Source organism: Hemiscyllium ocellatum, chromosome 35 (assembly GCF_020745735.1).
Source record: "Hemiscyllium ocellatum isolate sHemOce1 chromosome 35, sHemOce1.pat.X.cur, whole genome shotgun sequence".
In the NCBI taxonomy this organism is placed as follows: Eukaryota; Metazoa; Chordata; class Chondrichthyes; order Orectolobiformes; family Hemiscylliidae; genus Hemiscyllium; species Hemiscyllium ocellatum.
The window spans coordinates 35,641,111-35,713,199 of NC_083435.1; the positions used below are offsets into that span (position 1 = coordinate 35,641,111).

A 72,089-nucleotide genomic window follows, 5' to 3' on the forward strand; every position below is an offset into this window, starting at 1 on the left:
AAGCAGATGGCTTTCAAAAGGGAATTACTTAAAGGGATGAATGCACAAGCAGGAATAAGAGTGAAAGGGGCCGGGGGAGTTTGCCCATTTTTTCACAGGTAACATGACTCAAACGGCCATTTTTGGCGCAACATCATTCTGGGATACCTTACCAGACATTACTGTCAGTGTCTCGGGCAAGCTGCGATGCTGAACCTGGCAGGAGTAGCCACTCGGGTCATTGTTCTTGATGTCAATGAGGATCTCCATTCTGTATGTGGCATCATGGTTGGGCAGAAGCATCACTGTGAGGTCCTCTGATACTGGCTCTCCATTGTGCAGCCACGTGGCATTGATGGCACGGGGATAGAAGGCAGTGATGAGGCACAGGAGAGGTGTGGACATCTCTGCACTGGAGTTCAAACTGAAAACCAGCACCTGGGGAGCAACTGAGGAAGAACCAGAAACCAAAGTGAAAGGCACTCTTTTTCGCAAGGTATTGCATTATTCACCGAACAGATTCCGTTCAGAATCCCAATCTGGATCACACACCCAGAACTCGGATTTGGTTCGCAGTCAGCGTCCGGACAGATCGCACTCAGAATCCAGATCTGGATCACCTTGGACACTGGATTTAGTCACAGTCGGAAACCAGATCACACTGGGAAACTGGATTTGTATCATAATCAGAATCTGGATCACACTGGGAAGTCGGATTTGGATCATAATCAGGATTCTGATCTGGATCACACCGGGAAATCGGATTTGGATCATACTGGGAAATCGGATTTGGATCATAATCCTGATCTGGATCACACTGGGAAATCGGATTTGGATCACAATCGGAATCCTGATCTGGAGCACATTGGGAAATCAGATTTGGATCATAATCAGGATCCTGATCTGAATCACACTGGGAAATTGGATTTGGATCACAATCGGAATCCTGATCTGGATCACACTAGGAAATCGGATTTGGATGACAATCAGGATCCTGATCTGGATCACACTGGGAAATCGGATTTGCATCACAATCAGGATTCTGATCTGGATCACACTGGGAAATTGGATTTGGATCATAATCAGGATTCTGATCTGGATCACACTGGGAAATCGGATTTGGATCACAATTGGAATCCTGATCTGGATCACACTAGGAAATCGGATTTGGATGACAATCAGGATCCTGATCTGGATCACACTGGGAAATCGGATTTGCATCACAATCAGGATTCTGATCTGGATCACACTGGGAAATTGGATTTGGATCATAATCAGGATTCTGATCTGGATCACACTGGGAAATCGGATTTGGATCACAATTGGAATCCTGATCTGGATCACACTGGGAAATCGGATTTGGATCATAATTGGAATCCTGATCTGGATCACATTGGGAAATCGGATTTGGATCATAATTGGAATCCTGGTGCGGATTACACTCAGCATCCGGCTTTGGCCAGTCTCAGTCTCTCGTCGTACTGGTCCACTTGCCTTTTCTTTGAAGGGCTGTTTTACCAGCTCGAAGTGTGGTGTAGAGTCCTTCAACACAACTGGTGTTCAGCAACTTGATAAAAGTGAGATCGTTGATGATGTCTTCAACCTGTGCGGTCAGAAAAATAAGTACACCCGTCCCCCAGCAACGCACTGTGACCATGTCACATTCAATCTCTCCAAACTCATTGATGTTTATCTTTATGAACATCCTGGTGCTTTGGCCATTTTCCAGTGTGCATCCCAGGACGCTCTGGATGTATCTGATACCTGGGAATGATCAACAAGATCAACTAGGCATTAATTACACAACTCTCCATTCACATCTGCATTGGGTGGATCCCCAGACCTCTACAGTGTATGGTAAGCAGCAATGAATGATACAGAGGTGAAGATCCCAATAAGAGGCTATGGCTGCACTATTTCTCTAGTATCTCACCAAATGCTGAGCCACGTCCTGCTTGATCTCAGGTGGCACAGTGGCTCAATGGTTAGCACTGTGGCCGCACAGTGTCAGGGACCTGGGTTTGATTCCAGCCTTGGGGGAACTATCTGGGTGGAGTTTGCACACCTCTTCAAGCCAGCTCCACCACTCAATAAGATCATGGCCAATCTGATTTCAACCTCATCTCTATTTTCCGGCACGTCCCCCGATCCCCTTATTATTCAAGAATCTACAAACCTCTGCCTTAAAAAATATCGAATGATTCTGCATCCATTGACTTTGGTTTCCTCCCACAATTCAACGATGTGCAGGTTAGGTGATTTGGCCATGCTAAATTACCCATAGTGTTCAGGGATGTATAGGTTAGGTCCAATAGTCAGGGAAAATGTAGGGGAGTGGGTCTGGGTAGGTTACTCTCTTCAGAGGGGCGGTGTGGACTTGTTGGGCCGAAGGGCCAGTTTCCACACTGTAGGGGTTCCATTGAGGTGCTGAGCACCTTTTATATGACATAAGAGCTGTGCAGGGCCATTATAAAACAAAAGTTAGCACTTTTAAAGACATTAGATTGGGTTGATGAAAGTTGATGAAAGGGTTGAGTTTTAAGGACTGAATGGAATGAGGCAAGCATTTTGGAGAGATGTTGCCTATGCCCTGATGTGCAGGAAGTCCTGTCTCTCATTACCACCTGAATCCCTGCAGACACACACTTACTCCTGGTCAAGCTTGATTTGAAAATCTCTCTAATGTCTTCAAATTGCCTTGGTCTGTCTCTGTAATCCCGTGTTAGAGGTATCAACCCTCAGTTATTCCAAACCTATGAGTATGGAACAGCAATAGGTCACATGGACTTCTTCACCACTCAATAAGATCATGGCCAATCTGATTTCAACCTCTTTGGACTGTGGGAGGAAACCAGAGTGAACCCGCGCAGACACGGGGAGAACGTGCAAACTCCACACAGACAGTTGCCCGAGGCTGGAATCGAACCTGGGACCCTGATGCTGTGAGGTGGCAGTGCTCTTAGCCACCATTCCACCCTTTCATAAGTGACAGTGTCAGATTTTCAAGCCTTGGGTCTAACCCTGGAAAATTTCTGTCAACGACTCAACACTTTACTCCCTTTCCTCTCTCAGCAGTCTAGGAGGAATCCCTCCTGGGCCTGATGGCTTTTGTGCCTGGAGTGCTATCAATGTTTTCACACCTTTTCTTTATCTGTCGCTATATTGCTCAACACCCACATTTCCACCCGGGCGATTTTGAGGAAGGGAATTCCAAAGACACACAACCCTCCAAGAGAAACATTTTTCCCTCATATCTGGCAAAATAGCTGACCCCTCATTTTTAAACTCTGGCTCCCTGGTGCAAGATTCAGACCTTTCTGAGCTTTCGCATGTGTCTGATCACGACGGCTCCATATGTGATGGCAGTGCCTTCAATGGCACATGGACCCAAACTCTGGAACCCCTTCCCTCTCCTGCCCTGCCTCTCCACCTCACTTTCCTGGCTTTAAGATGCCTCTTCCAAACGACGCGTTGACGAAGGTGTGGTGACTCGGTGTCAGGTTTTGTTTGCTGTCCCCTTTTCCTGTGAAACATGGTGGCTCAGTGGGTAGCACTGACAGCACCAGGGGCCTGGGTTCGATTCCAGCCGGGGTGGGGGTGAGTGGGGGTGACTGCCTCTGTGGTGTTTGCACGATCACATCCCTGCCCCAACCGTGTATGTGTGGGTTCCCTCCCACAGTCCAAAGATGTGCTGGTGAAACGGATTGGCCAGGCGAAATTGCCCAGAGTGTCCAGGGATGTGCAGGCGAGGTGGGGGTTAGGCACAGGACATGTGGGGTTCTGGGAATATGTTGGGGGGGGGTGGGGGGAAGATGCTCTTTGAAGGATCAGTGCAGACTTGATGGGCTGAATGACCTGTCGGGATTCTATCAGCACCTTGGGACACTCCAATACATTAAAGACAGTTATTAGACTTTGGAATTTAATGTGGACTTTGTGCACCTCCTCTTCAGTCTTCACACTATTTCTTGGCTGTCCTCTATGACCTTTACGCAGTTTTATGAGGTATGGTCTGCATGTACTGCACGCAAAACAAAACTTTTCATTGTACACGTGACAATAATAAATCCAATCCAATCAAATTAAAGGTGTTACACAAATACAAGTTGGCGTTGTCATTTTTCCTTTTTCAAATCTGTAACTGGAGGGGTGCGGATCCCTCTCTCACTGCCCCCCCTCCTCAGCAATGAACCCATGATCTATTCATGCCAACCGCGTTCTGTTTGAGCAGAGAGTAGGTCCAACGTGACGCACCGAACATGGTGACAAACGGAGCGATTTTCCTGAAGACATGCGTTTGGATTGTATCAGCCAGCCTGGTCTGCTCCAGCCAGTACACCTCCGGGACCCCGGCGGCCATCCACTGCTGCCTGGGTTCGGTCCGCTTGAGGGAGCTGTCATAGTACTCGGTCGGAAGGTCATCCAGCATGCCGAGCACCGAGAGATCTGGCAGCTCCGGGAGTTGGTAGTTACAGAGGAAGCGGTACTGCAAGGTGTGAGAGTCTGAGGAAAGGCCACACACAAGGATGGTGAATGAGCGAGCTCCCACGCACACCTCGCTGCCGGCCTCACCCACCCCATCTGCCTTTCACCCTCCAGGAGAAACTAACGCTCAGGCAATCGGAGCCGGAGAGGGCCATCCTGCCCATCGAGTCTATCCCCTTGTGCAACGTGGCCATGGCTGATCTGTCACCCCATCCCCATATTATCCCTCACTCCCAGTGCCTTTGATTCCTTGACAGCTCAAAACTCTGTCTGTCCCAGGGCTCAAAGTGCATTCACACCTGTCTGGGCTAGCGAATTGCAAAACTTCACTGCCCCCTCTGAATGAGGATGTCTCTCCCCATCTCGGTCCGAAACGATCAACCTCCTTAGCCTGGTCTGTGTGTTTTACACTCCCCAGGCATGAGGAGGCACGCTCTCAGTATTACCTTGTCAAAGTTATTTTAGAATCTTGACAGTACCTCTAATTCTTCAAAACCACAGGGAATATGGTCCCAATTGACTCAGTTGACCATAGGACATCCCTCTGGGATCATCCTTGTGATGAGGCCTACGTATGTGCCTTAGACAGGGAGACTATAGGAGCTGACTGTATTCCAGTCACGGTCTCACCAAATGCCTATAATCGTCGCTCCAGCTGAAACAGGAGAGTGAAGGGTGGCTGGGGGCTGCAGTTTGGGGGTCACAGTTCCAAATACCTGCCCCCCACCCTTCCCAAAGACGTTCAGGATGTGGGAAGAGGGACCTGTCTGGTTATTGGTTGAAATTAAACTTGAAGCCCCTGGGTGTCTGCAGAAACGCCTGGGGGTGGGTTGGGGAAGGAAGACAGAATTTGGAGTGGCCACTGCAACACCCCCCACCCCACCCTGTCACCAGCTTCCCCCAACACACAGACACACACACACACAGACACACACACAGAGACACACACACACACACACAGACACACAGACACACACACACAAAGACATCATCCTCAAGCAAACAGGTTAAAGGCTCTCGAGACACTGTCACCCCTCCAAAAAACAGGCTGGAGGTTAGGCCCTTGGGGTGAAAGCATATTGAAGGAGCCGGCCTTGGGTGAAACCTGGAGGGCAGCTTAATGGTGCATGGGAGAGGCCTGAGTTAGAGGCCTTTGACTTGGTAGCTAGGCCTGAGTATTTGACCCAAGGCCTGTGGAATCCAGATGTGTGAATCGTGGGAGTTTAAACCTGTGAGCTTTATGACTGAGATGTCAGCGTTTCCAAACTATATTATGCTTCTTTCCCGAAACTTCCGGACATTCCGAACTGCTTTCTCGGGAACGTGAAGTGGCTTCACTGGTGTAACATTGGGGAAAGGTAAGCAAATTCCTTGCACCAAACTCCCAAGTCAGCAGTGAGATAGAAAACAGGCCAATCATATGGAAAAGCAACAAGGCGCAGTAAAATCACAGAGGGGTACTCTCTCATGAGACAGGCAATTGGCAGTGGTTTCACCCCAGGGTCATCAGGCCTCAGGCCGGGGATGAGATTAAGCAGAAGTGACCGCAGTAGTGGAGGGGTTTTAATGTGGTATTGCAAAGCCAGCCACTTCGTCCACTGAATGAAGCAGCCCCATGACCTGTTCTTAATATCTGGAGAAATGAAAGGAGCCCCTCATTTCTGCAGCGAGTCTGTTATTCAGAGCCAGCCCAGAATTGCCCAGTTAATAACGGAGTCCAATGCATACCCAGTCAACAGGAAGCAGGAGGCTGCATGACTTCAGGAGAAACAGGAGATGTAGTAAGAGACAAAAATACTACTATGTCCTGAAATATGCCAAACTCTGCTGAGGTAGCCATAAGGACACCACTCTCACTTCCCCATTGGTCATTACATCATTCTCCACAATACCAGCATCAGCTTGAAGAGGGGCCTGGGTCAATGACAGCAGCTTCCAGTCAGAGCTGAGGGTAATGCTGAAGGTGGAGATACAGGAAGAGCAGTGCCCTCCCTCAATAGTCAATGTCCTGTGAAAGCCAGCACCTGCCCAAGTCACCATTCCCAGTCTGTGCCCAGTATGGAGTGTATCCTGTACAATGGAAGCTGTTCACACATTTACATTACCCACAGCTGACCACCTCCCTGTGCCTTCAGTCTTCAGCAACTCATTCCAAACTCCTCCAGTCTTAACACGTCACACTTCATTCCCCTTAATCCTGTTCATTTCACTCCTTCACCCAAACATGATTCTTCATTTCTCAGACAGGTATTCATGCTGCAGGACTGGCTCTCTGACAGGGGTCGCTTCCTCAAATACTGACCCTCTGACAGTGTGGCACTCCCACAGTACTGCTCATCTGACAGTGCGGCACTCCCTCAGTACTGACCCTCTGACAGTGTGGCACTCCCTCAGTACTGACCTTCTGACAGTGCGACAGTCTCTCAGTACTGACCCCCTGACAGTGCAGCACTCTCTCAGTACTGACCCTCTGACAGTTACGCACTCCCTCAGTACTGACCCTCTGACAGTGCGGCACTCCCTCAGTACTGACCCTCTGACAGTGCGACACTCCCTCAGTACTGACCCTCTGACAGTGCAGCACTCCCTCAGCACTGACCCTCTGACAGTGCGACACTCCCTCAGTACTGACCCTCTGACAGTGCAGCACTCCCTCAGCACTGACCCTCTGACAGTGCAGCACTCTCTCAGTACTGACCCTCTGACAGTGCAGCACTCCCTCAGCACTGACCCTCTGACAGTGCGACACTCCCTCAGTACTGACCCTCTGACAGTGCAGCACTCCCTCAGTACTGACACTCCAACAGTGCAGCTCTCCCTCAGTACTGACCCCCTGATGATGTGGCACTCCCTCAATACTGACCTGTGACAGTGCGGCACTCCCTCAGTACTGTCCCTCTGACAGTGCGGCACTCCCTCAGTACTGTCCCTCTGACAGTGTGACACTCCCTTGATATTGACCCTCTGACTGTGCGGCACTCCCTCAGTATTCACCCTGTAACAGTGCGACACACGCTCTGTACTGACCCTCTAATAGAGTGGTGCTACCTCAGTACTGACCCTCTGACAGTGCGGCACACCCTCAGTACTGATCCGCTGACAGTGTGGCACTCCCTCAGTCGTGACCCTCTGACAGTGTGCACTCCCTCAGTACTGACCCTCTGACAGTGGGTCACTCCCTCAGTACTGACCCTGTGACTGTGTGGCACTCGCTCCGTACTGACCCTCTGACAGTGCGGCACACCCTCAGTACTGACCGTGTGACAGTGCGGCACTCCCTCAGTACTGACCGTGTGACAGTGCGGCACTCCCTCAGTACTGTCTCTGACAGTGTGGCATTCTCTCAGTACTGACCTCTGACAGTGTGACACTACCTCAGTTCTGACCCTCTGACAGTTACTGTCCCTTTGACGGAGCGGCACTACTTTACTACGGACCCTTTGACAGTGTAACACTGCCTCGATACTGACCCTCCGACTGTGCGGCACTCTCTCAGTACTGACCCTCCAACAGTGCAGCACTCCATCAGTATTGACCCTCTGACAGTGCGCACTCTCTCAGTACTGGCCCTCCGACAATGCGGCACACTCTCAGTACTGACCCTTTAACAGTGTGGCTCTCCATCAGAACTGGCCGTCCGACAGTGCAGCACTCCCTCAGTACTGACGCTCCGACAGTGTGGCACTCCCTCAGTACTGACGCTCCGATAGTGTGGCACTCCCTCAGTACTGACCCTCTGACAGTGCGGCACTCCCCCAGTACTGACGCTCCAACAGTGTGGCACTCCTTCAGTACTGACCCTCTGACAGTTACGCACTCCCTCAGCACTGACCCTCTGACAGTGCGACACTCCCTCGGTACTGATCCTCTGACAGTGCGGCACACCCTCAGTACTGACCCTCAGACAGTGCGGCACTCCCTCAGTACTGACCCTCTGACAGTGCAGCACTCCCTCAGCACTGACCCTCTGACAGTGCGACACTCCCTCAGTACTGACCCTCTGACAGTGCAGCACTCCCTCAGTATTGACCCTCTGACAGTGCGGCACTCCCTCAGTACTGACCCTTTGACAGTTACTGTCCCTCTGACAGTGTGACGCTCCCTTGATACTGACCCTCCGACTGTGCGGCACTCCCTCAGTATTCACCCTGTGACAGTGCGACACACGCTCTGTACTGACCCTCTAACAGAGTTGCACACCCTCAGTACTGACCCTCTGACAGTGCGGCACACCCTCAGTACTGACGCTGTGACTGTGTGGCACTTGCTCCGTACTGACACTCCGATAGTGCAACATGCCCTCAGGACAGACCGTGTGACAGTTTAGCATTCCCTCAGTACTGACCCTCTGACTGTGCGGCAGACACTCAGTTATGACCTTCTGACAATGTGGCACTCCCTCAATACTGGCTCTTTGCAGCATTCTCTCAGTACTGACCTTCCGACAGTGCAGCACTCCCTTAGTACTGACCCTCTGACAGTGCGGCACTCCCTCAGTACTGACCCTCAGACAGTGCGGCACTCCCTCAGTACTGACCCTCTGACAGTGTGGCACTCCCTCAGTACTGACCCTCTGACAGTGCGGCACTCCCTCAGTACTGACCCTCTGACAGTGCGGCACTCCCTCAGAAGTGACAATCTGACAGAGCGACACTACGTCAGTACTGACCCTCTGACAGTGCGTTACACCCTCAGTACCGACCCTCTGACTGTGCGGCACTGCGTTAGTACTGACCCTCTGACAGTACAGCACTCCCTCAGTACTGACCCTCTGACAGTACGGCATTCCCTCAGTACTGACCCTCTGACAGTGTGGCACTCCCTCAGTACTGACCCTCTGACAGTGCGGCACTCCCTCAGTACTGACCCTCTGACTCTGTTGTGGGGTCTTGTTTGGATTTATGTGTTTGTACCTTCAGGAGCGCGGCCTTCTGTTTGGCGTAGTTGCCTGTATCTATCGTATACTTTTGCGATGAACACATGAAAGGGGAGTCAGTCTGCAGCTCATCACCCAATTTCAGACAAGGGCACAGATCCCTCCCTGTCCGTGTGGGTTAGTGCCCCCTCTCAGCACTGGCTAATGGATTCCCTCCCCAGGAATGGCCATCCTTACCAGCACATCCTCCAGCAGCAGCACAGAGAGACAGCAGAGTCAAATGGAGAAACCTTCTGTTTGTGGTCCAGCTCTCCATTCTCAACACTGTCAACAGCAATACCAGGCACAGGGACATTCACCAGCAGCTCCAACAGGAGAAACACTCACAGCTGGAGCAGACACTACACCAGCAGCTCCACCAGGACAAACACAAGGAGCTGGAACAGAAAACAACGCCAACAGATCCACCAGAAACAGAACTCTCTGGAGTTACACAGAGAGAGCTGCACTGAGTGTGATATCAGGAGGGGCTGGAGCAGCTGAACTGAAAACCACAGCGAGAGCTACACTGACAACAGCACCACCAGGGAATACCCAGAGAACTGCACTAACACACACACCAGCAGTTCCACAGGGAACTGCACCAGCACACATACCAGCAGTTCCACAGGGAACTGCACCAGCACACACACCAGCGGTTACACAGAGAAATTGCACCAGCACACACACCAGCAGTTACACTGGGAACTGCACCAACACACACACCAGCAGTTACACAGGGAACTGCACCAGCACACACACCAGCAGTTACACAGGGAACTGCACCATCACACACACCAGCAGTTACACAGGGAACTACACCAGCACACACACCAGCAGTTACACTGGGGACTGCACCAGCACACACACCAGCAGTTACACAGGGAACTGCACCAGCACACACACCAGCAGTTACACTGGGAACTACACCAGCACACACACACACCAGCATTTACACAGGGAACTGCACCAGCACACACACCAGCAGTTACATAGGGAACTGCACCATCACACACACCAGCAGTTTCAAAGGGAACTTCACCATCACACACACCAGCAGTTACACAGGGAACTGCACCATCACACACACCAGCAGTTACACTGGGAACTGCACCAGCACACACACCAGCAGTTACACAGGGAACTGCACCAGCACACACACCAGCAGTTACACTGGGGACTGCACCATCACACACACCAGCAGTTACACAGGGAACTACACCAGCACACACACCAGCAGTTACACAGGGAATTACACCAGCACACACCAGCAGTTACACAGGGAACTACACCATCACACACACCAGCAGTTACACAGGAAACTGCACCATCACACACACCAGCAGTTACACTGGGAACTGCACCAGCACACACACCAGCAGTTACACAGGGAACTGCACCAACACACACACCAGCAGTTACGCAGGGAACTGCACCAGCACACACACCAGCAGTTACACAGGGAACTGCACCAGCAAACAACGAGCAGTTACACTGGGAACTGCACCAGCACACACACCAGCAGTTACACAGGGAACTGCACCATCACACACACCAGCAGTTACACAGGGAACTACACCAGCACACACACCAGCAGTTACACAGGGAATTACACCAGCAGTTACACAGGGAACTACACCATCACACACACCAGCAGTTACACAGGAAACTGCACCAGCACACACACCAGCAGTTACACAGGGAACTGCACCAGCACACACACCAGCAGTTACACAGGGAACTACACCAGCACACACACCAGCAGTTACACAGGGAACTGCACCAACACACACACCAGCAGTTACACAGGGAACTGCACCAGCACACACACCAGCAGTTACACAGGGAACTGCACCAGCACATGCAGAGGGCTGTGGAGGCCTGGTCATTGAGTATATTTAAACTGGAGATAGGTGGGTTCTTGACTGTGAAGGAGATCAAGAGTTACTGGGAGAAAGTGGAAGAATGGTGTTGAGAAATTATCAGCCCGGATTTTATGGTGGAATAGACTCAACGGGATGATTGGCTTAACTTCTGCTCTTGTGGTGTATTGTCTTTTGGGCTTATTCCTCTCTTTGTTTTCCTACCATTTTGCAGTCCCCAACAATTGCCTTTAACGTTGATATGGGGGAAGAAATTGATCAGTTGTTAATTGAATTTATCATAGCTGAAAATGTGTTGCTGGAAAAGCGCAGCAGGTTAGGCAGCATCCAAGGAACAGGAGATTCGATGTTTCGGGCATAAGCCCTTCTTCAGGAATGAGGAAAGTGTGTCCAGCAGGCTAAGATAAAAGGTAGGGAGGAGGGACTTTGGCGAGGGGCGTTGGAGATGTGAATGGTGGAAGGAGGTCAAGGTGAGGGTGATAGGCAGGACTGGGGTGGGGGCGGAGAGGTCAGGAAGTAGATTGCAGGTTAGGAAGGCGGTGCTGAGTTTGAGGGATTTGACTGAGACAAGGTGGGGGGAGGGGAAATGAAGAAATTAGAGAAATCTGAGTTCATCCCTTGTGGTTGGAGGGTTCCTAGTGAGAAGATGAGGCGCTCTTCCTCCAACCGTCGTGTTGTTATGGTCTGGCGATGGAGGAGTCCAAGGACCTGCATGTCCTTGGCAGAGTGAGAGGGTGAGTTGAAGTGTTGAGCCACGGGGCGGTTGGGTTGTTTGGTCCGAGTGTCCCAGAGGTGTTCTCTGAAACATTCTGCAAGTAGGCGGCCTGTCTCCCCAATATAGAGGGGGCCACATTGGGTACAGTCGATGCAATAAATGATGTGTGTGAAGGTGCAGGTGAATTTGTGGTGGATATCGAAGGATCCCTTGGGGCCTTGGAGAGAAGTAAGCGGGGGAAGTATGTGTGCAAGTTTTGCATTTCTTGCGGTTGCAGGGGAAGGTGCTGGGAGTGGAGGTTGGGTTGGTGGGGGGTGTGGACCTGACGAGGGAGTCACGGAGTGAGTGGTCATGGAGAGAGTGGCCTCCTCTATATTGGGGAGACAGGCCGCCTACTTGCAGAACGTTTCAGAGAACACCTCTGGGACACCCGGACCAACCAACCCAACCACCCCATGGCTCAACACTTCAACTCCCCCTCTCACTCCACCAAGGACATGCAGGTCCTTGGACTCCTCCATCGCCAGACCATAACAACACGACGGTTGGAGGAAGAGCGCCTCATCTTTCGCCTGGGAACCCTCCAACCACACGGGATGAACTCAGATTTCTCCAGTTTCTTCATTTCCCCTCCCCCACCTTGTCTCAGTCAAATCCCTCGAACTCAGCACCGCCCTCCTAACCTGCAATCCTTTTTCTGACCTCTCCGCCCCCACCCCACTCCAGCCTATCACCCTCACCTTAACCTCCTTCCACCTATCGCATCTCCAACGCCCCTCCCCCAAGTCCCTCCTCCCTACCTTTTATCTTAGCCTGCTGGACACACTTTCCTCATTCCTGAAGAAGGCCTTTTGCCCGAAACGTCGAATCTCCTGCTCCTTGGATGCTGCCTGACCTGCTGCGTTTTTCCAGCAACACATTTTCAGCTCTGATCTCCAGCATCTGCAGACCTCACTTTCTCCTCAATTGAATTTATCATATTCATTTCAACTGGGTGAAATCATTTGCAAAATTTATGAATGGCAGGCCAGCTCAGCCGAGCGGCATGTCCGTCCTGGGATACGTGGGAAGCCATGGGTGCACCATATGTCTCAGATGAACGTGCCGACAGAAGTGTAACCAACTGTAGCAGCTTGAAATCGGAGTTTTGCAAGTGGTGGCTAGACTTACTGCTATGCAGCGTCAGACAGAGAACTATGTGTATAACATGGATAAGGAAGGAGTTACACCACATGGCCGTGGAGCGTGGTCAAGTGGAAATCACCCTCAGCAGTATTCAAAATGGAAAACTGATTCGTGGGCAATGTGGAAATTCCCGGATTCGATCTTGTTTGGATATTGGTGACGGCATTGGTCCCTCAGGAGAGTATGACTGCAGCCCGGTCTGTGGCACCTCTAGGCACGCAGCTAAGTGGGAGAGGCTGAAAAGGTGTGCGAGAGTGATGATGGTAAAGGATGCCATATTCAGGGGAACAAACCAGCATTTCAGAAGGGGTAAACGTGACTCCAGGATGGTGCGGTCCCTCCCTGTTTCCAGGGTCAAGAATGTTCCAGAACATCTGCAGGGCATCCTTCTCCTGGATGGTAAACAGCAAAGGTTATGGTCTACATTGGTATCAACGACACCGATTGGAACAGGGATGAGGTCTTGGAAAGAATATTGTAGAGAGTTCAGGAGGAAATTTTTTTAAAACGAGGAGATTAGGAGCAGTTATCTGACTGATTACCCCCAGTGTTACAAGCATAGGATTAGAAAGTTGGATTGATGGAACACTTGACTCGAGCATTCGTGTGGGAGGGAGGCAGCAGATATTGGGGTCAGTTCTAGGGCAGGACGGACATATGCAAACTTCACGAGTTGCACCTTAGCAGGACCAGGACCGTTATTCTGAGAAGGAGATTTGCAATTGCTGAAAAATGTTGTAATCTAATTCAGGGAACCTGAGGAATAGCGCAAACTGGAAGGAGGCAAAACTGGTAACAGGGAATGAAAAAGTGGCAAGTGAAATTCGAAGGAGGTGATTTGCAGTCCAGTATCAACTTAGCTTAGATTCTAAAACGACAAGGTTAATGGCTATCTACCTCAGTACATGCAGTCGCAATCAGATAGATGATATAAATGCACAAATAGAGGTAAGTGTGCATGATCTAATCGCCATTGCGGAAATGTGGCTACGAGATGACAAAAATGGCAACTGAATATTTGAGGACATTTAACATAGAGTTATGGAGTCTTAGAGCACAGAAACAGACCCTTCGGTCCAACCTGTCCAGGCAGATCATAATCCGAAAATTAAACCAGTTCCACCTGTCTGTACTTGGCCCATATCCCTCCAAACATTTCTTAACCATGTACATTTCTAAACATCTTTTAAACATTGTAACTGTACCTGCATCCAACACATCATCTGGAAATTCATTCCACATGCAAGCCCCATGTCTTTTTAAAACCTTTCTCCTCTCACCTTAAGAATATGCCCCGTGATCTTGAAATCCCCATCCTCGGGAAAATCACTCACCTTGGGGCAGCACGGTGGCACAGTGGTTAGCACTGCTGCCTCACAGCGCCAGGGACCTGGGTTCAATTCCCGCCTCAGGCGACTGACTGTGTGGAGTTTGCACATTCTCCCCGTGTCTGCGTGGGTTTCCTCCGGGTGCTCCGGTTTCCTCCCACAGTCCAAAGATGTGCGGGTCAGGTGAATTGGCCATGCTAAATTCCCCGTAGTGTTAGGTAAGGGGTATGGGTGGGTTGCGCTTCGGCGGGTCGGTGTGGACTTGTTGGGCCGAAGGGCCTGTTTCCACACTGTAAGTCTAATCTAATCTAATCTTATCTATACCTGTCGGAGAAATTCAGCCCAATGGATCAGAGGCTACAAAGGAGAGTCATGGTGAAAATGACAAGCGGTTTAATGTATGAAGCGATATTGCAGAAGGGAAGCTGACCAGGCTGACACAGAACTGATTCTCTGCACAGATGGTCAGATGCTCTTCCCTGAGTGGAAGATACAGGGAGGCTTTATAGGGGTACGACACAAAGGTGAGAATTGTAAACCAGCTACAGTACAATGCTGAAAATTTTGAAGTGACTCAAACAAAATAAACTGAATGGAAATTAATCAAACATCCGGCAGTAGCTATTCATTTGTAATTGCCAGGGGAGATTCCGGCCGTCTCCATGAGTGTCTTCTAGAGGACTCTTCACTGTATTTCCTGTCCATGCAAATATGTGTAAATGCCCCTTCTCCTGGCATTCAGGTCTGTCCATGGTGTTCCTCCTGTAAGCAAAGTCTTCCGGGGCCTCTCAGTCTGCCTGCTTGTTTATGCCGTACAGTTTCAATGGGAAATCACCTGCCCTTAAGGTATTGGGACCGCCGTGCTAATCTGTGCTGGGAGGGCTGTTTGGGAAGTGTATTCTCTGGTCTGGGAGTAGCTTGGCCATGTCTGGTTTCTTTGTTCGCCTGTTTGGCCAAGCCTGAGGCATTGTGGGTGGGCTCGAAGTGTGTTGGCAGCCTTGATCTCTGAGTTTCTCATGTGGTCATGCTGTGGGTGGGCAGGGTAGCAGATCTTTCTCCCACCATACCTCGCCTGATTTTATAAAACTCTGTAACGTCACCCCTCAACCACCTACACTCCAGTTAAAAAGGTCCCAGACTATCCAGCCTCTCCTCATAATTCGAACCCTCCATCCTTGGCAACGTCCAGGCAAATCTCTTCTGAACCCTCTCCAGATTAATAATAACCTTCCTATTACAGTTCAACAATCAATGAAAATAACTGAAATCCCTCATTCCTGTGACCATTCAAGTGAATCTTGTCTGTATTTTTTCCTCAAGTGTTCCTGTCCTTCCTAATACATTGGTTCATTCTGGCTGGATCAGCAATTATTGCCCGTCCCTAATTGGCCTTGAGAAGGTGGTAGTGAGCTACTCTCTTGAACTGCTGCAGTCTGTGTGCTGTCGTGTCTTGAATTAAAGGCAGTCCTTCAACTCTCATAGATAAGTTTCGCATAACTTTGTATCTACCTTACTTTATCCCTCTACCTGTCAAGCCCATGATTAGAAATACTTTATTAACTGTTTTGTTAGCCTGTTCTGTCATGTTTGTATCCAAGTCTCTCCAAGTTGCCCTGTCCTTCCATACCGTTTTAACTCACTGAGGTCACAATATTAACTTAGTTACAAATCACACAACACCAGGTTATAGTCCAACAGGTTTAACTGGAAGCACTAGCTTCCAGCTGTGGAGCCCTTACACGATCAGTATCCTTCTATTCCCTTCCTATTCATATATTCTTCCAACAGTCCTCTGGCAGCGCGTTCCAGGCACTCACCTCCTTCTGTGTGAGAAACATGCCTTGCACATCTCTTTTCTCTTACTGGAAAATATTTATTCGTTTACAAAAATTTTTAAAATACAAAGATGCAGGAGAATAGAGATAATGCAACATTATTATGTTACAGTAATATTAGCAATAAACCACTTTCTATTCTACAGGATACAATCAACTTATACTTACATAACACAAATTAAACTAAAATGAAATGAAATGAAATGAAATGACATTACATTACTTCACCAGTCACACCTCCACCGGCACTCCCATCCACAGCAGCAACAGTTATTATATCCGTATTTATCCTCCTCCCCCTGGTTCCCTAGACTGCCATGGCCATACAAAGGCCCTAGTCAGTATCACCAACTAAATCTGTGTCTATGTAATTTAAAAAGGGCTGCCCCATCTTATAAAATCGCTCTGTTCCATGGTGCAGCATACTTGTCAGATAATCTTGGGGGATGTGCTCCACCACGAGTCTGCGTCACCCCACAAGATCTCGGGGGGGGGGAGAGGGGGGTGGTTCTGATGTCCAGTTCACTGGAATGTTCTACCTCACACAGTGGGGAAGAATGTTAAATAACCTCTTCCCGTGCTCACCCAGAGAGGGCAGATGCGGTAATCCCCAGAGATACCGGGTCGGCCTCAAGTTCAATTCCCAGGATCTTCTCCAACTCATTCACTATGGCACCCCGGTATCCATGAAGCTTGCAACAGGAGCAGAAACAATGTGTCAGGATGCCTGTGCTAATTTTACATCTAGGACATCCTGCACGCGTCTCTTTTAAACATCCCCTCCCCCCTGCACTTTGAACCTGTGTCCCCTATGTTAGAAATGGGGAAAAGTGTTATTTTTACAGATATAGGAAAAGCATACAGAAAAGGGGGACAGCATGAGAACTATTCACCCTGCAGGGATTTAGGGAAGAGTATCTCTACAACTCAGTGCATAATTAGGGATAATGTAGGTTTATTAAAGAAAATAATTCCTTTTACCATAATGTTTAAAACAACAGTTTCAGCAAAAAGCTAGGATTACTGAAACATATAAGCGAAGCATGGAAAAAGATACATTGTTAAGTTGTACAAGAATGGAATGTACCTATGGATAATGAAAGAAGTTACAAAGGGGAACGTGGAGATAAGAGTTGAGCCTTATGACAGCACGTGCAAGGGGGAAATTGCCAGCTTGGAAAGAAGGGGGCAATGGGCGTGGGGCATCGGTGGGCAGAAGCGAAATAGTAAGAGAGATTGTTAATAAGGAGTCTGGAGAGATGACCTCACTCAGCTCAAAGGGTATAACTGTACACTAACCGAAGTTCTAATTTGCTTTCATTTGCTAATGCAATTGAAGCCCTTACTTGCAAGTTCCTAACAAATTGTATTTTTCCAGCTTTGGTGGTCTCATCTAAATTTTATTGAAGTTTGTGTCTAACGCCTCGTAATTGACCCCTCCCCCAGTGAAAAAGCCTCATACTTTCCACTCTATCTATGCCATTCACAATCTTATAAACTTCTATATAAACTTATAACCTCAACCTCCTGCGTTCCAGTGAAAACACACCCATTTTATCCCAACCTTTCTTCACAGCTAAAATCTCTTATAGCAGGCAACATGCTGGGAAACCTTTCCGGGGCTCTCCGCAAAGCATCCACATCCTTCTGGTGGTTTGGTGACCAGAAATGTGTGCAATATTCCAAGTGTGGCCTAACTAAAGTTCTGTAAAGGCTGCAGCATAACTTGCTGCTCCTTGTACTCAATGCCCCTTCCAATGAAGGCAGGCCATAGGCCTTTTCTACTACTTTTATCTACCTTCAGTGACCTGTGGACCCGCATACTCAGATCCCTCTGCATTTCCATACTCCTCTTTGTTCTACCATTCTCTGCAGAATTTCTACCTTACTTCACTGTCCAAAGTGCATCACCTCTCATACAATGGTTGACAAACAATTAGAGAAAGTGTACCTTGCTCAGTAATTAATGCAACCTTCTTATGGCTTGTTGAGTGATAGCAGACTATTTTGTTCGTCTGCATTCATTACCACCCTCAACACGGCACTTTGGTCGTGCTGACAACACCTGTCTTGCTTGACAACGAGATTAAAGGCTATGGGAGTGGAACAGAATGTAGAAGCCCCACTCAGATCTGTCACGATCTCAGTCAAGGGCAGAATTGACCCAAGTGACCAAATGGCCTTCCCCTGCCCTTAATGTTTGGACGTCCATTCTTGCGACTCAGGGGAGAGGAACCAAGCCTTTTGGAATCGGGAGCGAGTGAAAGAGTTATGGCGGGTGGAGGGTGGGCAGGGGTGTGGAGTGTTATATGTGTACCCCTCTAGTCTTTAGGCATGATCCCCTTTCTGGAGGCAGTCAGTTTGTTTGCCTTCCGGCTGAGCAACTGACCCAATCCCAGGGCCGTGGGAGACACTCCGGAGACCAGCCCTTATACCCTAGCCCCTGACTGCACTGCTCTATAGGTACGTTCTCTTTAACATCCAATCTGTCTCCCCTCTGTGAGACTCCGAAACTGAACAGACGTCTTTCAAAGCCTGACCTTCGCGTGGCGGATCTCCGCTCTTAACAACCGGTCTAAGGCAGACGTCTGTACAGAGAACTCCCCGGAGGAGAGACCTGACCGGTCCAGAGACCGACCCTTATACCCCCCCGTCTATTCTTACTCGTGGCAGATCGAAACAGTCCGAGACACACAGATGAGGTAGCGAAAGTTTATTCAAACTTGCAAGCTTGGGTGCTCTCCCGAAGAGAGAGACCCCGAGGTATTTACAACAGCGATATTTATACATTATTTTTATATTATTTTTCCCGCTCATGCATGCAGTGTAAGAATTCTATTGGTGAAAGCATTTCCCGCTTCCCTGTGCCAGCTTTTTGGTTATCTGTATTTTTCTAATATTCTGTGAGCCTCTATTGTACTGCAGTCTCCTGTTGTTTTACAGATTCAAGGTTACCAGCTTACATAACAGCTTAGTTTTTAAGAATAACAACTTACATCAGTTTATTCAAGGTTACGAGCTACCATGTTTTTGACATAACAGCTTCTCCGTGTTTCCAAGCTAACTTACATTCAGTCTCAACAGTTAACCCTTACTCGTTAACCCTTACTCAACTGCAGAAATTACATCACCCATATCAGAGTTGAGGCTGAAATTAGATCATAGTAAATGCTGGAGTGGGCTCGAGGGACTGGATTACCTCCTCCTGCTTCACATTCCTCCATTTGTATTTCCTTTAGCTGCTTCCGAAAGCCCGACACCTGCTCCTCATTTCATCCCAACAGTTCAGACAGTGTGATCTCACAGCGTGCATTCCTGTTTACAACTCAGTCAGAAGCACGTTTCAGGCAGCATCCCAGGAGCAGGAAAATCGACATTTCGGGCCAGAATTCATGATGAAGGGCTCTAGCCCAAAACGACAATTTTCCTGCTCCTTGGATGCTGACTGACCTGCTGTGCTTTTCCAGCACCACATTCTCAACTCTGATCTCCAGCATCTGCAGTCCTCACTTTCTCCCAAAATTCATTACAATGTTGGATGTGGGATCTTGCTGTGTGTCAATTGTGTTTCCCTGAAAGTAGCGACTCTTCAATAAAGCACTTTTTGATTCCAAGTGTGGCCTAACTAAAGTTCTATAAAGCCGCAGCATAATTTGGCTATCCTTGTACTCAATGCCCCTTCCAATGACACATCCTGAGGTTGTGAAAGATGTTATATCAATAAAGCCCTTTATTGATAGCAATTGTTCAGCTGACCTTAGCATGGATCAGGAGTGGGACCATTGCAAGAACCTTCTGAGCTACAGCCATGGGCACCCGCGTGGGCCCCAGTTATGTCTGCCTCTTCGTAGGATATGTGGAACAGTCCATCTTCCACAGCTACACTGGCACCACCCCCCACCTTCTCCTCCGCTACATCAATGACTGTATCGGTGCTGCCTCGTGCTCCCATGAGGAGGTGGAACAGTTCATCCACTTTACTAACACCTTCCACTCCGACCTCAAATTTACCTGGACCGTCTCAGACTCCTCCCTCCCCTTCCTGGACCTCTCCATTTCTATCTCGGGCGACTGACTCAACACAGACATTTACTATCAACCAACCGATAATAACCGATAGTAATCTAGGTCCCACAGCCGCATCTGCTCCCAGGAGGACCAGTTCCAAAACCGAACAACCCAGATGGCCTCCTTCTTCAAAGACTGCAATTTCCCCTCAGACGTGATCAACGATGTCCTCCACCGCATCTCCTCCACTTCCCGCTCCTCTGCCCTTGAACCCCGCCCCTCCAATCGCCACCAGGACAGAACCCCCCTGGTCCTCACCTACCACTCCACCAACCTCCATATACAGCGTATCATCCTTCGTCATTTCCGTCACCTCCAAACAGACCCCACCAGCAAAGATATATTTCCCTCCCCTCCCCTATCAGCATTCTGGAAAGACCACTCCCTCCGCGACTCCCTCGTCAGGTCCACACCCCCCACCAACCCAACCTCCACTCCCGGCACCTTCCCCTGCAACCACAAGAAACGCAAAACTTGCACCCACACCTCCCTCTTCACTTCCCTCCAAGGCCCGAAGGGATCCTTCCATATTTGTCACAAATTCACCTGCACCACCTCACACATTATTTACTGTATCCGCTGCACCCGATGTGGCCTCCTCTATATTGGGGAGACAGGCCTCCTACTTGTGGAATGTTTCAGGGAACACCTCTGGGATGCCCGGACCAACCAACCCAACCGCCCCATGGCTCAACACTTTAACTCCCCCTCCCAATCCACCAAGGACATGCATGTCCTTGGCCTCCTCCATCGCCAGACCATGGCAACACGACATCTGGAGGAAGAGCACCTTATCTTCTGCCTAGGAACCCTCCAACCATAAGGGATGAATGCAGATTTCACCAGCTTCCTCATTTCCCCTCCCCCCACCTTATCTCAGTCCCAACCCTCGGACTCAGCACCGCCTTCTTGACCTGCAATCTTCTTCCCAACCACTCCGCCCCCACCCCCACTCCGGCCTATCACCCTCACCTTAACCTCCTTCCACCTACTGCATTCCCAATGCCCCTCCCCCAAGTCCCTCCTCCCTACCTATTATCTTAGCCTGCTTGGCACATCTCCCTCATTCCTGAAGAAGGGCTTATGCCCGAAACGTTGATTCTCCTGTACCTTGGATGCTGCCTGACCTGCTGCGCTTTTCCAGCAACACATTTTTCAGCTCCTTTCTGAGCTACAGGATAAAGACAAAATTAAGCAAAGCCTCATGATTCAGGAAACAAACACATGGAACTAAGCTGAGGGCAAGGTGCCCCTACAGTAGAATGGTCCTCCCTTCTGAGGTTAAACTGTGGCCTGTTTTCACACCCTGTCTGACCGGGAAGCAGTAAATTTACATCTTCAGCTCAGAAGGAAACAAATGCATTTGCAACATTTTATAAAAGTACTCGTGGTGCCCTCTTGTGGTTAATCACTCCCGCATTATGACATTGGATCAAGATGGAAATCACATGCTTATCACAACAGGTCAAACGCATCATATTACACTGGTTTGCCAGTGTACATTACGTGTGTATTCCATCTATAACCTATTTAAAAAAAAATGTTGGCACCCCACTTTCCCATCCTGTTCAATTTGGGTGGGACTGTGTAGTGCATTCATTGATCGCCAAGCCATGAAATGATAGAGTGGTTATGTTGCAGAAGACCAGCTCTCTACAATTGTTGATCTCACTCCCCTGCACTCCAGTCCCCCTATAGATGTTTGCTCTTCAAACACTTAACCTTTTAGAATATAGGTCTTGGTGTCTTAAGGTCAGCGAGATCATTTCTGTCCAGGTTTCTAGGAATTCTCGTATGTTCCTCAGAACCACCCGTTCCTCAGAAACAAACCCAAACAAGCAGACAGAATACAATCAAAAACTATAGCCCTGTTGCCTTACATCAAGGACATATCAGAAATGACTCCCAGAATACTCAGATCCCTTGCATCATGGCAGCCCACAAACCCATCAACACACTTAAACAGTGACTAATGAACCTCAAGGGTCATTAAATCTAGCAGCAAAACGAACATCATTTACAAAATACCATACAAGAACTGCAACAAACACTATATTGGACAAACAGGCACCAGGATACATGAAACCAGCTCACCACCGAAAGACATGATCCACTATCACTATCACAGACAAAGAAGGACATGACTTTGACTGGGACAATACACACATCCTAGGACAGGCGATACAAAGACATGTATGAGAATTCCTAAAAACATGGCATTCTTATCAGAACGCCATTGATAAACACATTGATTTGGACCCCATTTACCATCCTCTGATAAAAAGAACCAGAAATGATATCACTGACCTTAAAGGGGGCATGGTGGCTCAATGGTTAGCTACTGCTGCCTCACAACACCAAGGTCCCAGGTTCAATTCCAGCCTCTGGTGACTGTCTGTGTGGAGGTTGCACATTCTCCCCACATCTGCGTGGGTTTGCTCCAGCTTCCTCCCACAGTCCAAAGATGTGTGGGTCAGGTTAATTGGCCGTGCTAAATTGCCCATAGTGTTAGGTGCATTAGTCAGAGAGAAATGGGTCTGGCTGGGTTACTCTTCGGAGGGTCAGTGTGGACTGGTTGGGCCGAAGGGCCTGTTTCCACATTGTAGGGAATCTGAATCTAATCGGTGGGCTGTGTTTATTGGATACGCGTTCTTCCTGAAAACATTGTATAGATATGTATCTTCTGCTTTTTGTAGTTCTTGGGTGCTGCAGTGTGACCTGGTTGAATATAACAATATGCTGATGTAGCTCCATTCGTGGGTGTTGGGGTGATTGCCTCTGAAGAGGAGTTTTTGGTCTGGGTTTGTTGTTTTCCTGTTGAACACAATCACCCCAACAAACCCAGACCAAACACTCAACTTCAGAAGCAATCACCCCAACACCCACAAACAGAGCTGCATTGGATGGTATTTCAACGGGGAGACATGAGCACCAACTATCAGGAAATGACATCACCCACCTTTAGAAACCAATAGAGAAACGGGCCATACCGCCAGCGCTTCACCGGAGGCTCAGTGATGATGTTACTTAGTCATGGTGACAAAATGTCTGAAAACACACCTCAGCGAGCAAACCTACATCCTGAGCTACAAATCTTTTCAAAAATCGCTATTTACTGAATCCCTCAGTCCCAAACACCATCCTGTTGAAAACTTTGCTGTCTCTTCCTTCCAGCCTTTACCTCTGCCTGGAGTGTGGAATTCAGAATTATACCTGTGCTACTTCAGGTCACACCACGTTTCTGCTATGGAAAGCACACTGGTTAGCTCAGTTGGCTGTATGGCTGGTCTGTGATGCAGATCATGGGTTGATTTTCCGCGCTGGCTGAGCTGACCATAAAGGCTTCTCCTTCTTAATCTCTCTCCTCACACAAGGCACGGTGACCCTTAGGTTAAACCACTACCTGTCATTGCTGCCTGATCAGAGAGAGCGGCCCTCCAGTCTGGTGAGACTATGGTGATTTCACCTTTATTATAACTTCTCTGTTTTTCCATACTAATCCTCCATTTAAAAGTCCAGGGGCCCAGATGTCATTTTAAAATTCCCCACCACCTTCAGCAATTTGTGCCTACATTACATACACCAGTTGGCGTTTGGACAAACAGGAAATGATATCATCAAACCTCCAAGATTTGGAGGGGGGGGCTGGTTTTGGTAATTACTGAAGCAATGTTTCCCCACAGCCATCTGGCTTGCTAATATTTTTAGGACAGAGGGAGAGAGGTGTCTTGTTAGATGAAGGAATGAAAGGTAATTGAGGATAGATGGGGGCAAGGAATCTGTAACACAGGCAGATCAGCCATGATCTTTTTCAATAGTAGAGCAAGGCTCAAGCAGCCAAATAGTCCACTACTGCACGTATAAGGTGTGGGACAGGAAGTAGCCATTTCTGGGAATGGTGTCTTCATAGTCGGCATCAAGGTGAAGCAATCTGGAAAGGATGTCCTCTCCCACCCCTTCCCCCCCCCCATCTCATTCCCACACCCGATCTTCCTCCCTCGCCCTCTCCTCACACTCTACACTCTCTTTATCCCGTACCCCTACCTAAACACCTTCCCCCTTGTTCCCTATCATGTCCTCTACTATATCCTTCCCACCTGCATCAAAATGGGATCAGAATGGAAAAGTTGACGGATTTCCCATTCCAGAGATGGTGTTCCTAAGGGATAACGCAGGATCTGTCTGTTGAAGTTGAAGATGAGAATTTAGTGTCAGACACACCCACACACCCGGTTTTTAAATTCTTTATTTGTTTTCACAAAACCAGTAAAAATAAAAAATAGCAAAGAGGAATAATTGAAAATTATGATTTTAATACATTATAATTTCCAGCTTCAAGCAATTATGCCTCAGATCAATAATGTAATCATTAAATCTTTCACGTTCTCTCCAGGAATAAAATATATAAAATCCAGGTGGGACTGGATGGGTTAGATGCAGGAAGAATGTAACCGATGTTAAGCACGTCCACAACTCGCAGTTACAGTCTAAGAGTAAGGGGTAAGTCATTCAGGCCTGACGTGAGAAAGAATTTCTTCACTCAGAGAGTTGTGAAGCTGTGGAATTCTCCTCCACAGTCTGCATATTACAGGGGGAACTGGATGCAGCCCCGGCAGCTGAAGGGATCAAGGAATATGAGGAGAGGGCAGCAATGGGATACTGAGATTGTATGATCAGCCGTGATGGTACTGAATGGTGGTGCAGGCTCATAGGGGTGAATGGTCTACTTCACCTATTGTCTATGTTTCTATGTAAAACAAGCCTTAACACCCCACCTCTATCCTCCTTACATGAGCCTTAACTCTTGCCTCGGCACATTAATTTCCCTCCAAGGAGTAATCCAAGCACAGCATTAACCCTCCTACTATTGCATTAATCTCCTTCCAAGAATTAACCCGTTCAGAACATTACTTCTCCCATCGAATTCAGCCACCATTCAAGAATCAAGTGCCCCTTTGATTATTAAGGTTTTAAGCCTGACTCAAAGCATTAATCGCGATTAGAGTGGTGCTGAAAAAGCACAGCAGTCCCGGCAGCATCCGAAGAGTAGGAAAGTCGACTTTTCGGGCAAAAGCCCTTCATCAGACATTAATCCACTTCCAACCACTTTGAAGACCCTCCCATAAACATTAAAATTCACCAAGTATTAACCCTAACTCTTGTGCATGAATACACTTCGTGCAACAACCACGTTGAGCACTGATGAACTCTTGGTTTGGGAAGCTCTCTCTCGGAGTATTAACTCCCAGTCTGAACTCCATCCCTTCCGAGGATTAATACGCTCGGAGCATTATTCCCACCCCGACCCCACTGAGGATTATTTTGTTCTGAATATTAAATTACCCCAACCTCCCCTCACATTAAAACTCCCTAAGCATTAACCCACTCTACTAACCTCTAATAAATGATGTTAATTCACCCCTGAGTGCTAAGCTGCCCTTGAATGTATTATAAATTGTAACACAAGGTCTGGTTACAAATATATTATGCCAAGAATTTTGAAAATCTTGGTCCTGATTCTCTGTTATAAGGGTATTCGGTGCCAGTTTTCCAGTGTGTTTGATATGAAGTGTGAGACTGAACCTGTATTCAATGGAGTGGTTTTGACCCTTGGTCAGACGCAGCTGAGGGAGCAGTGCCCACTCACTCTTTCCCTTCTCTGCTCTCTTGATCTTTATTGCTTGTTCTCCCAGGTCTGAGAGAGAGCCAGACGCCCTCTGCAATTAATGAGGCAGGTAAACGGAGGGCAGGAAGAGTGTGGAGAGGATTCTTCCTGGATCAGGAAGGGCTCAGAAGGCACCATCGGCACTGCCTCATCCGATGTCTCTGGCCCTTGGAAAGGACACTGAGTGGATCAGCTGATCATGGAGTTCCGGATCTGGAATGTCACATACAGGGGAAAGGATGACTGAATTCCTTGCTTAGTTGGCATTCGTCCACTAACCCGGTTCCCAAGGACAATTCACGGTGGTTTTTAGACTATTATTAAACACATCTTTTACCATTTGCCATGGGGGGATTTGAACTCTGGTCCCCAGACCATCAGCTTGGTGATTAACAGTGCCGTGATTTTACCACTGTATCACGGTTACCAAGGTAACTGAAGATTAAGCAAGTTTAAAAGTGCAGATTGTTACAGCAGCAGAATGTGACTGTTCATATTTACAAATTATTGGCGTCTAATTCAAATCACATCAAGAGTGTGAAGAAAGTGTCACAGACAAGCAAGAGCCGCAAAACGCTACTTTTCAATTTCCACCATCATGTGATCGGGGGCAGCCCCAGGATCGGTCAGAGAAGGGTCTGGCTTCATAACCAGCGGTTCTTGCACACTGTCTCCTGAACTGGTATCGCTGGAAGGAGGTGTGACAAGGGGCTTTGCACTTTCACTGGTGTCTGAACCGTTGCTGTGCAGTGTTTGGCTGCCTTCACAACCTAATGAAGAGAGAAACGGCGAGAGGTCAGTGAGCCCAGCTGCGCTCAGAGCACAGTCTCTGCCAGGTCACTGCGGCCCAGGGGACCCGGGCCGAGGCATGTGGCCCACGACACTGACTGACCGGCTCGGGGTTGGGTGGGGGAAGAGCTGGATCCCTGCAGGAGGCTGTCCCTTTCTCCAGTCACTTACCCACGCCCAGTCTCCAGGCAACAGGGGATGGGAAACAGGGCGGCCCACTCCCGGATCATTCGCAAAAAAAACACCAGCAGCTTGGGAATCTCTGGGATATCTGTCCAGCATGAGGAGCTGTGCAGACCATACCAATGCATTGATCTCACAGGCTGGAATACATATCTGTCCAGGACTGGAATTCCTGTAGACCACAGCAGTGCATGGATCTACGCAACTGGACTCGACATCTGTGCAGCATGTGCTGACCACAGCAGTGCATTTAACCAGAAACAGATGGTGAAAGACTGGATCGACTGAGCTTGTGTTTTCGTTAAAGAAATAACGAACCGAGATCCCACTATAATTCCCTCTGACTAACGCACCTAACCTACCCATCCCTGAACATGGCCAGTTCACCCTGACCTACATATCTTTGGACTGAGGGAGGAAACTAGAGCACCCTGAGGAAACCCACACAGACACTGGGAGAATGTGCAAACTCCACATGGACAGACACCCAAGGGTGGAATCGAACCTGGGACCCTGGGCCTATGAGGCAGTGATGCTGCCCACTGAGCCACCGTGCCACCCTTCAACTGGGCTTGTATTTGCTGGACTTTAGAAGATTGGGGGCGTGGGGAGGGATCTCATAGATACATATAAAATCTTGATGGGACTGGACAGGCGAGATGCAGGAAGAATGTTCCTGATGTTGGCCAAGTCCAGAACTGGGAGTCAATAAAAATAAGGGGTAAGCCATTCAGGACTGAGAGAGGAAGAAATGTTTTCACCCAGAGAGTTGTGAACCTGTGGAATTCTCTCCCACAGGAAGCTGTTGGGGCCAGTTTGTTAGATCTAGTCACGAGGGAGCTGGATATGAGCCTTGAGCCCGAAGGGGTCAGGGGTATGGAGAGAGAGAGTGGGAATGGGATACCGAGATGGCTTGGTCAGCCATGATCGGATTGAATGGTGGTGCAGGCTGAAGGGCCGAAGGGCCCACTCCTGCAGCTATTTTCGACATTTCCCTGTTTCCAATCCAACTGTGCAACCTGGGGGACTGGGTAGATCTTGCCAGGGCATTGATCTAGGAATTTGTCATCATGGGAGTGCTGTGCAGACCAGTATTCTGCCTTCGCAGTGAGAAAGCTGACCCATTCAGGGGAGAAGTGGGATGCTCGCTGAGCAATTCGGTATTCACTGGCAGCGCACATGTTCAGTCAGCAAGGAGCCCAGGGGAAGATCTCCACGTTCCTCTCCTCTGACTGTCCCCTTCTCCGCCCCCTCTCTGCCAGCAGCACCATACCCCCTCTCCAGCAATTTCCCCCTGCTCCCTCTGGTTTGGGGCTGCCATCATTCCCCAGAACAGACCAGCCCTTGACAAATAATTGCACTTCAATCCATTTCGAATGTACTCACTGGTTGATGAGCCGCTGGACTCTGAACCTGAAAAATAAACACATACACACAGCTTCAGTCAACGGGAGATCAGTGTGAAGACAGTGCAACCTTTGACAAACTTCGGGAGCAAATGGTTTGATCATGTGGTGAGTCAGAATCATCACAGGGAGGAGCAGTAAATTACTGCAGATGTCAGAATCTGGACTGGAAACAAAACTTGCTGGTGATCCCAGCGAGACAGGCAGCAGCCGAGCAGAGACAGCAAGCTAGCATCTTCATCAGAATCACCCAGACTCGAAACATTAGCTTGCTCTCTATCCACGCATACTGCCTGACTCACTGGGATTTACAGCATTCTTCGCTTTCAAACGCTTGGGGGAAATTGTTGAGGAGATGCTTCCATCAGAGTTGCTAAGACAGGCAATGGAAATGACTGAAGCAAACAGTGATATGGAGGTTACTCACTGCTAAGGGAGTGCCGCACTGTCAGAGGTTCAGGGCTGAGGGAGTACTGCACTGTCAGAGGGTCAGGGCTGAGGGAGTGCCGCACTGTCACAGGGTCAGTGCTGAGGGAGTGCCGCACTGTCAGAGGGTCAGTACTGAGGGAGTGCTGCACTGTCAGATGGTCAGTACTGAGGGAGTGCTGCACTGTCAGAGGGTCAGTACTGAGGGAGTGCCGCAATGTCTGAGTGTCAGTACTGAGGGAGGGCCACACTATCAGAGGGTCAGTACTGAGGGAGTACCGGACTGTCACAGGGTCAGTACTGATGGAGTGCTGCACTGTCAGAGGGTCAGTACTGAGGGAGTGCCGCACTGTCAGAGGGTCAGTACTGAGGGAGTGTTGCACAGTGCTGAGGGAGTGCCGCACTGTCAGAGAGTCAGTGCTGAGGGAGTGCCGCACTGACAGAGGGTCACTGCTGAGGGAGTGCTGTACTGTCAGAGGGCCAGTACTGAGGGAGAGCGACACTGTCAGAGGGTCAGTACTGAGGGAGTGCCACACTGTCAGGGGGTCAGTACTGAGGGAGTGCCGCACTGTCAGATGGTCAGTACTGAGGGAGTGCTGCACTGTCAGAGGGTCAGTACTGAGGGAGTGCTGCACTGTCAGAGGGTCAGCACTGAGGGAGTGCTGTACTATCAGAGGGTCAGTACTGGGGGAATGCCGCACTGTCAGAGGGTCAGTACTGAGGGAGTGTTGCCCTGTCAGAGGGTCAGTACAGAAGGTATGCCGCACTGTCAGAGGGTCAGTACAGAGGGAGTGCTGTACTGTCAGAGGGCCTGTACTGAGGGAGAGCCACACTGTCAGAGGGTCAGTACTGAGGGAGTGCTGCACTGTCAGAGGGTCAGTACTGAGGGAGTGCCGCACTGTCAGAGGGCCAGTACTGAGGGAGTGCCGCACTGTCAGAGGGTCAGAACAGAGGGAGTGCTGCACTGTCAGAGGGTCAGTACTGAGGGAGTGCTGTACCATCAGAGGGTCAGTACAGAGGGAGTGTTGCCCTGTCAGAGGGTCAGTACAGAGGGAGTGCCACACTGTCAGAGGATCAGCACTGAAGGAATGCCGCACTGTCAGAGGGTCAGTACTGAGGGAGTGCCGCACTGTCGTAAGGTCAGAACTGAGGGAGTGCCGCAGTGTCAGAGGATCAGTACTGAGAGATTGTTTCACAGTGCTGAGGGAGTGCCGCAATGTCTGAGTGTCAGTACTGAGGGAGGGCCACACTGTCAGAGGGTCAGTACTGAGGGAGTGCCGCACTGTCACAGGGTCAGTACTGAGGGTGTGTTGCACAGAACTGAGGGAGTGCTGCACTGTCAAAGGGTCAGTACTGAGGGAGTACCGGACTGTCACAGGGTCAGTACTGACAGAGTGCTGCACTGTCAGAGGGTCAGTACTGAGGGAGTGCCGCACTGTCAGAGGGTCAGTACTGAGGGAGTGTTGCACAGTGCTGAGGGAGTGCCGCACTGTCAGAGAGCCAGTGCTGAAGAAGTGCCGCACTGACAGAGGGTCACTGCTGTGGGAGTGCTGTACTGTCAGAGGGCCAGTACTGAGGGAGAGCCACACTGTCAGAGGGTCAGTACTGAGGGAGTGCCGCACTGTCAGATGGTCAGTACTGAGGGAGTGCTGCACTGTCAGAGGGTCAGTACTGAGGGAGTGCTGTACTATCAGAGGGTCAGTACTGGGGGAATGCCGCACTGTCAGAGGGTCAGTACTGAGGGAGTGTTGCCCTGTCAGAGGGTCAGTACAGAGGGAATGCCGCATTGTCAGAGGGTCAGTACTGAGGGAGTGCCACACTGTCGGAAGGTCAGTACTGAGGGAGTGCCACACTATCAGAGGGTCAGTACAGAGGGAGTGCTGCACTGTCAGATGGTCAGTACTGAGGGAGTGCTGCACTGTCAGAGGGTCAGTACTGAGGGAGTGCCGCACTGTCAGAGGGTCAGCACTGAGGGAGTGCCGCACTGTCGGAGCGTCAGTACTGAGGGATTGCCGCACTGTCAGAGGGTCAGTGCTGAGGGAATGCCGCACTGTCAGAGGGTCAGTACTGGGGGAATGCCGCACTGTCAGAGGGTCAGTACTGAGGGAGTGCCGCACTGTCGGAAGGTCAGTACTGAGGGAGGGCTGCACTGTCAGAGGGTCAGTACTGACGGAGTGCTGCACTGTCAGAGGGTCAGTATTGAAGGAGTGCCACAATGTCTGAGGGTCAGTACTGAGGGAGTGCTACACTATCAGAAGGTCAGTACTGAAGGAGTGTCGCACTGTCAGAGGGCCAGTACTGAGGGAGTGTTGCACAGTGCTGAGGTAGTGCCGCACTGTCAGAGAGTCAGTGCTGAGAGAGTGCCGAACTGACAGACGGTCACTGCTGAGGGAGTACTGTACTGTCAGAGGGCCAGTACTGATGGAGAGCCACACCGTCAGAGGGTCAGTACTGAGGGAGTGCCGCACTGTCAGGGGGTCAGTGCTGAGGGAGTGCCGCACTGTCAGAGGGTCAGTACTGAGGGAGTGCTGTACTATCAGAGGGTCAGTACTGGGGGAATGCCGCACTGTCAGAGGGTCAGTACTGAGGGAGTGTTGCCCTGTCAGAGGGTCAGTACAGAAGGTATGCCGCACTGTCAGAGGGTCAGTACTGAGGGAGTGCCGCACTGTCGGAAGGTCAGTACTGAGGGAGTGCCACACTGTCGGAAGGTCAGTACTGAGGGAGTGCCACACTATCAGAGGGTCAGTACAGAGGGAGTGCTGTACTGTCAGAGGGCCTGTACTGAGGGAGTGCCACACTGTCAGAGGGTCAGTACTGAGGGAGTGCTGCACTGTCAGAGGGTCAGTACTGAGGGAGTGCCGCACTGTCAGAGGGCCAGTACTGAGGGAGTGCCGCACTGTCAGAGGGTCAGAACAGAGGGAGTGCTGCACTGTCAGAGGGTCAGTACTGAGGGAGTGCTGTACCATCAGAGGGTCAGTACAGAGGGAGTGTTGCCCTGTCAGAGGGTCAGTACAGAGGGAGTGCCACACTGTCAGAGGATCAGCACTGAAGGAATGCCGCACTGTCAGAGGGTCAGTACTGAGGGAGTGCCGCACTGTCGTAAGGTCAGAACTGAGGGAGTGCCGCAGTGTCAGAGGATCAGTACTGAGAGATTGTTTCACAGTGCTGAGGGAGTGCCGCAATGTCTGAGTGTCAGTACTGAGGGAGGGCCACACTGTCAGAGGGTCAGTACTGAGGGAGTGCCGCACTGTCACAGGGTCAGTACTGAGGGAGTGCCACACTGTCAGAGGATCAGCACTGAAGGAATGCCGCACTGTCAGAGGGTCAGTACTGAGGGAGTGCCGCACTGTCGTAAGGTCAGAACTGAGGGAGTGCCGCAGTGTCAGAGGATCAGTACTGAGAGATTGTTTCACAGTGCTGAGGGAGTGCCGCAATGTCTGAGTGTCAGTACTGAGGGAGGGCCACACTGTCAGAGGGTCAGTACTGAGGGAGTGCCGCACTGTCACAGGGTCAGTACTGAGGGTGTGTTGCACAGAACTGAGGGAGTGCTGCACTGTCAAAGGGTCAGTACTGAGGGAGTACCGGACTGTCACAGGGTCAGTACTGACAGAGTGCTGCACTGTCAGAGGGTCAGTACTGAGGGAGTGCCGCACTGTCAGAGGGTCAGTACTGAGGGAGTGTTGCACAGTGCTGAGGGAGTGCCGCACTGTCAGAGAGCCAGTGCTGAAGAAGTGCCGCACTGACAGAGGGTCACTGCTGTGGGAGTGCTGTACTGTCAGAGGGCCAGTACTGAGGGAGAGCCACACTGTCAGAGGGTCAGTACTGAGGGAGTGCCGCACTGTCAGATGGTCAGTACTGAGGGAGTGCTGCACTGTCAGAGGGTCAGTACTGAGGGAGTGCTGTACTATCAGAGGGTCAGTACTGGTGGAATGCCGCACTGTCAGAGAGTCAGTACTGAGGGAGTGTTGCCCTGTCAGAGGGTCAGTACAGAGGGAATGCCGCACTGTCAGATGGTCAGTACTGAGGGAGTGCTGCACTGTCAGAGGGTCAGTACTGAGGGAGTGCTGTACTATCAGAGGGTCAGTACTGGGGGAATGCCGCACTGTCAGAGGGTCAGTACTGAGGGAGTGTTGCCCTGTCAGAGGGTCAGTACAGAGGGAATGCCGCATTGTCAGAGGGTCAGTACTGAGGGAGTGCCACACTGTCGGAAGGTCAGTACTGAGGGAGTGCCACACTATCAGAGGGTCAGTACAGAGGGAGTGCTGCACTGTCAGATGGTCAGTACTGAGGGAGTGCTGCACTGTCAGAGGGTCAGTACTGAGGGAGTGCCGCACTGTCAGAGGGTCAGCACTGAGGGAGTGCCGCACTGTCGGAGCGTCAGTACTGAGGGATTGCCGCACTGTCAGAGGGTCAGTGCTGAGGGAATGCCGCACTGTCAGAGGGTCAGTACTGGGGGAATGCCGCACTGTCAGAGGGTCAGTACTGAGGGAGTGCCGCACTGTCGGAAGGTCAGTACTGAGGGAGGGCTGCACTGTCAGAGGGTCAGTACTGACGGAGTGCTGCACTGTCAGAGGGTCAGTATTGAAGGAGTGCCACAATGTCTGAGGGTCAGTACTGAGGGAGTGCTACACTATCAGAAGGTCAGTACTGAAGGAGTGTCGCACTGTCAGAGGGCCAGTACTGAGGGAGTGTTGCACAGTGCTGAGGTAGTGCCGCACTGTCAGAGAGTCAGTGCTGAGAGAGTGCCGAACTGACAGACGGTCACTGCTGAGGGAGTACTGTACTGTCAGAGGGCCAGTACTGATGGAGAGCCACACCGTCAGAGGGTCAGTACTGAGGGAGTGCCGCACTGTCAGGGGGTCAGTGCTGAGGGAGTGCCGCACTGTCAGAGGGTCAGTACTGAGGGAGTGCCGCACTGTCGGAGCGTCCGTACTGAGGGATTGCCGCACTGTCAGAGGGTCAGTGCTGAGGGAATGCCGCACTGTCAGAGGGTCAGTACTGGGGGAATGCCGCACTGTCAGAGGGTCAGTACTGAGGGAGTGCCGCACTGTCGGAAGGTCAGTACTGAGGGAGTGCCACACTGTCAGAGGGTCAGTACTGAGGGAGTGCCACACTGTCAGAGGGTCAGTACTAAGGGAGTGCCACACTGTCAGAGGATCAGTACTGAGGGAGTGCCACACTGTCAGAGGGTCAGTACTAAGGGAGTGCCACAATGTCAGAGGATCAGTACTGAGGGAGTGCCACACTGTCAGAGGATCAGTACTGAGGGAGTGCCACACTGTCAGAGGGTCAGTACTGAGGGAGTGCCGCACTGTTAGTGGGTGCATCGTGAAGGAGCGCTTCTTTGCTTGAGGAGCTGAACTGTGCCCGTGGTGCTGTATTTGAACAGCTGCAGTGAGTTTGAGGTACATTATCTAAAGGTGGCATTTTTGGATGGGGCGAGGTCCCTTCCATCCATTTTTTCGGAAATATAAAACCTCCCACAATGCTCTGCAAGGGAGCGTAGGCAAGTGTCACTGTGCATTGTGGGTATTATTGGTTCCTCAGTCATGTATATGGCAATTGATTATTTGGTCATTCTATCTCTACGTGTACTAACGCACTGCTCTGATGTCGAGATGACCACGTTACCCACAGGATTGGTCTTTAACAGTGCTCTGTCAGAGTGAGGCTTCCTTTTAAGTCCTGTCCCAATACCCCTGTTGTAAAATACAGGGTGAGGACTGTGAGGTTGGGATGGAGCGGAATAAACCGGAACTCTCACCGTGTGTGAAACAGCTGTGGAACCTTTTCTTCACTTCATCTTTGTGCTTCATGTAGTAATAGCCAGCTCCGATGCAGAAAATGAGCAGCACAAATGCAATGATAGCGCCAATCACCCCTGGTACCACACTGCCACCTTTCTCTGAAAGAACAAAGAACACATCGAGTCTCGGCCCCTCATCCCAGCCTGAAATATCTCGATCCGATGGAACGGGGAAACGTTCTTCAACTCCGGCTTGCGCAATTCTGGTCACAGTCCCAGTCGTTCAGGAGAGAGGCAATGGAGCAAATATCCTTCAGCCAGGGAGCACTCAAAATCAAATCGGTTTGCAATTTGGACAGTGACCAGGACGATCTTGGCTGAGAAAGTTCAGACCCCCCGCCACGGCCCGAGCAGTTGGACACCTGCTGGAAAAGGCAGCGATGAAGCTTGGTTTCTCTCCCCTCTCTGAGCACGCAAGGGTCCCTTCCACACAAACAGCCTCAGGAATACCATTCCTCATCTCGTCTTGCGCAAAGGTTAGCCCAATTGCCTCCTTATTCCCATTGCTTCCTGGCATTCCTCATCCCTGGTTATTCCCACTCCTTCTCCTCCTGGGCAATTCCCATTCCTTCTTAGAGTCCTACAGCGCGGAAACAGACCCTCCGGTCCAACCATTCCATGCCAAACATTATCCCAATCCAAGCTCGTCCCACCTGGCCCAAATCCCTCCGACTTATTCAATTGTTTTTCAAAATGGAAACTGTGCCCACCTCTGCCACTTCCTCAGGAAGTTCCTTCCATACGTGAACCATACTCCGTGTAAGACTTTTGCCCCTAGTGTCGTTCTTAGATCTCTCTCCCGTGACCTTAAAAATATGGCCCCCCTCAGGTTTGAAATCTCCCTCCTCTGGTGCTCAGTCTCCCAAAAAGTATTCCCACTGAGAACACTGCCAACTCTGCCATGGATATAGGGCACAGAGGGAGTGGGGTTGGGACAAAGATCAAACGCCATGCTGTTGGCACCAAGGGGTCCCCCACAAACACTGAGGCATGAGGAAAGACAATGGCCTTTGGTATTACCGCTGGATTATCAATTCAGGACACTCAACTCATGTCCCTGGACGGCGGGTTCAAACCCCGCCATAACAGAGGGTGGACTTTTGAGTTCAATATGAATTCTGGCATTAAGAGTCTAATGATGGCTGTGAAATCGTAGTCATGAGAGAGCCACCCGGTTCATGAATGCCCCATCGGGGAGGGAAACTATCACCTTTACCCAGTCTTGCCCGCACGTGACTCCAGACCCACAGCAAGGACTCGACTACCCTCTCGATAATCAGGGATGGACAACAAATGCTGGGAACGAACGGACAGTGTCTTGGGAAAGTGAACATCTCCCCGGGCTGCCACCTCCCAGAGTGAGAATACAACTCCCGAGTTTCTGGATCACCATCCCACTCTCATCCTGATGATCCATGTTCCCAGTCTATTACATTCCCTTTCCTTTCCCCACATCCCGACCATTCCTCACCCAGAGGCACGACTCATCCCGGCTTTCTCTCACTCTCTTGTGCCGATTGCGGAATCCGGATTTGACTCCCGTTTCTGGTGCTGGGTAATCAGTTATCCCTCCTCCCATTCCCCCCCCCTCCCCCAGTGTATTCCTATTCGGAGTCTGTGGGTCAGTCCCATCTCTTACCCCATGTTATCTTCAGTGGTGCCGGCAGGCTGCTGTGATCAATATGGCACTCGTGATTCCGGTTATCCCCGGGCTCGATCTGGAAAGTTACCCGAATTTGGTAGGTGCCATCGTGGTTGGGTAGAATGCCTGTGCTGTGGGTTCCGGAGACTGGCACTCCGTCTGCAAACCAGGTCACATTGATCGATCGTGGGTAAAAGCCAGTGACCAGGCAGTGGAGGTTGACATTCTGCCCATTTGTGTGGTAGACATTTGTCTCAGGGACAACTGTGTGTGTGAGAGAGAGAGAGAGAGAGAGAGAGAGAGAGAGAGAGAGAGAGAGGGAGAGAGAGTCACTTTAACTGTAATGGCTCCCTTGGACTCCCTTTACTTTCCCATTTTTCCAGTAATTTTGGTGAAATAAGGAGTACAGACTCAGGGATCAGTCTGCGTGGGAATCTCAACCACGTCCCGTCCTCTTGGCAAATCAGTCCATTGAGCACCGGAGCGCCTCGCCGCCCTCAGTACTGCCCTCACCTTGCTGCGGTTCAGCAGATTAACTGTGGCCCACTCACTCACAGCTCTGGGAAATTCATGCTCCTCAGCGACACAGAAGGAGAGCAGCGTTCGATGAGGAAGATGATAAAAAATGGAGATGGCCTTGAGAGAAACCGGAGTCAATCCCGGTGAAGAGTGCTATGGGCTGTGCACTGCACACTGACCCGTTTATTGTGTTCTGTGCCCTGCGTACTGTGCTGTGTACAGTGCCCCGTCCCTTGTGTACAGTGCCCCGTGCCCTGCGTACTGTGCTGTGTACAGTGCCCCGTCCCTTGTGTACTGTGATGTGTACGGTGCCCTGTGCCCTGCGTGTTGTGCTGTGTACAGTGCCCCGTGCCCTGCATGCTGTGATGCGTACAATGCCCTGTGCCTTGCGTACTGTGACGTGTACAGTGTCCTTTCCCTTGTGTACTGTGCTGTGTACAGTGCCCTGTGCCCTGCTTACTATGCTGTGTATAAATCCTGTGCCCTGCATGCTGTGCTGTGTACAGTACCCTGTGCCCTGCGTACTGTGCTGTGTAGTGCCCCGTGCCCCGCGTGATGTGATGTGTACAGTGCCCCGTGCCCAGCGTGCTGTGCTGTGTACAGTGCCCCTTGCCTTGTGTACTATGCTGTGTACAGTGCCCCGTCCCTTGTGTACTGTGATGTGTACAGTGCCCTGTGCCCTGCATGCTGTGATGCGTACAATGCCCTGTGCCTTGCGTACTGTGACGTGTACAGTGTCCTTTCCCTTGTGTACTGTGCTGTGTACAGTACCCTGTGCCCTGCGTACTGTGCTGTGTAGTGCCCCGTGCCCCGCGTGATGTGATGTGTACAGTGCCCCGTGCCCAGCGTGCTGTGCTGTGTACAGTGCCCCTTGCCTTGTGTACTATGCTGTGTACAGTGCCCCGTCCCTTGTGTACTGTGATGTGTACAGTGCCCTGTGCCCTGCGTGCTGTGCTGTGTACAGTGCCCCGTGCACTGTGATGTGTACAGTGCCCCGTGCCCTGTGTACTGTGATGTGTACAGTGCCCTGTGTACTGTGCTGTGTACAGTGCCCCGTGCCCTGCGTGCTGTGCTGTGTACAGTGCCCCGTGCCCTGCATACTGTGCTGTGTACAGTGCCCCGTGCCCTGCGTGCTGTGCCCTGTACAGTGCCCTGTGTACTGTGCTGTGTACAGTGCCCTGTGCCCTGCATGATGTGCTGTGTACAGTGCCCCGTGCCCTGCGTGTTGTGCTGTGTACAGTGCCCCGTGCCCTGCGTGTTGTGCTGTGTACAGTGCCCCGTGCCCTGCGTGATGTGCTGTGTACAGTGCCCCGTGCCTTGTGTACTGTGCTGTGTACAGTGCCCCGCGCCTTGTGTACTGTGCTGTGTACAGTGCCCCATGTCTTGTGTACTGTGCTGTGTACAGTGCTCTGTGCCTTGTGTACTGTGATGTGTACAGTGCCCCGTGCCCTGTGTGCTGTGCTGTGTACAGTGCCCCGTGCTGTGTACAGTACCCCGTGCCTTGTGTACTGTGTTGTGTACAGTGTCCCTTGCCTTGTGTACTGTGCTGTGTACAGTGCACCGTGCCTTGTGTACTGTGCTGCGTTCAGTGCCGCGTGCCTTGTGTACTGTGCTGTGTACAGTGCACCGTGCCCTGTGTGCTGTGCTGTGTACAGTGCCCCATGCCTTGTGTACTGTGCTGTGTACAGTGCCCTGTGCCCAGGGTGCTGTGCTGTGTACAGTGCCCCGTGCCCTGCGTGCTGTGCTGTGTACAGTGCCCCTTGCCTTGTGTACTGTGCTGCGTACAGTGCCCCGTGCCTTGTGTACTGTGCTGTGTACAGTGCACCGTGCCCTGTGTGCTGTGCTGTGTACAGTGCCCCATGCGTTGTGTACTGTGCTGTGTACAGTTTCCCGTGCCTTGTGTACTGTGCTGTGTACAGTGCCCCCTGCCCTGCGTGCTGTGCTGTGTACAGTGCCCCGTGCCTTGTGTACTATGCTGTGAGCTGTGACCACACTTCCTGTGCTCTGTGCCGACTGTTTTGTAGTTTGCGTTGTATTGAACTGTACGTGCCCTGTACGTTTGCTGTGGGTCCCTTGCGTTCCCTGCACTCTTTGCCTTGTGGATGTTGTATTGATCCAATGCCTGGGTCATCTCCGCAGTGAGTGTGCCACACAGGACAGCCATTTCAGTGCATTTGACGTTGAGCTTGTGACAGCAATGTTAGGGTCTGACCTACCTTTGCGGTTCAGGAATGCCTGACCATAACCATGATACGTGTTTAACCAATCGACGCAAATTCTCTTTGTGTACTGTTTCTTGTACTCGTTGTCATCCTTGTTACTGTTCCACTTGTTCTGGGTCGACACCGCGTACGGCGAGGCAGCAACCCAGAGACTGTGATCCAGGTCGAAGCTGATCAGCTCTTGCCCGTTGAAGGCGTACTGCCGTTTTCCAGTGACAGTCCCATCCTCCAGTACCTCGCAGCCTGAGGTGTACTGCAGGTAGTTCAAACCTAAATACAACCAGAACCCAACAAACGTCAGCTTAAACCCAGCCTCTGCATTACCTGTGATCACACCTTCAACTCTAAATCGATATTCAAATGCAAGCCTGTCATCGAATCACAGAGTCCCGACAGTGTGGAAACAGGCCCTTCGGCCCGACAAGTGCACCCCGAACAGGATTCCACCCGAACCCATTCCCCATTCCTCCACATTTTCCTCTGACGAATGCACATCCCTGAACACGACAGGCAATTTAGCGTATCCAATTCACCCTAACCTGCACATCTTTGTCTGTGGGAAGAAATCAGAGCATCCAGAGGGAGCCCACGCAGATGTAGGGAGAATGTCTGTGTGGAGTTTGCACAATCACCTGAGGCTGGAATCGAACCCGGGTCCCTGTTGGGGCTGTGAGGCAGTGGTGCTAACCACTGAGCCACCATGCCACCCTGCATTCACATGACAGTGAGAATATAAAACAGTACAACGCAGGAACAAGCCCTTCCTCCCACCATGTCTGTACAGACTGTGAGGGCCAGCAATTGTATATGTTAACCGCTGTGCCCCATGAGCGCCAACAGGGCAGTATGGTGGCACTGTGTTTAGCACTGCTGCCTCACAGCGCCAGTGACCCAGGTTTGATTCCAGCCCAAAGACCTGCAGGTTAGATAAATTGGCCGTACTAAATTGTCTTGTCGTATCCATGGTTACACACACTGGGTAGATTAGCATGGTAAATGCAGGGTTATGGGGATGGGAAGGGTCTGGGGAAAGATGCCCTTCATAGGGTTGGTACCATTCAAAACTAACCCCACACCCATGTTCACATTCCATATCCCTCAATTCCCTGCCCGTTTGTGTGTCTGTCTTAACGCTTAAATATTGCTGTTGTATTTGCTTCTATGACCTCTCCTGGCAGTGTGTTCCAGGCACGTACAACCCTCTGCATGAAAAGACGAACCTCATACACTTATCTCCTCTCACCTTAAACCTGTGCCCCTTACTACTTGACATTTTCACCATGTCAAACAGACCACAACTACCCACCCTATCCGTGCCTCTCATCGTGTTACACACATCTATCAGATGGCCCCTCAGCCTCTAATGCTCTCACAAAGACAACCCAAGTTTGTCCAACCTCTCCTGAGAACAAATACACTGCAATCCAGGCAACACCTTGATAAACCTCTTTTGTATACCCGCTCCAAAGCCTCCATTACTTTCCTGTAGTGTGGTCACCAGAACTGTATGCAATACTCCAAGTGTGGCCAAACCAAAGACTTAAACAGCTGCAACATGACTTGCCCAACTTTTATACTCAATGCCCTGACAGATGAGAACGAGCATGCCATACACCTTCTTTACCAGGTTATCGACTTGTGTTGCCGTCTTCAGGGAGCTAAGGACTTGCACCCCCAAGGTTCCCACAATGCTCCTAAGTTTGTATTGTACACTTTCCTCTCGCAGTTGACCTCCTAAGATGCATCACCTCACACTTGCCCGGACTAAACCCCATCTGCCAATTCTCTGTCCAACTTTCCTAATGATTTATATGCAACTGTATCTTTTGACAATCTTCCTCAATATCCACACTTCCATTTTGAGTCATCTGCAAACTTACTAATCAGACCACCTACCTTTCAGCCAATATTATCCAACAGAGGTCCCAACACCCATCCTTGCACAGCACCACTCTTCACAGACCTACAGTCAGAACAATGTTCCATAGCTACTCTGTCTACTATGGCCAAAGCAATTTTGCATCTGATTTGCCAACGCACTATGGATCCCAAGAGACATAATCTTCTGGACCATCATTCTAGGACATGTCTGATCTTGGCCAGTACCTGAGTGAAGTCCATACAGACAATGTGCACTACCCTGGCCTCAATAGTTATCTTTGTCACTTCCTTGAAACTTCAATTGAATTTGTGAGATAAAGACAATTGTGCCCAAAGCCATGCTAACTATCTCAAACAATATCCATTCCTTTCCAAATGTGAAGACATCCTAACGTTTGGAATCTTCTCCAACATTTTCCCGATCACTGATGTAAAGTTCAGCAGCCTCGAATTTCCCTTTGCCCTCCTTCAACAAAAGAACAACACTGACTCTTCCCCATCTTCTGGGACCTCGCCTGTGGCTAAAGAGGATTCAGAGATCTCTGTCAAGGCCCCGGCAATCTCCCCACTTGCCTCCTTCAGTATCCTGAGATAGATCCCATCAGGCCCTGGGAACCTATCCAAGTTGATGTCTTTCAACACCGCCTCCTTCTTAATATTGACATGACCCAGAATTTCAACCACCTCATATAGCCCTCCTTAATCTTCCCATCATGCATATCCTTCTCCCGGGTGAATACTGATGAATAGTACACATTAAGGACCTCACCCATTTACTCCTTGCATAAATTCCTCTTTGTCTCTGAATGAACTTGACCTTTCTCTGGTTAACCATGTGCTGCTCATGTATCTATAAAATGTCTTGGCATTCTCCTTATTCCTACTTACGGCCCCTTCTAACCCTCCAAATCTCTTGTTGAAGCTCTTTCCTGCTTCCTTTATATTCCTAAACCTTAGATTCCTAGATTCCCTACAGTGTGGAAACAGGCCCTTCGGCCCAGCAAGTCCACACCGAGCCTCCAAACAGTAACCCACCCAGTCCCATTTCCCTCGGACTCATGTACCTAACACAATGGGCAATTTAGCATGGATTGGATTGTGGGAGGAAACCGGAGCACCCGGAGGAAACCCACGCAGACACGGGGAGAATGTGCAAACTCCACACAGACAGTCGCCCGAGGCTGGAATTGAACCTGGGACCCTGCTGCTGTGAGGTAGCAGTGCTAACCACTGAGCCACCGTGCTGCCCCAAAACCTTACATATGCTTCTTTTTCTTTTTTGACTAAACTCTGAATATCTCTTGTCATCCAGGGTTCCTGAATCTTGTTGTCCTTGTCTTCCATTGTCACAGGGAGAAACTGCTCCTGGCCTTTGGTCAACTGGCCTTTAAAAGGTTCCCTCATTTCAAATAGGAATTTACCCTCTAAACAGCCACACCCAATCTCATTTCTCCAGTTCCTGCTGAATACTGTTGTAATCAGCCTCCCCCAATATATTTCGTCTGAGGACCAGTTTTACCCTTAACTATCGTCAAACTTGTGGAATTACAATTACTGTTCCCGAAACGTGCCACCACTGAAAATGTGATCACTTGCGCAGGCTCATTCCCCGATAAGTAATCGAGTGCAGCCCTTCCCTAGTGGGGACTATCTACATTTCAGGAAACCTGCCTGGGTGTACAGAACCAATGTACAGGAGCCAAAGAGAACTCCCGCAGCGTGCCCCAATGACTGCTGCCCTGAAGCTCTTCAACCATGTTCTGAAACAGACTCGCTACCACAGCCCTCCAACCTTCCAGCTCAGCACTGTCCCCATGACGTGTCCTACCTGCCTATCTTCCTTCCCATCTTTCCACTCCACCCACCTCTCTGACCTATCACCTTCATCCCCACCCCCATTCATCCATTGTACTCTTTGCTACCTTCCCCCACCCTCCTCTCTGACCTATCACCTTCATCCCCACCCCCATTCACCTCTTGTACTCTTTGCTACTTTCTCCCCACCCCCACCCCCACCCCCCTCTCACTTATCTCTCCACTCTGCAGGCACCCTGCCTCTATTCCTGATGAAGGGCTTTTGCCCGAAATGTCAATTTTCCTGCTCCTCGGATGCTGCCTGACTTGCTGTCCTTTTCCAGCACCACTCTAATCAAGACTGCTACCTGATGGACTCTGACCTCCAGTATTATGAAGTGCTTTGAGAGGTTAGTTATGCTTCACATCAACTCCAACTGCTTGCATGATTTGCAATTCACTGACCAGTGCAATTGGTCCACAGCAGATGTCAATTCCTCGGTGCTACACTCAGCCCAGGAACATTGGAAAACAAGGATACCTATATCTGGCTCCGACTTATTGACTACAGTTCCACCTTCAACACAACAATTCCAAACAACCTCATCTCTGAACTCGGTGACCTAGATCTTGGCTCCCTGCTCTGTAACTGGATCCTCCCCTCCCTGACGCATAGACCACAGTCAGTACGAATAGGCCAGAACACCTCTTCCAGCCTAATCCTCAATGCTGATGCCCCACAAGGCTGCATACTTAGCCCCCTTCAAAACTCCTTATACACTCACAACTGTGTAGACAAATTCTGACCCAAATCGATTCACAAATTTGTTGATGACCCCATCATCGTGGGTCGGATTTGAAACAATGGCGAGACAGAATACAGGAAAGAGGTTGAGTGCTTACAGCATGGTGTAAAGACAATAATGTCTTCATCGACATCAGCAAAATGAAGGGGCTGAATGTGGTCATTGACTCCAGGAAGCAGAGTCATAGCACTCCCCCTGTCTGCATCAATGGTGCTGAGGTGGAGGTGGTCGACAGCATCATGTTCCCTGGAGGCGATGGTCACCAATGACCTGTCCGATTCCACCCATGTTGATGCTATGGTCAAGGAAGCACAACAATGTCTCTACTTGCTGAGGAGACTAAGGATATTTGGCAAGTCCACAAGGACTCTAACCAATTTTGATAGATGTCCCGTAGAAAGCATCTTATCTGGGTGCATCATAGTCTAGTGCTGCGATTGCTCTGCCCAAGAAACTACAGTCATGAACACAGCCCAGTCCATCACACAAAGCAGCCTCCCATCCACTGACTTCCTCTACACTTTTTGCTGCTGAGGGAAAGCAATCAACAACAAAGACCCGTTCCACCCTCTTCCATCACGCAGAAGTTATCAAAATTTGAATACCGATACGAAGATATTCAAGAACAGCTTCACCCACGCTGTTATCACACTTTTGAATGGACCTCTCAAATACTAATTCTGATCCCTCTCTCTCTCTCTCTCTCTCTGCAGCTGTAACACTATATCGTGCACTCTACTCTGCGACCTTGGGGGACTTCGTATGGTACGATCTGCCAGTACAGAATGCAACACAACACTTTTCACTGCATCTCAATAAACCAATCAATCAAATTTGTCCCATCCAGCCCCTAAGTCACCACGGATCCCAAACAACTTAATCTTCTGGACCAGCCTACCATGTCTGACCTTATCAAATACGTATTCTATGCAGACAACCTCCATTACCCTAACCTGAACAATCATCTTTGTCTCTTCCTCAAAAGACCCAATTGAATTTATGAGATAAGACCGCTGTCAAAGATAAAATCACTCACCTTAGCAACTGTGCTGTTTTCTTTTAAAACATCTTTCAATGACCTGCTTACACAGCAGGTTCCTGTACCACCCACTGGCTATTGGGAGGCCGACACGATAACCCCATCAGAGTGACTGGAGCTTTCAGCTACCTGAGTTCTACCCTCCCATCCTCACTGGATAAACTCTCCAAGATGTCCTCTCGCAGTACAGCTGCACTTCCTCCTTAATCAGTAATGCAACATTGAAACTCTGGAACGCTGAGCTGTCAGTCCTGCCCTTCTCTGAACCAAGCTTCTGGAATGACTGTAACATCACAGCACCATGTACTAACCCAGGCTCGAAGCTCAGAACCTTACCTGCTATACTCAGGATTGTGCTAGAACTATATTACAGACCACCCTGAGGGCCTTGGTCCAACACTAACAGGAATACATATTCCCCATTACAGACCACCCTGAGGGCCTGGGTCACACACTAATAGGAGTACATATTCCCCATTACAGACCTCCCTGAGGGCCTGGGTCACACACTAACAGGAGTACATATTCCCCATTACAGACCACCCTGAGGGCCTGGGTCACATATTAACAGGAGTACATATTCCCCATTACAGACCTCCCTGAGGGCCTGGGTCACACACTAACAGGAGTACATATTCCCCATTACAGACAACCTGAGGACCTGGGTCACACATTAACAGGAGTACATATTCCCCATTACAGACCACCCTGAGGGCCTGGGTCACACACTAACAGGAGTACATATTCCCCATTACAGACCACCCTGAGGATCGCTGTGGGTCACACACTAACAACAGTGTACGTATTCACCGTTAAGGATTTCTTGTAGCCTCGGTTTCTCAGTAACATGAAAGTGTGTTCAGCATTACAAATTTCCTGCAGCCTGGGTGACACCATAACGCAAGAGTACATCTGTCCATCCCAGCCCTCCTGTGAACCAGGTCCACTCTCTAACACTAGTATACATTCACCGTTGCAGCCTTCCTAGGAACCTGGGTCACACTCTAACATGAGAGTTTGTTCACCCTTGTACGCTGTGAAGTCAGATCACTCTGTAACCCACGTGCGCACTAACCTTGTTTACTGCTGTTTGTTCTCTGTTGTGCTATCTCCACATTGGCGAGGGACAGACGCTGTCGGTCAATCAGCCTCTGTGTCTCCTGTTCCCAATATTGATCCTTCAGTGATGTCCGCATCCACGGCTGCCGAGGGATATCCTTCTTGATCACACTGTCAAAGTAGGTTATCTGGACATCATCCAAAACTCCAACATGAATGAATTCAGGAAAGTCATTGCTGTTCAGCATTGAGATGTAGTAATACCTCAGGGAGTGTGATTCTGTCAAAGATAAAAACCAAATCTGTCTCAGGGAAGACAATAAAACCATATGACAAAGGAGCAGAGGTGGTCTACTCAGCCCATCGTGTCGGCTTCAATGACATCATGGCTGATGTGCTGGACTGCAACTCCTCTTCCCTACCGTTTGCCCCATAACACTTGATTCCTGACTGATTTGAAATCCTCGGCCTTGAAATTCCATAACAAACCAGCCTCTACATTTATTTGTGATAAAGAATTTCACCGATTCACCACCCTCAGAGGAAAAGGACTTCCTCAATTCTGTCTTAATCGTGCAAGCCCTTACTCTGAGGTTTTTCCCTCTGGCCCTGGACCTTCCCACAAGGGGAGCAACCTTTTGGAGCTCAGGTTGAGGTTCTGGACCTTCCAAACCCAGTATGGTGACCAAACGAACATTGCAGCTCAGCAAGCAAACTTACAACCGGGGAACAACCTTACCGCATCTCCCCGGTCAAATCCCTTTGATGTTTCAGTAAGATCAGCTCTCATTCTCCGACAGTGCAATGAGGCCCAAATTATTCAACCTCTCCTCATAACTCAGTCCCTTCATTCCTGTCACCAGCCTAGTGAACATTCTCCGGTCTGCCTCCAATGCTCATACATCTATCCTTACAAAAGAGGCGCAAAACGTTTCACAGTATTCCAGGTGTGACCTGACCAATGCCTTACATAGTTTCATCAAAACCTCCCTAATTTTATATGCCATTCCCTGTGACATAGACACCAACATTCCATTTGCTTTCTCTAATACCTGCTGAACTTACATGCCAGTTTTTTTTGTGATTTAAACAGAGACTCTCGTATTCCTCTGTGCTGTAGTTTTCTGCAGTCTTTCTCCATTTAAATAATATTCAGCTCCCCAGTTCTCCTGCCAAAGTGAATTACTTCATATTTTCCCACAATATATTCCATTGGCCATGTTTTGCCCACTCACTTGTTTATATCTCTTACTGACGTTTTGTATCAGCGTTAGCACTTGTCTTCCCACTGATTTTTGTGTAATCCATCAACTTGGCTAAAGTAACTCATCCAAGTTATTGACACATATCATATATATTTGTGGCCCCAGCACAATCCCTGGTGCCCTCCACCCAGGCTGCCATCTTGATAATACCCTCTCTAAGCCCAACTCTCTGTCTTCTATTAGTTAACCAATCCTATATGTATGCAAAAGTATTGCCTCCAACCACAGGAATACTTCACTTATTACATAGCTTAGCAAGTATTACTTAATCAAGTGCCTTCTGAAAATCTAAGTATATTACATCTACTGTTTCCCTTTTATCTATCCTGCTTGTTACTTCTTCAAAGAATTTGTCAGGCATGTTTTCCCCTTCATGAAGCTTTACTGACTCTGTTCATGTATATTATGTGATTCTAAATTTCCTGCCGTTACATCCTTTTAAAGAGACTTGAATGTTCCCCCATATCAGATATTAAGTTAACTGGCCTATAAATACCTGTCTTTTTCCTATCTTTCCTTATTAAATAGAGGTCAGAGAAAGTGGGGACTGTAAATACTGGAGAGTCAGATTCAAAAAGTGTGGTGCTGGAAAAGCACAGCAGGTCAGGCAGCATCCAAGGAGCAAGAGAGTCGACATTTCGGGCATAAGCCCTTCATTAGAACATTCCTGATGAAGGGCATATAGCCAAAAGGTCGAGTCTCCTGCTCCTCGGATTCTGCCTGACCTGCTGCGCTTTTCCAGCACCACGCTTTTCAACTTCCTAAATAGACATGTTTGACAGTCTTCCAATCTGCTGGGGTTTTTCCAGGATCGAACTAGTCCTGGAAGATTCCAGCCAGTGCATCTACTATCTCTACAGCTACTTCCTTTAGTATCCTGAGACACCTCCCATCAGGTCCATGGGACTTAATAGTTTTTAAACCCCATCAGTTTCCTCTGTTGAAAGGTATTTACGTCCTCTCCTCCTTTTGTCTCTTAATTATGTTGCAATTTTGGAATGTTATTAGCATCATGTACTGTTGAGATTATTGGAAAGTAATTATTCAGCTCTCTGCCATTTCCTGGTTCTCCAGTGTTAGTTTCCCAGCGTTTCCCTAGGAACCTGCGTTTCCTCTCTCTGCCTTTTCAGATATTTAAATAAGCTCTTGCTGACTGCAATCTTATTACTTTCAAGTTTCCCTCAAGTTTTAACTTTTCCCCTTCATTAATTTCTTGGTCTTTTTTCATTGGTTTGGAAGGTGTTCCCAATTCTCTGTCTTGCTACTAATTTTTGCCACATTTACTTTAAACTTATCTTTAATTGGGCGATCTCCTTAACCTCCCTGATTAACCATTGCTGGCTCATGCTCCTTTTAAAGTCCCCTTCTACTCCAGGGGATGTACCGTATATACTCGAGTATAAGTCAATTCTTTTTAAGGTTAAATTTATGGGGTCGACTATTATCTGGATACCACTTTTATGGGGCTGAAATTCATGCCGGTCAAAATCCATACCATATCATTGGCAGACGCCCAACTGATCTCTAAACAAATAAAGAAACAAAAACTACGATTATGGTAATTCTGAACACCCGGAGTGGAGCAAGCCAAGTGGCACACTGACTCATAAATGCTGATTAGATTACTTACAACATGGCCCCTCGACCCAACAAGTCCACACCGGCCTGTCGAAGCACACTCACCTAACACTACAGGCAATTTAGCAATGTCCAATTCACCTAACCTGCACATTTCTGGACTGAGGGAAGAAACCCACGCAGACACAAGGAGAATGTGCAAACTCCACACAGACAGTCACCTGAGGCAGGAATTGAACCCAGGTCTCTAGCACTGTAAGGGAGCAGTGCTAACCACTGTGCCACCGTGCCACCCAGGACCTGCTACCTGTGAAGAACTAGGGTTGACTTTTTCACGTCATATTTGGAACATTCTAGATTTTTAGGGGTTGATTTTAACAGGAGATCGACTATTACTCGAGTATATATGATATCTCTGCTGTGAGGTTGTAAATGTCTTTAAATATCGGCCATTGGTCCCCAGTCTCCAAACTTATTTCCCAGTTCATTCCCGCCAACTCTACACTTATTCCTTTGTTTGAGTGCAGCACAAATGTTTCTGACCCAGGTTCCTCCCTCTCAAACTGAATGCTAAATTCTACAAGGTGATGGTCACTTATTTTGACTTTAACACCATTTATTAAACCTGTCTCACTACACAGTTCCAGATCCAAAAGAGCCTAACCCTTGGTTGGGTCCATAACATATTGTTCAGGAAACTGTCCTGAATTCTTCCTCATGGCTATCTCTGTCAATCAGACTACCCAATGTCTATGAAGATTAAAGTTACCCATTATTAATGTACTACCTTTGTTATATGTCCTCATTATCTCCCGGTTCATTCTGTCCCATTAGGGGTCCATAAACTAATCTCCTTGTGTTTCCTTCCCTTGACATTTCTAACATCCACCTGTATGACTTCTACACCTGCTGATGCAAAATCATTTATTGCTGTTGTATTTACTCCATCCGTGTACAAACACTACCTCACCAGCCTTCCCTTCCTTCCTGTCTTGTTGAAAGGTCCCATGTGTCTGAATATTTCATTCCCAGCTTCGATCTCCTTGGAATCATATCACTGTAATGACTATAAAATCTTACTCTGTACCCTTCGTCTGGGTTTGTGCCATTAGCTTCATTTATTTTGTTGCAAAAACTGCAAGCAAAAATCCTTTAGCTTTACCTTTTCCTAAATCATTTTCCTTCCATGTTACCCTTGTTGCCACTGTTTTTCCTCCTTTCCACTCCAGCTATGGTATTCCAAGTGGCTTATTAGGGCCACATTTCGCTTTGTAAGTTTACATTCCCCCTCTCCCCCCACCATCCGTTGCAAACCCTCTTTATAGCCCTTATTATTTGAGTCACCCAGGGCCACAGGTCTCTGGTTAGTTCTGACTAAGCCCATCCCATTGAAACAGTTTCCTTATACCCCAGTCTTATGCCACTGCCCCATAAACTGAAACCCGCTGTACCCTCACCAATCTCTGAGCAACACATTTAGCACCTTGACTTTTTTTTAACCTATGGTGAAAAGCAAGGGGCTGGAAAAGCACCACAGGTCAGGCAGCATCCGAGCAGCAGGAGAGTTGACGTTTTGGGTATAAGCCCTTCATCAGGAATGTGATTGGGAAGGGAGGGGGGAAGACAGGGGGCTCAGAAATAAATAGGAAAGAGAGGGTGGTGGTTAGGTAGCTGGGAAGGCGATAGGCAGATCCAGTTGGTGAGGGGAGAGGGTGATAGTAATAGACCCTATGCCAGTTTGCCAGTAGGGGTAGTAATTCAGAGACTCTTACCTCAGAGGTTCTGCTTTTCCATTTAACCCCGAACTGTTCAAGACCTTTCAGCAGAACCTCCTTTCTGGTCCAACAAATGTCATTGGTACCAGTGTGGATGATAATACTTGATCCCTGCCTTAACTCTGCAAGCTCTTCTCCAGTCTGAGGAGATGTGCTGACATTGAGCACAGTCGTTTCGACTCAAGTTCCTCCCTCGCACTCCACGCCCAAGCCCAGAGTGGGCAAGTCAGCCTTTGGGCTTGGAACTTTCCAATCCCCCTACTCATCCTGTCCAGTCTCACAACTACAACCCTACTCCTTTCCCCATTTGAATGGCTCCATGTCGCAAGGTGTCACAGTGGATTGACTCATCCCCACTTACATCTAACAATCCTGGAGGGATTGAGTCCGGCGCTGGCCAGGATTGTGTTGGAATGCTCAAATCAGGATGTAACGAGGGACTGAATGAGGGGTGTGGAATGTGGTTTGTAGGGAACACTGATAGTGCGTCTGATCAGCAGCACTATGTATCCATGATAATAAAACCTGCTCAGTCACTGCTGGTGGTGAGAATGGAGGAGGCTGAGATGAGAGGTTCAGGAATGTAACAGACAAATAAAGATAAAGTCATAGAGGTGTAAAGCATGGACACACATCCTTCAGTCCAACTCATTCGTGCTGAACAGATATCCTACATTAATCTAGTCCCAGTTCACAGCATTTGGCCCATTTCCCTCCAAACCCTTCCTATTCATATACACATCCAGATGCCTTTTAAATGCTGTAATTGTACCAGCCTCCACCACTTCCTCTGGCAGCTCATTCCATACATGGACCACCCTCTGTCCTTAGGCTCTCTTTAAATCTTTCCTCTCTCACCTTATACCTATACCCTCTAGTTTTGAACTCCCCTAGCTTGAGAAAAAGACCTTGCCTATTTACCCTATCCATGCCCCTCATAGAGTCATAGAGATGTACAACATGGAAACAGACCCTTCAGTCCAACCCGTCCATGCCAACCAGATATCCCAACCAATCTAGTCCCACCTGCCAGAACCCAGCCCATATCCCTCCAAACCCTTCCTATTCACGTACCCACCCAGATGCCTTTTAAATGTTGCAATTGTACCAGCCTTCGTCCTCTGGCAGCTCATTCCATACACATACACCCTCTGCATGAAAAGGTTGCCCCTTAGGTCACCCTTCAGCTTCTGATGCTCCAGGGAAAATAGCCCCAGCCTATTCAGCCTCTCCCTATAGCTCAAAACCTCCAACCCTGCCAATATCCTTTTGTAAATGTTTTTTGAAACCTTTTAAATTTCACAACATCCTTCCTATAACAGGGAGGCCAGAATTGTACAGTAGCCCCCCTTGTACCCATGGGGTATACGTTCCAAGACCCACTGTGGAAATCTGAAACCGCGGATAGGTGTGAACCCATTCATTTCAATGGGAAACTTACTTTCCTGGCAGCCCCCCGGTCCCTGGTTCTGGAACGTTCCCTGTAAAATGTTCAGGCCGCAATAAACCGCGGGTAACTAAAACCAAGGAAACTAATTCCGCAGATATGGCGGTCACCCTTTATTCCAAAAGTGGCCTAACAAATATCCTGTTCAGTTGCAACAAGACCTCCCAACTCCTGTACTCAACGCATTGACCAATAATAGCAAGCATACCAAACACCTTCTTTACTACTGTCTACCTGCAACTCCACATTAAAGAAACTTCGAACCTGCACTCCGAGGTCTCTTTGTTCTTCAACACCTCTATCTTAACGTTTCAGAATTCTTCTACTGCAATTTCAGTTTGACACTTCCAGAGAACAAACCATGTTTCCAAACCAAGTTGGGAATATAAGGAAGGAAATACTCAGGAAGACCAGTACTGAGTAAGTGCTACACTGTTCAAGAGTCACTACCATGGGAATGCTACACTCTCAGAGTTACAATACAGTGGGAACACTGCGTTGTTAGAGAATCAGTACTGTGGGAAACACTGCAGATGCTGGAAATCAGAAACTAAAACAGAAATTGCTTGCAAAACTCAGCAGATCTGGCAGCATCTGTGGAGAGGAAGCAGAATTAATGTATCGGGTTCAGTGACCCTTCTTCAGAACTTCCAATGCTGCCAGACCTGCTAGTGTGTCAAAGGAACAACATTGATAAAGTGCGATGCTATCTGAGGCTTAGCACTGAGGGAACACTGCATTGTTGGTGGATCAGTATTGAGGGAATGCTACAGTGGCAGAGGGACAGTACTGAGGGAACACTGCATTGTTGGTGGGTCAGTATTGTGGGAATGCTACAGTGGCAGAGGGACAGTACTGAGGGAATAGTGCATTGTTGGTGGGTCAGTATTGTGGGAATGCTACAGTGGCAGAGGAGCAGTACTGAGGGAACACTGCATTGTTGGTGGGTCAGTATTGTGGGAATGCTAGCGTGGCAGAGGGACAGTACTGAGGGAACACTGCATTGTTGTGGGTCAGTATTGTGGGAATGCTATAGTTGCAGAGGGACGGTACTGAGTGAATAGTGCATTATCCGAGGGCCTATACAGAGTAAATAACAACACTGTCAGAGGACCAGTACAGTGGGAATTCTGTCGTGGCAGACAAACAGTACTGAGAGAAAGTGCACTATCAGAGGGTCAATACTGAGTAATTAGCCACACTGTAGGAGGACCAGGAATGGAGGAATTCTACAGTGGCAGTGGGTCAGTACTGAGGGAACAGTGCACTATCAGACAGCCAGTTCTAAGGAAATAGCTATACTGTACAAGGGTCAGTACTGTAGGAATGCTGTAATGTTAAGAGGAACAGTACTGAATAAGTGCCACACTGTCAAAGTGTCCATACTGCAGGAATGTCAAAATGTCAAAGGGACAGTATTAAGTGCGATACTTGAAGGGAGCTTGGCACCATTGGAGGCGTGGCCTTTCACACTGCTTCAACTTTAGACTGGGCCTTGCCCTAAGGGTAGACTTTGCCCTATAAGTGGAATTCTCGTCCTTTAATAGAATTACTTCAATCTTATATTCCTCAAGACTTCTCCCCGTACTAAATTGCCCATAATGTTCAGGGATGTGTAGGCTAGGCGCATTAGTCAGGGGAACTGTAGAGTATATGGGGTAGGGGAATGGGTTTGGGTGGACTACTCTTCGAAGGGTCGGTGTGGACTTGTTGGACCGAATGGCCTATTTTCACACTGTTGTCGTATTCAAAACAAATTGAAAGATGGGTCAGGAAAGATTGCAAAAGTTCAGAAATTCTCCCACAGCGATCCAATCGATGCGAAAACTAAAATTCTGGATTAGTGGTGCTGGAAGAGCACAGCAGTTCAGGCAGCATCCGAGATTTTACTGCTCCTTGGATACTGCCTGAACTGCCGTGCTTTTCCAGCACCACTTATCCAGAATCTGATTTCCAGCATCTGCAGTCATTGCTTTTACCTAGCGAAAACTAACATTGTCTACTTTCGATTTCTCCTGGCCTCTCTGACCTTCTCCACCCTGCTGTCAGGAGACCTGGACACAAATCCCATCAGAGTCTCCCAGACTGTGCTGCCTTCAATGTGTAAAAGATCAGGCTGGCTGTATAACAGGGGGCTGATCAAACATCCCCCATTTCAAACTCTCCCCAAGAGACTCACGTTCACCCCAGACACAGAGAGAGAGAGAGAGAGAGAATGGAAAGCTGAATTCTGTACTTACCGGGAGAGACCCGGGAAAAACACAGGGAGATGGAGAGAAGGATCAGCAACATTCTGGGAATCCACTCTTCATATTCCAGTCAGGGGTTGGAAATAAAACACTCCGAGAGCGAACAAATCAATTGCTGTTTATAAACCGGAAAACAAAAACCAAGTTTCCCGAAACACAATTTTTAGTTGAACTTCGACCATTTCCTGGTTGCAATCAGTAGCTGCTGAGACTCCGAAAACCAGCCAATTCCAGGGAGGAGCAGTGACTCGTCACCAGTTACCGGGCAGACAGATCTCAGACAGGTTACAATTCACACTCTGAGACGGGAACAGCGTTTGTACAGCCTCCTTCAGGCGGTAATAAGCGCATCAAGTCTCTTGAAGTGAATTTGACAAAGTCCCAAGCCACATTTTTCTCATTTCCCACCCTCCGTGTTACTGAGGGGTAGCCACAGGATGAACAGGGTCCCTGATTCCTCCCGGGGGAAAGAAGGCTGATTAAAGATTGATGGGAGGGTGTGGGCAGGGAGCGGGTTCGAGCCCAGCTTACTGAAGGTACAGCCCTCAGTGTGTGGGCTGATGGTAAGGTGGGATCATTGAGATGCCAGAATGAAATGGGGGGCAGGTACCTCAGAGGGGCCCAGAGGAGATCACAGAAACTACCAAAGGTAAAGGCATGGACAGATTTGAACACCAGGATGAGAAGATTACAATCCACAGGTTGTTTACTGGGAACGAATCGGACGGCGGGAGGAGCCGAATTTAGCAACCTGGGTTCAATTCAGAGAATCCTGGACTGATGGGTTAATGGAGTGGGTCATGTACAGAGAGGCCAGTGTGGGGGTTAATGGAGTGGATCTTGTACACTGAGCCCAGTGTGGGGGTTAATGGGGTGGGTCATGTACAGAGAGCCCAGTGTGGGGGTTAATGGAGTGGATCTTGTACACTGAGCCCAGTGTGGGGGTTAATGGGGTGGGTCATGTACAGAGAGCCCAATGTGGGGTTAATGGAGTGGGTCATGTACAGGGAGCCCAGTGTGGGGGTTAATGGAGTGGGTCATGTACAGAGAGCCCAGTGTGAGGATTAATGTAGTGGGTCATGTACAGGGAGCCCAGTGTGGGGGTTAATGGAGTGGATCTTGTACACTGAGCCCAGTGTGGGGGTTAATGGGGTGGGTCATGTACAGAGAGCTCAGTGTGGGTGTTATTGGGGTGGGTCATGTACAGAGAGCTCAGTGTGGGGGTTGATGGAGTGGGTCATGTACAGAGTCCGGTGGGAGGGTCATTCATTTACTTTTCTGCTCCCTGCTCACTCCTGGAGCAGTACTATGGGAACAGAATCCCGCATTAACGCTCACAGCCTTCCTGTCAGTGTAACTCCCTCCCCTCACACTCCTCCTGTCAGTGTGACTCCCTCCCCTGACTCTCCCCCTGTCAGTGTGACACCCTCCCCTCACTCTCCCCTGTCAGTGTATCTCCCTCACCTCACTCTCCCCCTGTCAGTGTGACTCCCTCCCTCACTTTCAATAGATTTTTTGATATTACAACAAATACAAAACTATGTAATTCAAAAAATACAACGCAAGAACAAAATTAAAATCCAAACCACACTCATGTACAAATGCCCAAAAAATCTAACTACTTAATTAAATAAATGTGGGATATAGGAAATTTATGTTTCTTCTGCAAATTCTAAATTCACTAAAACTCAGTGTGCAATTGTTTCAGCCAGGAGCTGAGTCAACAAGGATGTGAACTCTGTGGAGGAAATGCTAATTGGTTTGCTAAGAATGTAATAAATGGTTAACCCTAGTTTGAAGGGCTTCATGATAAGATGCTGTGAAGACAGACAGTTAAACTCAATATGCCTGAACAAACAATAGGTATAACACATCTGTTTCCCACTTTTACACAGGAACAAACCCATTTAGAAGGGCTTAGTGACAGGATGCTGTAAAGAGGCAGGATGAGGGGCAAATAGCCTGACATCAGGAATGAGCATTTTTTCCACAGATAAGACCGGATAAGACATGAGATAAGCAGGAGGGTCTCAGGGAAGTGGAGGATGTGAACAAGGGGGGAAACAATGAAATAAGAAAAAAACATATAGGAACCGAATTATATAAATATCGAGTATTTGTTGAATTCGGTGTGTGTTTTGTCCCTGACTTGTGGACATCACACCCACTTGCAAGTGTGAAATAAAGAGCTCTGCTGATTCAGATCTTGTCTCGGACTGAAATTACTGAAGTGAGTGAGCTTTGTTTCTCACAATTGGCGCCCAATGTGGGGCTGTCCGGGAAGTTCTTCCATCGCCGGGGGGAGTGGCTGGCCCTGGACACTGGGAAGACGCGTCCCGTTCCCCATTGAGGAGCGGTCTCGTGTCCCGGTTCGGTCTGCTCCCTTGGGTGACTGGTACGAAGAGAGACATCTGAATCAGACAGTGACAGGCAGTCAATAGAATATACGGCGGAAAAGTGGCCAGGCAACTCTGTGCACAGACCAAGGTAAGAAAACTGACTTTTAAGTATTGCCTTGGTGGCCGGGATTGAGTTTTAGTAGTTAGTAAGGGGCTAACGAAGGGACTCAATATGGGTTGTGCCGTGGGTAAGGGACAAGCCTCCGAGGATATGAAAGAGGAACAAGGCAATGAAAGAGGAGGCAGGGTCCCTTGCAGTATGCCTCCTGAAAGTCCGTTGGGGAGGATGTTGCGTGAATGGACGCGCAATACTTGTACAAGGGAAAAGGATAAAAAGAAAATGATTAAATATTGTTGCTTTGTATGGACTAAGGAACCAATCCTTCGTCTGGCTGTCTTCTGGCCAAAGTACGGTTCAGACGAGGATTGGGTATGTCAGTATTTAGAGTTGTATGTGCATGCAAAGCAACCTTTTAGCCAAGAGGAGGCGGACTATGTGTCCTGTTGGAGAGGCAGTTTGGGAATGTTGGTCGTGAAGACAAAGGATTCCCCTCTGCCCCACCCAGTCCCTGGGATCCTCTTAGCTGTTTGCCCCCCCACCCCCCGTACCATAGAATCAGATTCGGTGAAGATGGGGGAGGAGGGGAGACAGACAGACAGGGACAGGGAACAGATGACTCACAAGAGGAGGACGAAGGAGCGGTGGATGGGGATGTTGTTGTTCCTGACCTTCACTCCTCGGCAGAAGAAAGAGAAGCTAAAGTAGACGTAGAGGAGGCCTCCGGAGGACCTAAATCAAAGCCTAAGGGGGCAAAACAAAAGAAAAAAGGGAAGAACGTAACGACTTATCCCCTTCGGGAAGTACCAATATGACAAAGAGATTGGGTTTGTAAGTGCCTCCCTCACCAGTGGGGAGGTCAGAACACTTAAAAAGGAAATGAAGGTCCTGGTTGAGGATCCAGTAGGGTTGTCTGAACAAATTGATCAATGTTTAGAGCCCAGTCTGTATACGTGGGCTGAGTTAATGTCTATTTTGAATATACTATTTACTGAGGAAGAAAGGGGACCTATACAGGGAGCAACCATTAAAATATGGGACAGGGAACACCCGATTAGAGATGGAGATGCTGGACAGGGAGAGATGAAGTTTCCCCTCAGAGATCCCCAGTGGGAAAATCAAAACCCGGAGCATAGAGAAGAAATGAGGGAATTGAAAGACCTGATTCTAAAAGGAATAAGAGAGGCAGTTCCAAAGTCGCAGAATCTGACTAAAGCCTTTGAAGTTAGTCAGGAGAAAGATGAGACTCCTTCAGCTTTCTTGCAGAGATTAAGAGACTCAATGCGGAAATATTCTGGAATGAACCCTGAGGACCCAGTGGCACAGGGTCTTTTGAAAGTACATTTTGTGACAAAGGCATGGCCGGATATACAGAGAAAGATACAGAAGATAGAAGGGTGGAGTGAAAAACCATTAGATGTATTGTTCAGAGAGGCACAGAAAGTGTTTGTAAAGAGAGAGGATGAGAGACAGAAACAGAAGGCGAAAATGATGGTAGCTGCGGTTGATGAGGTAGTTAGGAGAAGAATGGAACCAATAGTGAGCAACCGGAGCGGTAGGTGGCAGCATGTAGGGCAGAGAGGAAAGGGGAGAGGGAGAGGACAAGGAGGAGCATTTGATAGAGGGTTTGAGCGACAGGGGCAGAGATGGGGGTCTCCACAGGCAGAATGCCATTATTGTGGAAAGAGAGGGCATTTTAGGCGGGAGTGTCCTGATCTATAAAGGGAAGTAAGGGCCATTCCGCTTATGAATTTTGATAATGAATAGGGGTGTCAGGGGTTCCTGCCCCCGGGGACCCACCAGGAACCCTTGATAAACTTGAAGGTGGGACCCTGTAGGGAAGAGGTAGTCTTCCTATTAGATACGGGGGCAGCACGGTCATCGCTGAATTTTAAACCAAAGAAAGTAAAAATTCGACACGATCAATTACTGTTTCCGGGGTGAAAGGGGAGGGATTCACTGTTCCAGTATTTGAACCTATGATGATAGAAGATCCTAAGGACAGGGTCACAGGGGAATTGTTGTATATCCCCGATATAGGAAGTAACATACTGGGAGAGACTTAAGTATCCTCTTAGGACTGGAGATTGGAATTCAGGAAAAAGGATTAGTTGTACAAATGGCAATGTTGACAGAGGATATGGAGAGAGAGATAGACCCTATTGTATGGGCTAGGGAAGGGAATTGTGGAGAACTACAGATCCCTCCCCTTGAAGTAAATTTAAAAAGGGACGGGGACATTGTCTGCGAGCGACAATATCCCATTTCCATAGAGGGTAAACAAGGACTGCAGCCAGTAATTGAGGGACTGATTAGAGATGTCTCCATATAATACCCCAACCCTACCTGTGCAGAAACCTGATGGAACTTATCGATTGGTGCAGGATCTGAGAACATCAAATTGGATAGTACAGATCAGACATCCAGTGGTGCCAAACCCCTATACATTATTGAGTAAGATCCCTCATGACCACAAATGGTTTAGTGTGATAGATTTAAAGGATGCCTTTTGGGCTTGTCCCTTGGCGGAGGGAAGTAGGAATTTGTTCGCCTTTGAATGGGAAGACCCCAAAACAGGACGGAAACAGCAATACCGGTGGGCTGTGCGCCCCCAGGGGTTTACAGAATCCCCGAATTTATTTGGACAGATGTTAGAACAAATATTGGAGAAATTTAGCAGCCCCAAGGGGACTAGCCTGTTGCAGTATGTAGACGACCTCTTAGTAACAGGAAACAGAAGAGAAAGAGTAGTAGAAGCTACTAACAAATTATTGAATTTCCTGGGCCAGCAGGGACTGCGAGTATTAAAAACAAATTACAATATGTGGAGCGAGAAGTGAAATACTTGGGACATTTAGTTAGTGAGGGAAAGCAAAAGATAAGCCCAGAACGGATAGAGGGAATAGTGGGGATGCCGCTGCCCAGGACTAAACAGGAGTTACGTAAGTTTTTGGGTCTAACAGAATATTGCAGATTGTGGATTGATTCCTATGCTCAAAAGACTAAGAAATTATATCTCAAACTATTGGAGGAGGAACCAAAATGTCTAAGTTGGGACAATGAGGCAAAAGAACGAGTTGAGAAACTCAAAAGAGATCTGATCCATGCCCCCGTGTTAGCCTTACCTTCCCGAGATAAACCTTTCCACCTCTTTGCTACCGTGGATAAGGGGGCGGCTTTGGGAGTATTAACCCAGAGGTGGGGAGGAATGAAACAGCCAGTAGCATATCTTTCGAAGCTATTGGATCCAGTATCCCGGGGGTGGCCTGAGTGTGTGCAGGCTGTGGCTGCCACTGCACTGTTGGTGGAGGAAAGCAGATAGCTGACATTTGCGGGAGCCCTTGTAGTTAGCACCCCACACCAAGTGAGAACGATTCGAAACCAAAAAGCTGGGCGATGGTTGATAGACTTGCGGATTCTGAAATATGAGGCAATATTAATAGAAAAAGATGATCTAGTGTTGGTCACGGACAATTGTTTAAATCCAACTGCCTTTCTTTGGAAAGGGGAAGGGGAATCTCCTCAGAATCCAGGGCACGACTGTCTTGACATTATAGAATACCAAACTAAGGTCCGCATGGACCTGAGAGATGTTCCACTTCATGCAGGGGCTAGACTTTTTATAGACGGATCATCCCGGGTGACTGAAGGGAGACGACATAATGGGTATGAGGTCATAGATGGGACAAAAGGTAGTGTGGTAGAGGCAGGAAAGTTGCCTAATGGATGGTCAGCTCAGACCTGTGAACTCTATGCATTGGAAAGAGCCCTTAGGGCATTAGACAATAAAGAGGGAACGGTATACACTGACTCCAAATATGCCTTCGGTGTTGTGCACACTTTCAGAAAGATATGGCAGGAAGGAGGACTGATCAATAGCTGGGGGAAGGAATTAGTACATGAAGAATTGATTAAATAGATCTTGGAGTCCTTATTACTCCCCCGAGAAATAGCAGTAGTGCATGTAAATGGTCATCAGGAAGGAAATGAACCAGAAGTTAGGGGAAGTAGATTAGCCGATGAAGTGGCTAGAGAAGCCGCCCTGAACTCACAAGAAGTGGTGATCCATTCCCTAATACCTACTGTCCCAGGTCCTCGGGAAGCTCCTACATTTACTGAAAGAGAAGAAAAAGAATTGAAAGATTTAGGGGCGGCAAAAACAGCAGATGGGCGTTGGATGTTACCTGATGGGAGGGAAATGTTAAACAAACTGATGATGCGAGAGATTATGGCTGTCCTACACCAAGGCAGCCATTGGGGAGTACAAGCAATGTGTGATTTAGTTCTTAGGGAATATGGATGTAAAGGAATATATACAATTGCTAAACAAATATGTGAGGGATGTATAATCTGCAGAAAGGTAAATAAAAAAAGTCTTGAGAAAACAGACCCCGGGAGGAAGAGACCCAGGATTGAGACCCTTCCAGACTATACAAGTAGATTATACTGAGTTACCCAGGGTAGGGAGACTAAAATATATGTTGGTTATAGTAGATCATTTATCCGGTTGGGTTGAGGCGTACCCCCTAGCTACTGCCACTGCGAGTGGGGTATCTAAAACAATATTGGAGCACATCATTCCCCGATATGGGCTAGTACACCGTATAGATTCCGACCAAGGAACTCGTTTTACCTCTAAAGTGTTACAGGGGGTAATGAAAGGGTTGGGAATCTCCTGGGAATTCCATACTCCATGGCACCCGCCATCATCAGGAAGGGTTGAGAGAATGAACCAAACACTCAAATGACAGCTCTCTAAATTGATAATAGAAACCAGACTCCCTTGGACCAAATGTTTACCTATAGCTCTTTTGCGAGTACGGACAGCCCCAAGGAAAGATTTGGGACTATCCCCCTATGAAATCTTATTTGGATTACCTTATCTGGGAACAAATGGAGAATTGCCAATTCCCAAAACTAAAGATTTGTTCTTAACGAAGTATATACTGGGCCTATCCTCCTCTTTGTCTTTCCTCAGGAAACAGGGTTTATTGGCACAGACTCCACCCCTGGAATTCACCGTTCATCCCATCCAGCCGGGAGATTGGGTCTTAGTAAAATCATGGACAGAGACTAAATTGCAGCCGGACTGGGAAGGGCCGTACCAGGCTCTTTTGACTTCCGAAACGGCAATAAGGACGGCGGAGAAAGGCTGGACTCACTACACTCGGATCAAAGGGCCAGTGGAATCTCCAGTTGAGGAAGACGTCTGGACAGCCGAATCAACGCAAGGCCCGCTGACACTCAGACTAAAGAGACTTTGAGTAACTGATTATACAGTGGCGACGCAAGCGCAGGGATTATTTCTGTAGGATTGTGTATTAAGTTGTTTTGTGCTTCAGCATGATGTTTAAAGTACTAGGACTGCTTAGAGTTATGATGCTAGCCCTCTTAGTATTGGGATTTTGTCAAATATCCTTTTCATATGTATTATTAATGGTTCCTGAGTCTGCTAATCCACAAGTAATAGACACTGATGCATGCAGCTTAGTGAATTGTGGGGATGTAGGTAATCAGAGACAGTACCGCAGCTTTGAGATACATCTTCAGTCCTATGGGGATGGCCTTGGTTATGGTACTTGGTATCATAATCTCGTCACAGTACACCGAACCCCCTTCCAACCAGTTCGCGATTGTCCCGATAAAAAGTGGAACCCAATATACCTGACAATAAAGGAAACCACATGGCACCAAGCAATTTGGGGGAGGGGGGGGAATCTATGAGATACAATTAAATGAAACATTTGGGATAGAAATGAAAGCACATGGGAAACATTTTGTGGGCTGTTGTTTTCGAATTAGCGTAGGACAGGGAAAACGGGCAGAATTACTGGATATTGAGATACAACCTTTCACCCCTCCCACTGCTCCTAAAGTAGTAAAAATTATAGAGGTAAAGAACTTTAAGGAGAAAGTGAGGTCTGCAGATGTTGGAGATCAGAGCTGAAAATGTGTTGCTGGAAAAGCGCAGCAGGTTAGGCAGCATCCAAGGAACAGGAGATTCAACGTTTCGGGCCAGAGCCCTTCATCAGGAATGAGGAAAGTGTGTCCAGCAGGCTAAGATAAAAGGTAGGGAGGAGGGACTTGGGGGAGGGGCGATAGAGATGTGATAGGTGGAAGGAGGTCAAGGTGAGGGTGATAGGCCGGAGTGGGGTGGGGGCGGAGAGGTCAGGAAGAAGATTGCAGGTTAGGAGGGCGGTGCTGAGTTCGAGGGAATCGACTGAGACAAGGTGGAGGGAGGGGAAATGAGGAAACTGGAGAAATCTGCATTCATCCCTTGTGGTTGGAGGGTTCCCAGGCGGAAGATGAGGCGCTCTTCCTCCAACCGTCGTGTTTTTATGTTCTGGCGATGGAGGAGTCCAAGGACCTGCATGTCCTCGGTGGAGTGGGAGGGGGATTTAAAGTGTTGAGCTACGGGGTGGTTGGGTTGGTTGGTCCGGGTTGTCTCCCCAATATAGAGGAGGCCACATCGGGTGCAGCGGATGCAATAGATGATGTGTGTGGAGGTGCAGGTGAATTTGTGGCGGATATGGAAGGATCCCTTGGGCCTTGGAGAGAAGTAAGGGAGGAGGTGTGGGAGCAAGTTATGCATTTCTTGCGGTTGCAGGGGAAGGTGCTGGGAGTGGAGGTTGGGTTGGTGGGGGGTGTGGACCTGACTAGGGAATCACGGAGGGAGTGGTCTTTTCGGAACGCTGATAGGGGAGGGGAGGGAAATATATCCCTGGACTTGAAACAGACTATCGAAATAGAAACTGGGTACGGGGATGCAAATGCCTGGGTTGAATGGGGAAAGTATACTGTAAAAAGTCTGAACAAAAGCAATTGCTATGCATGTGCCTCCAGTAGGCCAGTGGCCCATGTGGTTCCCTTTCTGCTCAGGTGGAAGCGAGACAGGAAGGGCATGGAATACATGATAGCCCTGTATCAGGATGAGGCTGCATGGAATGATAGGAATTGTTCCTCTCAATCTTTGATGTTCCCTCCCTTGGAGAAGAAAGATGTACAGGCTCCCCCCACATTTTCCGCCGCAGCTGGAAACCACACGTTGTGTGTGCGTAGACAAGGTACAAGTCGGTCTAGAGATTTGGGACAGCTGAAATTGTGTACAGAGATTAAATATGTTACCGAAACGAAGAAAGGAGGGAACTACTCAGCAGTAAAGGTTCCCCGAGTGGATCTGTGATGGTACTGTGGAGGCAAAATATTGAGACCCCGCTCCCTCCGGATTGGAGAGGGATATGTGCGATTGTACAATTGGCAATTCCATTTACCCTGGCATTTGAGAAGGAAAAGATAGTAGGGAAAAAGGGAAGGGATAAGAGATTACTGTTAGACACTTCTCTCGATGACAGGATCTATCTCAATTCTATAGGAGTCCCTGGGTGGGGGGAGGGGTTGGGGGGGAGGGGGGGTGGGAAGGTGGGGTACCTGATGAGTTCAAGGCTCGCAACCAGATTGCAGCAGGCTTTGAGTCAGCTCTCTTTTGGTGGGTAACAATTAATAAAAATGTAGATTGGATAAATTACATTTTCTATAATCAACAGCGATTTATAAATTATACAAGGCATGCGGTTAAAGGTATATCAGATCAGCTTGATGCGACAAGTAGGATGGCATGGGAAAACAGAGTGGTCCTTGATATGATTTTAGCAGAAAAAGGGTGTGTGTGTGTGATGTTAGGAGGAAGCTGTTGTACCTTTATTCCTAATAACATTGCACCTGATGGTTCACTTACTTGGGCCTTAAGGGGATTGACTACCTTAGCAGGGGAACTGGCTGAGAATTCAGGAGTAGACACATCTCTCACGGGATGGCTTGAATTCTAGTTTGGAAGATGGAAGAGGGTGGTGGTTTCCATCCTTACTTCCCTGACAGTAGTAGTCGGGGTATTGGTAGCCATTGGCTGTTGTATCATACCCTGTATATGAGGGCTCACCCAAAGACTGATTGAGACAGCCTGAATGAAACAGATGCCCTTAAAAGGAACTCAGACAGAAGAACTTTATCAACTAAATATTGAGGAGATGAGTGAGACCAAGATGGATGAAATTTCCGGAATGATGCTTGCGAATTTCGGGAGCAATGCTTCAAAGAACAAAATGCAGAAGGTAACAAATGATAAAGAAAGAAAAAGGGGAAATTTGTGGGATATAGGAAATTTACGTTTTTCCTGCAATTCTAAATTCATTATATAAAAAATAACTGAACTCACATCAGTGTGTAATTGTTTCAGCCAGGAGCTGAGTCAACAAGAATGGGAACTCTGTGGAGGAAATGAATAATTGGTTTGTTTGTATTAGCTAAAAATGTTTGCAAGAAAGAAACAGGACTACACAACAATGGTAACCTCATTTAGAAGGGCTTCGTAATAAGATGCTGTGAAGACAGACAGTTAAACTCAATATGCCTGTATAAACAGTAGGTCTAAACATCTGTTTCCCACTTTTACAGAAACACAGGAACAAACCCCATTTAGAAGGGCTTTGTGATAAGATGCTGTGAAAAGGCAGGATGAGGGCAAATGGCCTGAGAACAGGAATGAGCATGTTTTTCACAGACAAGACCGGATAAGACACGAGATAAACAGGAGTACTGGTCTTAGGGAAGTGGAGGATGTAAACAAGGGGGGGAACAATGAAATAAGTAAAAAACATGTAGGAACCAAATTATATAAATATCAAGTATTTGTTGAATTTGGGGTGTGTTTTGTCCCTGCCTTGTGGACATCACACCCACTTGCAAGTGTGAAATAAAGAGCTTTGCTGATTCAGATCTTGTCTCGGACTGAAATGATTGCAGTGAGTGAGCTTTGTTTCTCACAACCACTGATCCAGAATCTGGTTTCCAGTATCTGCAGGCATTGTTTTTACCTCTCCCCTGCTCCTGCCCCATTGAACGTATCTCCTTGGATCAAAATTCCATCTTGTTCCCCTTGGTCCATGATCTCCCCATATACATCCCAGAGACCACCCACACCCTACATGTCCTCCATGATTTTCAATTCCTCGATCCCTTCACTATGGATATCCAGGCCTTCTACATATCCATCACTTGTGACAAAGTTTTAAAAGCCTTCCTTTTCTTAGTCTCCTGCCACCCCCTCCCCTGACCCAACCAGTCCCCTGTACTGACACTCTCCTTCATTGGTAGAACTGGCCATCACCCTCAACAACTTCTCCTTTGAATTCTCCCAATTCCTACAGACTGGGGTGGGAGATGTAGCCATGGGCACCCGCATGGGCCGCAGCTATGCCTGCCACTTTGTAGGATATGTGGAACAGTCCATCTTCCACAGCTACATGGGCACCATCTCCCACCTATATCAATGACTGTATTGGTACCACAAGGAGAGTGTACAGTTCATCAACCTCATCAACACCTCCCATCCTGACCTCAGGTTCACATGGACCATCTCCAACACTTCCTTCCTCTTCCTGGACCTCTCTGTCTGTCTGTCTCTCTCTCTTTCTCCAGTGGCTGACTCAACACAGACATCTATTTCAAAGCCACTTCCTCCCACCCCACCCCTTCTGTAAAAGCACAATTCCATACTCCTAAATCCTCCACTTCTGCCATATCTACCATCAAATTCCACACCCAGATGGTCTCCTATTTCAAGTTCCGCAATTTCCCCTCTTACATGATCATCGATGCCCTCCAGCACACCCCCTCCAGTCGGGCAGCCTTGCCTTCGAAGCCCACATTCCCCAACTGCAATAACAGTAGAAGGACACCTCACCCCGGCTCCTTCCCCAAGGCTCACCTTCCACTCCTCTGCAATTTCTGCCACCTACATTCACACCCCACCACTAAACATGTTTCCCTCCCCACACCTATCTGCTGATACCCATACCACCCACCCTCCACACCTACCTCACCCTCCTTATCCCCTCCCTTCTTTCTCCTCCTTGGCTTGACCCTCCTCTTCCTTCCTCTCCCAATTCTCCTCCTTTTTTTTCACATTCCTTCTGTCCTTCTCCAATCCGTCCTCCAAGTCCTTCCCCCCTTTCCTCTTCCTCCCTCCCCCATGTCTCCAAGTGGTCACTGCAGCTTGTCCTGCCCCACATTTAGTAGTTTCCCACTGAGCGCCCACCCGGAGATTTTTCCCCCCTCCAATGAGCCCCCACACTTCCACTGGGAATGAATCCAACCCCAAGCCACAGCTCATCTTCTGGGAAGCGAAAATGAAACTGAGTGCAGCCTTTGCCCAGCCCCCCCAGTGATGGGCAGCAACCAGTAAAACTGGCGCCTTCCACACCCTGGGACGACACGACTGCACAGAGGTCCGAGCCCTGGGCCGGGGGGTGGGCGGTTAAAGACCATTTCGGCTTCTCAGGAGCTTCACAAACTCCCCCCGGACTACGTGAACGCAGTGGCGGACCTTGATTTCAAAAATGCCCGCTCGAAGGAGCATGGCTTCCTGGTGTGACAGGTTGGATACATGAGGCGATAACATCAGAGCGGGGATCAGACCGTTCTGAGCACACAGTTAGACCGGGCTTAGCACCGAATGGCGCAGTCCGGGACCTGCTTTTAGACCTGGATTTGTCTGAACTCTGACGCTCTCTCACTGCCTGTAGGAAAACGGGGAGTGCCAGGGTCTAAAAGTGTAACTCCCAGTTCCTGTTTCACAGTCTGAACTCACCCTGACTGGCTTTGAGCCTCCTGGTAACTGGCAACAAACAACGGAGTCCCTATTTAATTTTGGTTTCGTTTTCATCCACTCGGTATCTCTGCTGTTTGACTTCAGGAAATTAAATTTTGTCAAGGTAGCAAGTAATTTCGACACTTATTGTGTTTTCAAGTTTATTGACTGTTGTTATGAAATAAATGTTTTGTTCCTCTGCCCAAGAATGTTTTATTCCCAATCCCTGACTGGAATAGGGAGAGTGGATTCCCAGAATGTTGCTGATCCTTTTCTCCATCTCCCTGTGTTTTTCCCGGGTCTCTCCCGGTAAGTACAGAATTCAGCTTTCCATTCTCTCTCTCTCTCTCTCTCTCTGTGTCTGGGGTGAATGTGAGTCTCTTGGGGAGAGTTTGAAATGGGGGATGTTTGATCAGCCGCCTGTTATACAGCCAGCCTGATCTTTTACACATTGAAGGTAGCACAGTCTGGGAGACTCTGATGGGATTTGTGTCCAGGTCTCCTGACAGCAGGATGTAGAAACCCCGAGATCAGAGAAGCTCCGAGCAAATGGGAAATGGTTCCAATGGACAATTTTAATTTTCACATCGATTGGGAGAAACTAAAGAGCTTCATCATTCCTGGTCTAAAGTCTTGTAAACACTGTGGGGAGGAGAAGGATACTCCATGTTTAACCCAGCCCAGGCCCTCATGGTTGAATAGGCAAAGTTACAGCGATAAACCACAGCTCCACATTTTGGATCCTGATAGACCGGGTGTCCCCCGTACTTCTGTTCCAGGTTACTGATAAACCTCATGTGTCCCTGGTCACCTTTCCAGTTTTGTGATAGACTGGGTGTGTCCCTGGTTACTGCCCCAGATTAGTGATAGACAAAGTGCATTCCAGGTTACTGTTCCTCCTGAATAGGTTAGTCTAATACTCAAATCTCTGGATGGTGTCTCAGACCCTCCCCTGTGTCCTCACTGGGTGCATTGAGTGTCTGAGTGACTCTGATTCTGGGTTTCTTCCCTGTTCTGAGAGACTGCTGCATCCATTTCTGACCCAATTGACTGTGATTTGGTTTCTAGTATCAGCCAGGGTTCTGTGAGTCTCATGTCGCGGTGGATTACTGGAAATTGTCACTATGTAGATTGGTGCTTGCTTGGAGCAAGGAGTTGTTGTGTTAATGTTTATTAATCAATTCTTTCAATTGATATTTTACAGAAACTGACAGATTTGTAGTTCTTTTCACGGCAACCTCTGGAATTAGTGATCTCCCAAAGGTTATAGGTGTTGCTCTGCTCAATGGTGTGTTAATTGGTTACTTTGACACTAATCTTGGTCGGACTATACCGAAGATGCAGTTCATGGCTGATATTTTCGGTGAGGATTACTGGGAAGATATCACAAATCTTGAGAAGGCACGAGCAGATGTAGCCACGGAACATCTGAATCTGATAATGAAGAGCACAAACCAGACATCGGGTAAGGTTGGTAAGAACAAACCTCCCATTGACTGCTCTGGAAAGGGAGTGTGACAAATACCAGTCACATTCTGCTATAAACAGTGACACTGGGAATTAGAGACTATGAGATACAATATTTCAGGAACACACGTATTCCTTCTCAGAATTCTGAAAGGAGTGGATGGAAATGAGCAGATTGGTCAGTGCAGCTGAAGGGCCTTAACCTAATGGGGCATGGTCATTCATAGCTCTGACCCACATGGATGATCCCTGGAATGGTAGGTCTAACATATGAGGAACGGCTGAGGATCCTGGGATTGTATTCATTGGAGTTTAGAAGGTTAAGGGGAGACTTAATAGAGACGTACAAGATAATATATGGCTTGGAAAGGGTGGACGCTAGGAAATTGTTTCCATTAGGCGAGGAGACTAGGACCCGTGGACACAGCCTTAGAATTAGAGGGGGTCAATTCAGAACAGAAATGCGGAGACATTTCTTCAGCCAGAGAGTGGTGGGCCTGTGGAATTCATTGCCATGGAGTGCAGTGGAGGCCAGGACGCTAAATGTCTTCAAGGCAGAGATTGATAGATTCTTGTTGTCTCGAGGAATTAAGGGCTACGGGGAGAACGCTGGTAAGTGGAGTTGAAATGCCCATCAGCCATGATTGAATGGTGGAGTGGACACGATGGGCCGAATGGCCTTACTTCCACTCCTATGTCTTATGGTCTTATGGACCCTGGGTCACTCCATTCAGTCCATCTCCCAGCACTGACCCCTGGGTCACTCCACTCAGTTATATTGAATACTAAATCCCCTTGCTCCTCTGATCAGACTATGACTCCGATCCCCTAGTTCCATCTGATATTAGATCCCTCTCTTCCTCTGATCAAACAATATGTGGTTATCTATTATTTATTGATGATTGATCCCTGTCTGGTCACTGACAGGAATTCACACTCTCCAATGGATACGTTCTGTTGAGGTCAGTGAAGATGGCTCTGTGAAGAGATCGATGATATTTGGATTTGATGGAAAGGACTACATTAGTTTAGAGCCAGACAGAATGAGATGGATCGCAGCAAATCACTTTGCAGTGATGACTAAAGAGAAATGGGATTCGGATCAATCCTGGAACGAATTTTGGAAGACGCATCTTGAAGAAACATGTGTTCTCTATTTAAACAGATATCTGGAAGTTGGAAAGGATTATTTCACAAGGAAAGGTATGTATTTCAGTTTTGTTCCATGTTCTGACCTAACCTCACTGATCTATGAAACCGTTCTCCCATTCCATTCAGTGTCTGTCTGTTGTTTGTGTTTTCACCCTTTGCCATCACAGTTCAGCCTGAAGTGTTCATCTCCAGGAGGGAGCCCAATGGTCAGGACAAGCCGCTCACTCTCTCCTGCCTGGTCACTGGGTTTTATCCTGCAGACATCGAGGTGACATGGCTAAGGAATGGAGAGGTCATGTCTGGGACATATTCCTCGGGGGTTCGACCGAACCACGATGGGACCCATCAGATCCAGAAAGAGATTGAGATCAATGCTGGGGATGAGGATCAATACTCCTGTCAAATTGAACATAGTAGCCTGGCAGAGGCCCAGCTCTATCAGTGGGGTAAGGGAAATGAATGTTTAACATGCAGTGCACCTGTTTTTTGAGATTTGCATACATGGGCATCAAATTTCCACTGCTGCTTTTCAGCTGAGTATCTCAACAGTATAAAAATATTCAAATTAATTTTCATCCGATTTAATGTGGATGGTCTCAAGCATTGGGAAGTATGATGGAAGAAATTCCCTAATTTCATCTATCAATGTTCCTTCACTCTGCCTCCAAATCTCAAGTCATCTAGAAACATGCAACTTTGAATCTCGATGTCTCCAGCCAGACCACCAAATTATTTGTGCAGTAAATTCTGGCACTAGTTATTAACATCCAATTCACACGAAAGAAAGAAGAAACAATTATTTTGAAAAGCTGAGGCATTACAGCCCTCTGCAACATTTAGATATATAATTAGTGGTTAATGGGCCTGAAGGAGACATTGCCCATTCTATAATACATTGCATAGACGCATAGGAAAGTGCAGGAATCCCAATTTAATTTAAGGATTTTCAAAGAGCAAAAGAATTAATATACCATTTTCTGCATGTATTTATTACACAATGGTTTGTGGAATATAGTTCCCCCCCCTTCCTTCCTCCCTCCCTCCTTCCCTGGATTTAACACCCTCCATTTCTCTCCTCTCTGCCCTCCCTTCTGAAGAAGCATAGACATACTCTATCCGATGCTTTGATTGATTGTGTCCAGGATTCAATTGGGACACCATCTGTTTCCCTTCTCAGCAGGACCCATGAGCAAGTTCTTGGTACATACAGGACTATTACAGCTGTCGGCCGCTCTATACCAATCAAACCTGCGCACAGTGTATTCTAAGCGCAGGAAGGCTTCTTATCAGTCTATCACCAACTATAGGATGAGCAACCTGTCACCTCAAAAAAATTGAGGGTGCTTTTGACTGTGCCCGTTTAGCTGGCAGATTTTATGATCATTTCCCCATCAGTCATATATATAAAAACATCCTGAATGGCACACAGCAGCAGGTACATTGAACGTAAAATAGTACAGCGCAGGAACAGGCTCTTCAGCGCATAACATAAGCACTTACCACGATACCATTCTAAAATAATGCCCTCTGCCTGCACAAGTTCTGTATCCCTCTCTTCCCTACCTATGCATATGTCTGAGTAAATGCCTCTCAACATTGCTGTTGTGTCTGCTTCTGCCACCTCCTATGGCAGCACATTCTAGCTTTTACCACGCATTTGAAAGATCTTGCCTTGCACATCTCCTTCCAACTCTTCCTATCTCATCTTGAACCAATGTCTCAGAGTATTTGAGTTACTAAAGAATTTGATTATCCGCCCTATTCATGCCTCTCATAATTTTATATACCTCTGTCAGGTCACCCTCAGCCTCCAATGTTCTAGTGAAAACAATCCAAGTTTGTCCAACTTCTTTCTGTAGCTAATACACTCCAGTCAAGGCAACATTCTGGTAAACCTCTTTTGTGCCCTCTCCATAGTCTCCACATAGTTCCTATTGTGTGTCAACCAGAACTGCACACAATGCTCAAAACATGGCCAAACTAAAGTTTTATACAGCTGCAGCATGATTTGCCAACCATTATACTCAATGCATCCAACTGATATAGGCAAGTATCATATATTTTCTTTCCAACCTTATCCACTTGTGCTGCCATTTGCAGAACAGCACTGGTCACAGCCATTGAGTCAGAAAATCACTCCGCACAGCCATCCTATATGAACAAACCAATTTACCAATCTACCACAGATCCCATGTGACTTAATCTTTTATACCAACCTATCATGAGCAACATTGTCAATTTAGTAAGGTCAACATAGACACTATCCAATGCCCTGCCCTCATCAATTATCTTCATCACTTCCTCAAAAAACTCAAATTCCTCAAACTTGAGACACAAGACCTTCCCCCTCCAATATAAAAACACGCTGAGTATCCTTAATAAGTCCATTCTTTTCCAAATGCAAATAAATCCTGTCCTTAAAAA

At 48.5% G+C, this 72,089-nt stretch overlaps 2 protein-coding genes across 3 annotated transcripts in view; one reads left to right on the plus strand and one right to left on the minus strand.

The window, feature by feature from the left end:
- Positions 1-24,642: 24,642 nt before the first annotated feature.
- On the minus strand, positions 24,643-54,154 carry LOC132832388 (class I histocompatibility antigen, F10 alpha chain-like). 2 transcript variants are annotated; one of them, XM_060850342.1, is made up of 7 exons: positions 53,936-54,152; positions 45,647-45,910; positions 39,046-39,321; positions 36,308-36,574; positions 34,627-34,767; positions 28,417-28,443; positions 24,645-26,828 (listed from the first exon to the last, which is right to left on the minus strand). In XM_060850342.1, exons 1-7 carry the CDS (start codon positions 53,985-53,987, stop codon positions 26,635-26,637), a joined length of 1,221 nt encoding a protein of 406 aa, XP_060706325.1. In that variant the 5' UTR covers positions 53,988-54,152; the 3' UTR covers positions 24,645-26,634. The 2 variants fall into 2 exon arrangements, with proteins under 2 accessions (XP_060706326.1, XP_060706325.1); XM_060850343.1 differs by lacking the exon at positions 36,308-36,574 and having other exon boundaries at positions 24,643-26,828; positions 53,936-54,154.
- Positions 54,155-66,459: 12,305 nt separating this feature from the next.
- LOC132832390 (class I histocompatibility antigen, F10 alpha chain-like) overlaps positions 66,460-72,089 on the plus strand; it is an 8,876-nt gene continuing 3,246 nt past the window's right edge. The window contains exons 1-4 of the mRNA XM_060850347.1: positions 66,460-67,355; positions 68,251-68,511; positions 69,441-69,716; positions 69,833-70,111. Of these exons, the coding sequence (XP_060706330.1) occupies positions 67,304-67,355; positions 68,251-68,511; positions 69,441-69,716; positions 69,833-70,111 (868 nt within the window). The 5' untranslated portion in view covers positions 66,460-67,303. The remainder of the gene's footprint in view (positions 67,356-68,250; positions 68,512-69,440; positions 69,717-69,832; positions 70,112-72,089) is intronic.

Coding starts and splice junctions, on each gene's coding strand:
- LOC132832388 (XM_060850342.1), bottom strand. CDS start 53,987: ATGTTGCTGATCCTTCTCTCCATCTCCCTGTGTTTTTCCCGGGTCTCT. Junction 34,768..36,307: donor ACCACTGAAGATAACATGGG/GTAAGAGATGGG, acceptor TTGTTCTTTCAG/AGAAAGGTGGCAGTGTGGTA. Junction 26,829..28,416: donor GTCCAGCGGCTCATCAACCA/GTGAGTACATTC, acceptor TCTCTTCATTAG/GTTGTGAAGGCAGCCAAACA.